Consider the following 72,089-nt stretch of genomic DNA (forward strand, 5'->3'; position numbering starts at 1 on the left):
TAAACATGTGTCTAAACACGTAAGTAATCTAAAGATGTCGCAACAAAAACTTATTTGCCATTGCACAGGCACGTATGGCCAATAAAATTAAACACTAAACTAGCAAAATCTAAATTGTCTGTGTTGAGACGTGTTGTTGGCCTAGACGCCATGCCGTAAAAGTGAACTCAAAGTCAATGGACCCATACTGTATGCATTTTTTATTTTACAACTGAGTAGGTTGTAGTTATTTCCACAAACGTTTCGTACTAAAGCTATGCTAATTGGAGCCGATCAATGATTTAAATCTGCATAAAAGATACAAATTTCATCCCCCATAATAAACTGATTTTAATGATATTTTGACAGCAAATACAATATGGTTATTATTGCCACAATAAAAATGAATATTCAACTCACTTTAATGTAATAACATGTTAATATATACGGAGTTAACTATAGTGAAGTCAGAAGCAATCTAGGAACAAACCGTGTTTTAAAGGAAGCGTTAAAACTGAAGATTATTCGCATGCAAATCGGGTAAGCGGCGAAAGCTCATTGTCCGATACTTTCACATTAACATGCAGACATTACCTTGCAATAGTTACGAGGAAATCATCGAGATAAATTATAGCTAGTGTTGACAGTACGGGGAAATGATTTTATGAATGTATTGTTACAACGCGGAAGGTTGCACTTACGATTCATCAATCGTGTTGCTAGCTTCGTGCACCACATTGATAATGTGTCGTGACTTTTATAATATGGATTTTAAGTCAGGAAAAATATATTAGTATTGTTTAAAACTTGTCATTTGAATTATTATTGAAACAAGACTTAGAATTTAAAAGGTGCCGTTTCTAGAAAGTTACTAATTATAATCACATTATAAGTGATTTAAAAAATATGAGAACTAGCATACACAGTATTACGTCGCACTAAATTACTAAGGAAATAACACCACAGAAAATTGTAGTTATTATATTTACGACTTACTCTATCTATGTTAGTAGTTACGAAAGATTTCTGATAATGAAATATGTGGTTAGTGCTTACCGGTTACGTTTACAGCTATAAATAATACGTTTAAAACATAGAAAATGATTTTTAAATTGGTGAGTAATCCTTATTAATTTAGGCTAATTCATTATAAAAATATAAATCCCATTATTCGGCTCTCTAGCGAGAAAACGTTCTAGATCGTGTTGACGATGTGCCACCGCGATGAAGATGTAAAGGGGATGATTTATTGCATGCCATTACACTAACATCGAGCAATGAGTAACAACGGAAACGCGTTCAACGCAGCGTCGCGTCGGTACCTTGCCTTTAATTAACTGCTCACTTAGGCAAAAATGAGTTAATGGCTGTTTTTATCACCGTAAACAATTATACTTGTCCTCACATAATGATAGAAGAAACTAAAAGTGCGTAATCGTTTGTCCAAGGCCAGCACACTTTCACTAGTGTGTGGCTTCCCAATAAACGTCAGAGGGATTGTCTTTGCGGGTTTCTCTGCGAGAGTAAATAACTCTTTGTTTCACCAATAAACAAGAGAAACAATGCCTCGAAAGGGTATTTAAATTCAAACGACTTCAAATGGTGAGTAATTGGTAGTTATTTGGACAAAACGTCGTTTATTTGGTTGAGAATTTTGTAAGCGTTGTTCATCTCGTGTTGTTTATTATTTATGGTGGCTTTGAAAGGATTTACGTTAATCTACAACAGATATGGATGTCTTTCATTTGTCCTTTGATGGCGAGTTCGCATATTCATAATCCTGATTGATTGGGATTTGTCAGTGAGATCACTTTGTCTTTCCCTCCCACTGCAATTTACTATGCATACGTGACACTATTGTTTGAATCTAATGTCCAACTAAAATAAATATAATTACCAGATACTGCCAAATTATAATAGGCATTTAAAGGTAAAGTAGTGTTTTCTCATGATGACATTAACTCATCTATCATGAAGTTTTTGTTCGCATCGAACAAATAGCCGTCTGATTTAAATTAATGGAACAATATACGAGAAAAACAAATGACACGTGTATTAACTCCTTAGAATGTAAACGGGCCACATTTACTTTTTGATTAATGAAGCCAAAGTTCCATAGGTCGTCATTGTTCTATTTTGTATTCTGATCTCAGGGCAATGAACATTAATTGGTCCCGGTGATAGCAGCCACATATTAAATAGGGTCTATGACCGTAAATACGTGCAGGTATGGTAGGAATCTCGGTGTTTTTATACTATTTTCGGGTATTTAAAGACTCAATTGTTATTGATTGTTCGTGATGTGAATGGTTGGACATTAGATGCAACAAGTTCAAATATAATAAATAGGTGCTAAGTTACTTACACTACGCTCTGTAAGCCTGCTCTTTCGAAATTAACATTACTTGTTAGTAAATGTTTGCAAGCTTAATGTTAATTAAATTGACTAAACAGTCATAATATTCTCAAACGTATTGTTATGTAATTACTGAATATTATCGCATGAGGTATTTTCTGCAAATCCCCAACATAACATAAAGTCTCAATAGAAAGTTCTAGACTTTGTGAATTTATTTCAAGAACTTTTTACGCTATAATTCTTTTAGTAAACAATTCAAAGCTCATGTGTAAACATGAAGTAGGTAAGCAGAATACAACACGTACAGTGCAATTTAATGTTCCACTTTATCAAGGAAATAACGAGATACTAAAATACGCTGAATTTGTTGTATTTGTATTGTATTCTTATCTTAAAGATAAAATGGAATGAAAGATGCCGACGGTGACGTAACAATATGCGAATTTCCTGAACCGAACAAACACATGCTTCTTGCATAATGAAAATAAATAAAACGAACATAAAATTTACAATGAAAATACATAAATAAATTACTGCAGCACATGTAGGTAACATTCTCTGCGTACATCCGTTTAGTGTGACGCAGAACCTCGATGGTCTAGCGATTAGACCATTTCTAAAGTTTTGCCTAGACGCTAGCTAATCATTTTTAGAACTAATCCTAATCTCAGCATTAGATGAATTTTGGTTAGGTACTAAATTCGGTTTTGCCTAGACGCTAGCTAATCATTTTTAGAACTAATCCTAATCTCAGCATTAGATGAATTTTGGTTAGTTACTAAATTCGGTTTTGCCTAGACGCTAGCTAATCATTTTTAGAACTAATCCTAATCTCAGCATTAGATGAATTTTGGTTAGATACTAAATTAGGGAAGGATATTCCGAAATAGATATAGAAACAAACCTAAGTAATATTATACAAAAGTCAATGATATAGGGAATTGCGATGTTCTTAAAATCTGTAACACAACGGTTTATAAACTTATTGAATCTTCTATGCAATTTACAGCAGAAAGTGGTTGGTAGATAAATACCAAATCAGGATATTATACGATAAAATATTTCTGGAATTATTGTTTGGATATCATGCCACCATATTTCGTAATTATGTCATGATTTCCAGTGTATATGTCGATTGATTGGACTTTAAAACATCAATTTAATGTATCGTGGAAATAGATCTTTTTGGATATAAATTACGTAAAGCTGCGGACTACTAAAAATGTATAATGCGTAATTGTCGACTACATAGCTTTCACGTTTATTGACAGAATCATAGTAAAACTTAATGCAATATAGCGTGATTTCGCCATGCATATTCGCTTAATTGTGTGGAAATTTTAGAGCAATATTAGGCACATGTTGACATAACAAAAAAAACCAAAAAGAAATTATAGAACTTTCGCGCTGAGGTATCTAATTACGTTTTTGTTTCGTAGAATTATTACGAATTTGTTTCAAAATTAATAAGTCTATAAATTAAAATGAACAATTAGTTAAGTCTCCTGTATAAATTTATAGTTGAGTAAATATTTGAAACTTTGATATCGATTTTGAAGAAATCATGGAAGATTATTAGTAATTTTACGTATTTCAAAAGGATTTTAGAGGACTTATTGATAACCAAAACTCATGAGTAATTTCATGAGTCACAATTGCTATAATATAATGGTGGTGAGACAGATATAGAGTACTATGCATAAGTTCCGAGCCGTTGCATCGACAATATTTTCAGGCCAATGATACGGGGATTGCATTTCCTAGGATTGGATTTTGATTAGCGCAACGCAGGCCACTTATGTCACAAAAGAGGGCTTTGTTAAAAAATGCGATAAAAATTATCTAAGTATTTTGTCTACAAGTAATACTTTAGAACACAGATATCAACTAAACTTTTGGATACTTGCTGCAAATGTGGCTTCAATGTTGTTTACATAAATTAGTCATTAAGATAGGAAAAAACGTCTCATAAACACTCTACCATCGTTTCCCATAATCCATCGCAGCAATGATACAATTTAAATCATGTCGTGTAATAAAAAAATATCCGAGCGGCTCGTTATAAATCGAAATGAGAAAGCGTAACAAGAATTTTAAATAAGAAACCGACCGCGGTATTACTGCAGCGTGTGTTTGAAACAAGTTTCTTTTGTTGATAAGGCCACAGAAATGTCTGCCAGTGTCGTTGACTCCGTTGGTGCATTTTTATTTTGTTATATGAATACATTATAGTGAGATTCAATTGTAATATCTAAGGGTACACGCTAATTTGTAGCGACAAAAAATATTCAATGAGTCATGGCCTCATGATCATTAAAAATATCTGCTCTATTAAGGACACTGTACCTGTAAATGTAAATACCCTTTTGAATTCTCGGTAAAATTGCCTGGCGCCTTTTAGGCAGTTAACTATTTATCTTTAGGAGATCTTGTGCAAACAATATCCCAGTTTGACAAATAAGTTCAAAGATATTTTTTGTGTTTACTTTAAACATTATGACTTCCTAGATTGTGGGGTTATCAGAAGAAATTGTTTGTGGCGCCAGTAATAACTAAACATTATTTGGACTACTTCGCTAACAGTAAATAATCAATAGCCAAATGATAATTTGACAGGTAATCGCACTAATTATCTTATGAAATCAGGGTCGTTTGCGATAAATTACCTGTCAGCATGTCTTTGTCTCCGTTATTAGCCAACCAGTTTTCGTCTTTACATAATATTTTTTAGGTACGTTATAAATATTTTTGGTTGAGCCGCATACTCTTATCGCTCATAAAATATCACGTGACTTAGCTCACCATTAAATGTATCGTGTGCGGTCGGCTGGTACTCCTCCCGAAAGGTGTCTTGCGCGTAAGCAGCTATCAAAGAACTCTTCCCGACAGCTCCATCACCCACCAATACGCACTTTATCTTTTCTTTTTTTCCACCTTTAACCGTTCTTCTATCCTTTATCTGAAACATTCGATTCAAGGTCCGTCTGCTCTTTTTATCTCGCACTGCCCAATCATTCACTTTATCACAGCAGTTCAAGTCCTCGGACACGTCGTCTCGTATCACCGTGCGACCGTTCTCCTCGGCTACTTCGGAATAATCGTAATCGTCGTCGTCCCGCCGCGGGATGGGAAAGTGGCTGGGACTGTGCACTCCGAACACGAAGGGACCATCACGCTCCGGCGCACGGGCGCCGAACCCGTTCGCAGGAGACGCGGGCTTCGCGTAATGCACTGCGGGAGCGCTGTACTGGTTCGACAGGTGTTCCGCAGATTCGTGAGGGTCGAATCTAAAAACCAGCTCCGCCTCCCTTCGATCCAAACTCAGGTCGGGAGACGTTACTTTGTCTTGGAAGTATCCAATTTTCTCGCGCGCTCGTGTCTCTTGGAGTCGCCTCTCGAGCTCAACATTCGATGGCTTCCAATAATCGGGTCTGTACTCATAGGAGCAGTCGCCAGGCAGGTTCCTGGGTGCAGGCAAAGGCCGGTGTGGGCCGGTGTCGCGGGGAGGCACGCGCGGAGCTACCACTGGAGGCTTTTGCGCCTCCGCCAACAAAGGTCGGCGCGCCGAGAGGTTAGTGTTCCTGTTGAACATGATCCCTTCCAGACTCGGAGACATTTGCACTGTCACGAATAGCTACCCAAACAGTGAGACCCGGTGCGTACGTTCGTGCACATAACTCGCGCGATGTAATCGTTCGAAAGTGTGTAGCGATCGTCGGTTAGCGCGCCGGCGGAGCGTGCCGTCACTACGGCGTACGAATCGCGACTGAGCCGGGGCCGGGGCTCGGGGATACTGAGGCCTGGCGGCGCTCCCCGCGACCGGAGAAATGACCTGTTGCTTCTGTTACCTGTTCAGGTACGAGGGACGGAGGGACTGTTTTGCAAGCGGAGCGCACGCAGCTGCTGCCCTCGAACAAAGCGCGTCACATGTCGTCGCCACTGGCTGGGCCCCGCGAGGAAACTCATTCACCCAATCTGGTAGTGAATGAAAGGAGACGTGTTTTGTCTACTAAATATTTATTGTTTACTTTATTTGTGAACTAACCTCGATTGAGATTGATTAATTCAAAATAAATCATTGTATTTAGGCAGGTACTATTATAAATAATGTTCTTCTATAATAATAGACGACGTCTATTTTTTATACTTGGGGACTAAATATCAACATAATAAATATTATCTAGCTAGGTAGCTAGGTAGGCAGGTTCCTAAATGAGTGAATTCACGATAAAGGAAAAATGCTATGTATAAGTACTTACGTAAATAAACTTGGTAAGTATTTATAGTCGCTATTTTCATAATCGTTAACGAGCACATTGTAATTTACATGGCAAATAAGTATACAAATTTACTCCGAGCGGTTAGTGTCTACGTAATTACCAAGAATGCAAAATTTAATTTCTTTAGATAATCGCATGACGCCATCAATGGTTTACAAGAGATCTATATGAAGTTCCTTAACAAGCTTACTAGCGCCTAAATGATGACGAGAAACTCCAGCACAGTAGGTAAGTATACGTACTTATACTCTAGAGACTCGTCACTAGAGTAAGCCTAGAATCTCGAACTACAATCAAATCAAGTACCTACATATTAGATATTATGATAATTGAGAATAGGCATCATAAAACACAAAATAGGTTCAAAATTAAATAGATACGTTTTGGGATAAATACATATTATTGCTACTTACAATTTTAACACTTTGACGGTGTGTTCTTATTCAATATTAGCAAACAGTAATTGCTGCTGCCTCCCATACTTCACTAGAATAAATCCGCTTTTATAGGTACCCTGACATGATACAAATAAAACTACTTATGCTCAAAAAGTATTTTGGAACAAAAAAAAATATTATGCAGTAAGTCCATTATGAGACATTAGAATTACCGCCAAAACTCATTGTCTGACTTTTGACAGTGGAAGTGACACACGAGCAAATAGTGTTACCAAGACTTAGAACTTTGTACCGAATTTAAGTTTTTTTATGATTATGCATAATATGACGGCGGCGCGGCGTTGCTCGTAATTACTAAACTGTACGAAATTTGAAAATCTATGTTAAAAATATATCTATGACAAAAACAAAGGATAGCGTATAATTTTTTTTAGACGTACTTAGTCCATTATGTAAATTACTATATATTTATTCATACTCTGTCACCGTAGTCAGCCATATTAGTGCTTGGAATTAAAACTAGTTGATAAAAATAAAGTCGAACCTCCTCCTATTTTCAGTTAAAACATTGAACTATCGCGGTACGCCGGGCCAATATGAAACATCAAAAGTATTTTATATATAGAAAATGGGTGAAACGATGGTTCAAGAAAATAAATGTGGCATAATCAAAAACTGGTTTTATGAAAAAAATAGTATTAAAAAAACTTTCTAACGTCCCAGCTATAAGTTATCAATTAGCGTAATGCAAGTTCCAATGTCCATCAATAAATAGATGGCAAGGCAATGCTGCTAAATAAAAATTTGATCTCACTACACAGATGTAATCCAACGGACACAGAATAACATAAATATTATATTTCTTTGTCGATGCGGTGCGGGGCATAAAATTCATAATGTTGCAAGAATACTCTTCAAGCCTATGGAGTATGCAACGTCGTTTTCCTTCGCCACACATTGAATATGTTAATATTGCCACGCCATCAACAGATCTGACACCGCCGTGGCGTTACATAATTTTCATCAGAATTGATTATAAATTGATATCTCTTATTTTTTCTTCAATTCGAAATGAGCGTAGAGTTGAAAAGATTTATAAGCTTTTTCCATTCAGTAGGTTCATGGATTTTAGTAGAAATAATGTTTATTTAGCATGGCAATAATTATGGCCTTGCGATTCATAGTATGATTATTAACATGTATAGCATGACTATAATTTTGTCTAGAGAAAATTTCATGAAGAAGAATGAATTTGAATGCTAAATGTGTCAAGTGTCAATAAACCTTTCACAAAGTGTGTTCATCGCGCATGTGGTTTAGGTTATATTTGCGGAAATAATACAACATAAGATTATTTATTGACCACTTTTGCAACAAGAAATAATTAAAAGTAGAAGAATATTTACTTTAATTTAATTGAAAATATAACTTATTTGAGTAATGGCGAAGTTTAAATTGAGTAAGTACTTCAAAGTTTAGTTTTTTTGGCTATTGTTGACATCGCATCATGAAATAATAATTTAAAACTATTGGTGAATTATTAATATTATATTTTTTTATTGAATATTTCCTCAGACAATGATTAGAAACATAAATGTAATTAGTCACCTTATAGGTTTAGCGATACCGGGCCTCGATACTTGCCTATTTAAATAATACCCAACTCCGTACAATAATACTAAAAGCATGTTTGTTACATTTATTAAATCGGGTGTAAGGTATCTTAATTATTTCAATCAATCTAATGCCGTGTGCCATTTAATATCTCACAATGTTTGATGTCACCCTAAAAAAAAATATAATTATCTGCTACTACATTCTCAGTTTATGATTATGTTCCCCTGGTAAAAGCACCATCGAACATTAATGGAATAATAAAAACAAGCTTGTAAAAAATTACAGAAAAACCATCCAAAAGGCAACCAGCCCGTTTACGTTACAAAATAGAAAAGAAAGTAAAGGAGCACAACAGGAAACAAAAGAAGGAAGCAAAAAAGAATCCAAAATCAAAGAAACAAAAGCCAATACAGATTCCCAATGTGTGTCCCTTCAAAGAAGAAATACTCAAAGAAGTTGAAGCTGTGAAGAAACACAAAGAAGAAGAGAGACAGAAGAGGAAAGAACAAGCTAAATTGGAAAAGCAGAAAAAGTTAGAGGAGAAGAAGAATGGCAATGTCAGCTTAGATAATATGGTATGAACAGTATTAAATTAAACTGAGATGCTTATATTCATGCAAGTTTTTCAAAGACTGAGATTTTTATCAGTTGTAACACTTTTCTAATAAATTATAAAAATCCCATAGAGTATTTTCCAAGACAAAAGTTGTCTATAAATTAACCCAGAATGACTTCTATCCTTAAAACAAATTTCATAAAAAATTGTAGAGCATTTCCAATGCGGTTTACAGCATTAAAAATCATATCAATACTATGTATATACATATAAAGTAATATTGAAGCTAAACCACATCATTTTCAGGTAGCTAATGCAGCAACCAGGGGCAAAGTACATGATGCATTTAAAGGTGAAGAGATCCCATCAAATGATATTGAGTTTGGCAAGGACAGGAAACAAGAGAACTCGCTTAAGACATATTACAGAGAATTCAAAAAAGTTATATCAGAAGCGGAAGTTATTTTAGAAATTGTTGATGCCAGAGATCCTTTAGGTATATTATTTGTTAGAATATTTTTCTAAATTGGTTTTTATTGCTACTCTTCATAATTAAGTTAACAAATTTCTACTGTACTTAAATTTATTAAAAATATATTTTTCTAAAAATCATACTGCTATTTTATAACTCCACACACTACAAGCAAAATTTATTCAGAGTTCATAAAAAAAAACTGATTAAATAAACAAAAAAATGTTTGCAAATAAAATGCTTGTTTACGGTGTCTTATAATGAATATTTAAACTACCACCAGGAACCAGATGTGTGCAAGTGGAAGAGGCAGTAAGGGAAGCAGGCAAACGTCTAGTACTCGTCTTGAATAAAGCGGATCTGGTTCCACGCAGTAACCTCACAGCATGGTTGCAGTACTTGCGCAGGTTCGCACCCGCCGTACCATTCAAAGCATCCACCCAGGACCAACAGCACAATCTAGGCAGGAAGAAAATGAAACATGTTGTCAAAGAGAAAGAGATGAAAGGTATAATTAATAGTAATTTTATAACCTGACTTTGTAGCTACACATAACTTATACAATTTATTATTATGTAGTTTATTGTCATTTGTGTATAAAAAAAAATTATACAGGTAAGTTAAAGTGACCCCACTGCACTAATGCTAAGCAAAGTGGTCCAGATAGAATTCATTAACAAGGTATGATTACCACTCGTCAGTCAACACAATTATGCTGGCCTGCTTGAATTGAGCATACACAAGCTCATCCTAGAATACAATATTACATGGCCTACTATGGTGGGTTTTAACACATTGTCAATGGTTCTCACTATCCGAGCAGATAAAATATATTCTACCACTAGCATTTTGGATAACAAACATTGATTTTCAAGTTCACAGCCCAGTGGAAATAATATTCTACCTATGAAGATTGATTATAATTTATTGGTTATAGCCTGATGATATAAAGCCTATAGCTTTCCTTTATAAATTGACTATCCAACACTAAAACAATTTTTCAATTCAAACCAGTAATTTTTAACATTAGGACATTCAAACAAACTCTTCAGCTTTATATATTACTATAGATTTTTTGTTCAATTGTGCAGGATCAGCATGTGTAGGCGCAGAGTTGCTAATGAGCTTGTTGGGCAATTACTGTCGCAACAAGGGAATAAAGACGTCCATCACGGTGGGCGTGGTGGGGCTGCCCAACGTGGGCAAGAGCTCCATCATCAACAGCCTCAACAGATCCAGGGCGTGCAATGTTGGCAGCACACCTGGAGTCACCAAGTATGTGGGAAATTTTTAAAATATTCAAACCTTTACCTCCAAAAGCCTACTAGAGTCTATTTTGGTAACATCCATTCTCAGATGTTAGGGTTGAGTTTATAGCTATAGCAAAAATAATTCCCAATCTTTTTAAAGTATTTCAACCTGAAAAGAATTAGGAGCTTTACCAGTTGTTTTTTTATCAATGTCCATATGTATGTTTAGACGTAGATGAATGTCCGCAGGTTCAAATCCCAAGGGCACACACCTCTGACTTTTCTAAAATCATGTGTGTATTCTTTGTGAATTTATCGTTCGCTCTAACGGTGAAGGAAAACATCGTGAGGAAACCTGCACATCTGAGAAGTTCTCTATAGGAATTTCGAAGGTGTGTGAAGTCAACCAATCCGCACTAGGCCGGCATGGTGGACTAAGGCCTAATCCCTCTCAATAGTAGAGGAGGCCCGTGCTCAGCAGTGGGCAAATATATAATACTGGGCTGATATTATTATATGTATGTTTGAATCATGTTTAATATGAGTTGTTCTACAAACTTGCCAAAAAAAAAAATGTTGCAAAAGCGCTAGCTTTTATAAATTTAAAATAAAATGTTTCACAGGCGTTTGAAACATTTTATTTGCGTTATTATACAATAAAATTAATATACATGTGAAAGAGGAGCGTGTTAAAATTCGTTAGCTTGTTAAGAAAACAACAATGGCGTCAAATCTTGATCCACAAAATATTATTTTCCAGACAAATGCAAACCGTCCAACTGGATTCGAAGATCAAAATCCTGGACAGTCCCGGAATAGTGTTCCACTCAGGGCCTGAAAGTGATTCTACTGTGGCTCTAAAGAACGCGATCAAAGTGGGCAGCCTGAAGGACCCGGCGACGCCCGCCACCGCCATACTGCTGCGCGCCAACAAACAGACGCTCGTAGACTTGTACAGTATACCGGAGTTCAGCACGCCGCCGGTGAGTTTTTTTTTCCTAACTACCCTCAATTTACAACAATGGATCGGTACACATTTTAAAGGATATTTTAGATGCAATTTTATTATGCAGTTCCATAACTAGTTTTTCACAAACAAATCATTATTTAAATGCAATTCCATAACTATTATTTTTCTAGTATCACCATAATCAAAGAATTTAATCTTGCATACCTCTCGATAAACAAACTGGAAAAAAAAAACAGAATTTCTAAAAATTATATACTAATGTTTTTGAATTTACTTAGTGAAAAGATATTACTATGTATACTTGTAGATAGATTACCCATTGATCTAAGAAATTATTTACGTATATTTTATTGGATCTCAGTATATAATAAAATAATACGTCTTACCAAATTTTATGTGTCTAAAACGACACTACACCAAAACCATAAAGAAAGTATATTAAATTCACAGCATTGAATATTTTCAATGTTATTGTTGTAGGAATTTTTCGCACAACTCGCAAAGCGGATGGGCAAGTTTAAGAAAGGCGGAGTCCCGGACCAGGACGCGGCTGCCAGGATTCTACTCAACGACTGGAACACTGGCAAGGTGATACATTTGTACAACTACAATCAGTGGCGTAGCGTGGGTTTTTTTCCTGTTTTAGGCCAACCGATTCAAACATTTTTGCCTCTTAGAGCTGATCGATAGGGAAAAAGGCAATATTTCAACAAAAAAACAAAGCAGCACGGGCCTCGAAAGTTCGAATTTCAAAAAGCCTTTGTTTTAAAACTGTTGCCGCTCCTCTGATAATAATCTCGAGATGGTGGACAGTGGTATTATGGGATGTTTTAAATTAGTGCAAAGTGTGTTGGTACCATCTAGTCTATCCGCTTATTATGTTTAAAAAGATTAAGCGTTTTTATAAGCATGTTGCGAGTAGATCATTTCATTTACTCATTTCCAATTTACTGAATCTTTTCGCGGTTTCATACTTATATTTCATTATTATATACTTATATTTCATACTTATATCCCATTTCGAAGATTGCAGCCTACAGATTGTCCCGTGACCCTGAAACACTGGAATAAAATCAGACAATATTCAGATGATATTAAATTTCCAACAAAATGATTATTTACTTTACATATTATAAAAATCTTTCTTATAATTTTCTAGGTGCGGTACTTCACGGAGCCGCCCGAGACCCTAGAATCGGACGTCCATGTGGATGCGAAGATCGTGTCCGCCGCCGACGAGGCGAAGGAGTTCGACATCAACTCCTTCGAGACCATGGAGACGGAGGCCATCAACGCTCTGGACCAGCACAATAATGGTGTTGAGGCTTTTAAGGTATGTGTTTAGTGGATTCACTTGAACAAATGTTTTTTTTTTATAAGGATATGGCTAGGTAATCCCCATATACCTGATGATATGTAGATTAGGGTCCCGATCCAGATAGTGTAAATTGATGGGATATTCGACTGATGAGAGACGAATACCCCTCGCCAATTGAAATCAACTATACACAAGTTGATCCGGGAACGTGGGTGGGTTTACACCTTGTTTACGGAGGTCGTCATCCGGAGTTTGCAAGAGCAAGATCTCGCTCGCTATCCACAACAACTACCCAAAAAAAACCTGAAATAATCATGATTCAAAAAAAGATGAAATCAAAATATTCCACCACCATCAAAAGCCAACAGCAGATTCCAAAGGCCCAAAGTTTCATTTAGTAACGCTATGCCGAAGTGCTTAGTTATATTTAGTTTAAATAGTTAAATGACGGCTTAGTATTTAACACACAACAATTTATAGACCATTAAAACCCGTGAAAGTATTCACGATTCCAACGAATCACGATCATTATTACTCGGTTATCGACAGTTGTAAATGAATTAGTAAGAAAGCAGGTGCAATTTTTCATGCTCCATTTTATCACACGTTTCCATTTGAACAAACATTGCATATTGTGCGAAGGCCTCGTTCGGTCCGAATATTAATTACCAACGAATAATTATTGTATTGTTACCAATGATGAACCAATAATACTAAATACATATTTCATCCGAGTGGCCTTGTCGGTAAAATCGAGTGGCAAGTTATTATCGAGTCATTAAAATTTCAACTTTAAACACAGGATGTACAGTTAATTGTAGATAAACACTGAAAAACTATCGGTTTCTATATTATATACGTTGTTTTTTCATTACTCGTACGGACGGTAAATAAGTCTTGATATGAGAAGGAGCGCGTTCAATTCCAGTACTGGGGCAAATATTTGTTGTTCTGAATACCTCTTAAGAAAATGACTAAAGATATAATAAATCTTAGTTTATTATATAAACTAATAAGTTTAGAATATAATAAACTAATGACTTAAAAAAATACTTGTGAGTATTAGCATTTACTGTTTTGTCAACAGATTTCAAGCACCGGTCCAGTCAAGGCAGCAGCGGAAGACGAAATGCAAGTAGACGAAGACCAGTCTAGCTTACTCCCTAAAAAATTAAACATTAGATCGAAACTAGACAAAAACAACAAAAGTAAAGAAAAGAATAAAGCTAATCCAGAAATGGAGTTGGAGGGCAACACTAAACAAAATAAATTAAGGAAAATGCAGTTCAAAAAAGATAAAAAGAAGAAAATGAAGTTTGAAAAACAAACTGTCGATTTAGCTGGCGTTTTGGAGAATGTAAATTTGACTACGTTTAGTAAGAAAGATGACTATGATTTTAAAGAGGATTTTTCACTTTAGTCGTTTGAATATAGCAATACTTTATGTATTTGTCAAAACCTGATTCACACGTTGCAGGTATAAATCGTGTTGATCAAGGGTAACTTTAATAGTAATAAAAACTAATAAAAACTGAAACATGTAAAACTATAAATAAAATACATAGAAAGTTGATACAATTATATTTCATACATTTTGACTTATATCTTTGTTAATATTGCGATTGTGGTCAAAGCAGGTACCAGATTGTTACAGCCGTATGAAATCGCGTGCAAAGAAACAAATATGCACCCGATACTAAAGATACAAAATTTACTAGACCAATGTAAATAAAAAGGTTAATTAAAAGCGAATTATCAACCGAATGCTTTATTAATTTATACCCTTTACTACCTGTTTGGATAATTAAATATGCACAATGATAGCGTCGCTCTGCACGATAACAGAGTTCAAACAACTTGGCACACGTTCAAGTTTTACAAATATTTAGATTATGAAAATATCCGTTTCGGAAATAAAGTTAGGAAGAACGCAGAGCGTAGTTTGATTTTATAGGTATGCCAAAAGATTTTTTTAATTCCATTTTTCGAGTAATTACTGCATCAATGAGATCATCAGTCACCATTTTTTTTATGGGGATAATCCTCTTCGATTCCCACCTACTAGTGGTAAGCAGGGTATGCCGGACTTTAACCGGCTAAAAACCCCATTTTGGTCTCCATCTGCACCTTGGTGAAGCTCTGGGACCTCAAAATGAACACGCCAGAACTCCACCAGATCATGTCACCTAATAAAAATAATATGGATGAACTAAACTTCGAAATATAATAAAAGTAGTTTACAATGACCATCTATTAGTGTTAGTTTAAAGGCCGTCTTTACCTGAATGTGTAAGGAGTGCAAGGCTCCAAGTTCCTAGACATCTTGAAGTAAGTAGAATGGGAGGTCCTGAATTCGTTACCCAGATCTTATAATTAGGTAACACTATGGGAACGTTGAGCGTAAATAATTCCGAGCCTTTAACTTACAGTAATTTCTAAAACGTAAGCAGTTAATTTTTTTTTCAACTGAGAATCCAAGAAGCTGCACAGGATGACCTGCAGCTTGAGTAATGTTATTTTTAGTGGTTCCCAAACTGTGTGTGCCCAGGAACTTCTGCATGGTATTAATATGGTCATCTGCAATAATTGCTAAGGTGGGCAAGAAATTGCTACTGTTTATCTGCAGGCGCGGTGTTTACCATGAACTATAAAGCAAGCCATCTTTTTCTATCGCGATGTAATACATTTGAGTAATGGGGATTAGAATTTTACACAGAGCTATACAAATTGCTTCTTGGCGAAATGTATTTTTTATATTAAGTATTTTACTTATATCAATCATTCATAACGTAAACAAACAAATCATTTATATTCGCCCGAATGAAAGCGCGTGCGTAACTGTTGAGCGTTAAGTACTGGTTTATACTCAATGTAGCTTTTATATGACAATACATTTTGGTGATAGGTAAGTATTTAAAAAACTAAGCAAATTTATAATATATAAATTTGTTAATTGTAATTGACATTAATCGTACGCCCAAAAATAAATATAACACGCAATGGGTCCTCGACACGTAAGTGCAATTGATCCGCGTATGTCTCTTTCACACCAATTGAAATTGCTATTTGCATTTCATTCTAATACATGTGCATTAGTGATTGGACGCTTCCATTTGTATTTATCTGTTTTATGAATGAACTTTCTAGATTATTTGACCTAATAGTACAAAATACTATTACAAAGCTATACAATGGACATTTATACATTATTCTCAGTAGAATAATACCTTGATGGCGATAGAAATAGCGCGTAGCTGATTAAATGGCTGAATTGCTAAACCTCTTCATCCAATTTGTAATTTACCGCCACTACGTTTATTACTTTCGCTCAGTGTGTTCAATTCCTATTCGCTAAAATTTAACCAATAATAGCGTTCCATCTGTCTGTCGTAATTGTACGTCATTCGTAGTACTTTACATTCACCCTCCCTTTCTGACTTATGCATTAACACCATAAGCTTAGTATGTCTTGCCTGCTCGTAAAACACGTAATAGGATTACGTGTATATTGCTATCGCATGTACACCTAAAAATCACTCGTTGGTCTGAGCGAGATAATGAATTTCCGTAGTCGGGCCGGTAGGAATAATAATAGATAATTCTACAAAAAAATTGAAGTTATTCGTGGCCAGTCTCTTGTCGTAGAAGGTGGTTTTGTGAATCAAAAATGAAAGCTGTTGCGCTGGCGGTTGTCAGTTTACTGGCAATTTCTTCAATAAATTGTGATGTGTTCTTTGAAGAGAAATTCCTAGATGGTAGGTTTTTAGTATTTATTCACAAAAAGGTGTAATAGGTAAAACCGGCGCGGCGTGGCGTGTGTATCGATTGCATACGCGTCGGAAGCCGGTATAATTTTGGCTTGTACAATAAAATGTACGTTGTTTTCTTACAGATTCATGGGAATCTAACTGGGTGTACAGTGAGCACCCTGGCAAGGAATTCGGCAAATTCAAATTGACTGCTGGAAAGTTCTACAATGACCCCGAGGAAGATAAAGGTGGGTGCATAATGCTTATATGATTGCCTTTCTAATTGGCATTATTTGAGTTTTTTAGGCAGCAATTGCCAAGTAAGACTGACTATCACACAATATTATATTTGTATGTGCAATTTTTCATATAAAATCCAAATGCGATACTTACGTACCTGTGTGATGTGGAGTCATTGCACTTAATTATTTTGCGTAAGAAATATCCTTTTAGCGGTGTCAGTAACCTTAGTTGGCAATAACATTTCTGCATTAATTTTTGTAAGTACCGGTACCAAATAAACTGCACTCCTATTAGCCTTTATAACTTCTTAGCCTAGATTATAACATGCCATTTCATTAGGTCTGAAAACAAGCGAGGATGCGCGATTCTACGCGTTGTCGCGCAAGTTCAAGCCGTTCAGCAATGATGGCAAGCCCATGGTGGTGCAGTTCTCGGTTAAGCACGAGCAGGACATCGACTGCGGCGGCGGCTACCTCAAGATCTTCGACTGCAAGTTGGACCAGAAGGACATGCACGGAGAGAGCCCCTACGAGATTATGTTCGGGCCTGACATCTGCGGCCCTGGCACCAAGAAGGTGAGAGAAGCTCAGATATACTTTTTTAATTTACAGGCAAATTTGGTGGCTGTAGCCAGTTTAACATACAGTCTTAAAATTTTTAAATATTTTTATTTTACAATATTTGTCTAATTATCTTCTGGGGCTCATTAGTTTAAATGGATACAGGTTTTTAAAGTTTCAATTAGGTTTCCATTTTTACGAGAATGCGAAATGATAGAAACGTTAGGGCTATAATTACATACTTATTTATAATTTGTTTATGATTATGAACATATTATCATTGAAAACAATTTGGGGCTAGGAATGTGGTCAATTATTGGTGTTACGAATATAATTATTAGTGTTCCGGTATTTCTAATTATAGTCGATTTCAAATTAAAATCAATTGTTAACAATGTTCAAGTAATAAGGCATATACAGAACGTAAAGATAACACCATCGTACAACAATGCAAACTTATCCTAGGCATCCGTATCTGTGATCTTTTATTTTTTTATATAAAACTTACGCAAAAGATATTTATGAGCAAAAACAATAGACTAACAAAGGTCATGCTCAACCTCTGTGGTCGTCACCTGCAGACCTTGTAACGAAGTGTTTATCATAAACAATAAATTTGAATACATAGATAATCAGAATATAATAATAAAAATTAAAATAAGGGGCGGTTCATGATACCGCCCACCAAGATGCCAGGTTTTTTCAAACAATTCTTACTAACATGTAGTTACCGCGTAACTATACAATACCCAATATTCTGATAAAAAATAAAAAAATAAATAAAAATCTAACTTATAAATCTACCAGTACTGTGGACTGTTTTTTTTTTATTATATATAGGATAATTAGGTAGGTAAGTACTTAAGCACCATACACCATACCATTACTGGTTTACTATAAGCATGTGAAACAAAACCATGGCGTGCCATGGTGACATTGACAAAAGATCATTATCTATCTATGGGGACACATAAAAACCTATAAACGCGGAAATAAATGAAACTAAACTAGATACGAAACACTATTGTATAAAGTGACATTACTAATTCTGGAAAAGCAATGTTTCCAGTTATAACTGACTCAAAAAACTGATTTATGAGACATAAAAGTTTGACCTCACTTGACTTCGTTCAGTGACTAAACGGTTGCAAATACAATTTTCAACTTTTGCACAAAAGGTGTTAATAATGTATAAAACGTATTATCATACCAGAAAAGAAATAGATAATATGATAAACTTGTACTTATATCGTAAATTAAAAATAAAATAGCTCTTGCGTTTACAATATTTCTAAAACACTCGTGGACGTCGATAACATTTTTTGTAATCGAGGCAAAATTATCGCTATCGAAGAACAATAAAATCGATAACACCCATATCGACTGCACTATTTACTAAAAATCGAATCGATTTAATAATTATTGTAATTAAAATTATCGTTAAACTGTAATTAATATTCCACTGAATCATTATAGCGAAGGTCACAGCTGGAATTGCTAATTGGTTTTCACATTTGTTCAAATTCAGACAAACTCGATCACAAATAATAAAACACGTTTACAAATTTGCACAAGAGTAAAATTGTTTCACATTGAATTTTACTAATTTGTCGATGCTGGAAAAAGTCTAAAAAAGTTAAGAGATAATTTGGATTAGTCGACTAAGCTGGTTACTGGATATTTAGAACGTATTTTTTACAAACTGGCCATGTTAGCATTCTTACCAAAACCTACAAAATATGGAGATTACAATTATTTGAAGTTATTTTAAAGTTCTTCATAAATTATAGTCGATACTAGACTTGATGAAAATATAACAATAGCGTTTGGTTTGAAACGATCCGCAATGACTCAACCAACTTTCCTTCAAATCGCCGTTCATAATTATACAATTGGTCACTGAATCAATTTTATTTATGGTTTGTTTGTGGTTCCGCCCGCGTGAAAGTTTTTTCGGGATAAATATTGAATAATTGCGTGCAACGGAGCGTCACGAGTCGCTCATGTCGCTTTTCATTCTACTGTTCAATTCCATAAGGTACGGAAAAATCTAAATTGCAAATATTAATTCGATAAGACCGGTTTTGTAATAAAATCTGTCTAGAGCTAAGCTAAGCCGGGTTATTGCGTAATATAATTTTGTAATCGTACGATTTCATACCATTTGGCAGTCAGTGACAATGAACGTTAATTGTCCATTATTTAATGATTATAGGCAAAAATGTCTTATACTTTAATTACTGGTTTTCAACCATGGCTAATGTGCAATAACTTTATATTTTTCCCCGCGAACCATACCTTGACTAATAGATTTTAAAACAAATCTCATTGTTTTTCTGCCTAACGTTATGTTGTAACGTAAAATAATTTTATGAAAACCCGTCAAGGAATGTGGATGAATCTCGAATAATGAAAAACGCATTCACCAGTCGGTGTGTATGCGCGTGTGGTCCGAAGTCCTATCGAAACTTATAGTTTTCATTGCCTTTTTAGGAAAACCGTTATATATTATAGGAAGTCAGGTCAATGACATTTGCACGACAAAGGCACTGTGACTGCACGGCTTATAGATAATATAAATAGTCCAATATTTGTTTTGACAATTTATATCGATTTTGAAAATTAGCATACTTATATTGATTCTTTAAAATATTGCGAAAGTTGAAGCTTGCTACGTAAGAAATTGTATATTCTACGATTTTTATACGTTATCTTGACGTGATTAAAAATATCGTGCAGGGCGGAGGTCAAATGTGTTGGTACAACAAGAGACGGAAATCCCACGCGGTCGACTTTACCGGCAGACAATATTATGTTATTTCTGTAGTACATAGTACGTATGCTGTCTAGAATATTCTGGAACTAAGTAAAGTAGTCTTTCTAATAGTTCTTTTTGTCCTATAATAAGTATTAAGTATAGATCATTCATAAAATACCACCTAAAATACGAAGCTAGAAATAATTTCAACTATAAAAGTGTTTTACTTATTTTGACGTCAAAATCGGTATAATATGAAAAACTAAATAACAATAGCCACTTATTATCCTTAAATACAAAACCAACGTGTAATATGACACTTCCGATGATTATATGAAAAGATACCACTGAAAACAAATTCACATGGCGATTGTCTTGTCTGCAGGTACATGTAATCTTCAGCTACAAGGGCAAGAACCACCTCATCAAGAAGGACATCCGCTGCAAGGACGACGTTTACACTCACTTGTACACGCTGATCGTGCACCCTGACAATACCTATGAGGTGCTCATTGATAACGAGAAGGTCGAGTCTGGTGAACTGGAGGCGGACTGGGACTTCCTCCCGCCCAAGAAGATCAAGGTGCGTTGTTATTGTTGTTTTAAATTTGGAATGTTTTATTTTTTATTTGAAACTGCCAGTTGATTTATGAAAGGAGTTCTGACATTATTTGAGTTAGATATAAAATATAATATAACCGTGTTTGTCTACATATATTATAATTATAGATTAATAACCATCATTTTTTTTAGAATTCATGACGAATATTTTCGTCAATTATGCTTATTGATGCTTCAATTTACATTCAAATATATTTTTCACCCAGGACCCCGAAGCCAAGAAGCCCGAGGACTGGGACGACCGCCCCACCATCCCCGACCCTGAGGACACGAAGCCCGAGGACTGGGACAAACCTGAGCACATCCCCGACCCTGATGCCACCAAGCCCGAAGACTGGGATGACGAGATGGACGGCGAGTGGGAACCACCCATGATCGACAACCCCGACTACAAGGGTGTTTGGGCGCCTAAACAGGTAAATATATAAAATTATATTTCGTAACTCTGAGGTAAAAAAGTGAAGATTTTCTTTAACATTCATTCAATATTGTTATGCTCGCTTGAGCTTTTTCGCGAGATAAAAGTTGTATTTATAGGTTATTTTAGCTTGTATTACCAAAATAATTAAAAAAATAAGCTTCGAAGACCAATAATTTGCAACAAAAAAAAAATCCGTCCTCATTGGTTTAATTCCGAAATTATTTATCACCTGTCTGCGATCTACTAACAAAATTTACTAAAGATTTATTTATATGAAAACGTCATCATAGGTTCTATAGGAGGTTAATGCATCCTCGATAGTGTCGGCAGCACGCTAAATGATTAGTTTACACAGTTTGTTGACCCGCGGCGACGTCTCGCGTACAGTTATGTGTGAACTGCCGTTGCTTGTCCCATGCGTACATTCGCCTCGTGCGGCGTTTTCTGAACTTCAGCCTATTTTGTATTAGAATAAGGGCGATAACCCAAAACTGACTGGAAAAGTTATATAATTTTGTTTTATATACGTACCTATAATGTATATATATATATCGAAAAGATTTCCAATACGGTAAATAAAGCGGTTCCTAGGTGTTATTTATGATGCGTAATCTAAAAATTACAAATATATTGCAGTTCCTTACATATTCTGTATCATAGATATAAAGATGTATAACTTATACACATTACCAAACGATAAGATAGTGTATCCATTATGACTTACAAGTAGAAATATGCACTTGCGAAATGTTTTAAGTGGAACAGGTTTTATCTAGGAAATTGAATCGCTGATAAGTGATAACAATTGTCCGAGAAATTAAATGGCATCAACCCAATTACCTGTTTAGGATTATCTTATTAATTTTATCATGTGTGAAGATCGCGTGAATACAAAATATTTCGGTTTATAATTATCGAATAATGTAAGAAATATACAAATATATTTGCAACAGAATTGAAGAGTAGCGTTTACAATTTATACAGGGTTATTGGTTTGGTCTTGGAAAATATGATATGCAGAAATGGATTTTAAATTTTAAAAATGATTTATTAACTAATACCAATAATATAGTAAGTTAATTTATCATTTATGCAGTATCTAAAACTGTACCATCTCATTACAGATTGACAACCCAGCGTACAAAGGACCCTGGATCCACCCGGAGATCGACAACCCAGAGTACACGGCCGACGCCAACCTGTACAAGCGTGAAGAGATTTGCGCAGTCGGTTTGGACTTATGGCAGGTCAAGTCAGGCACCATCTTTGACAACTTCCTCATCACCGATGACCCAGCGGTCGCTAAGGAGAGGGGAGAGGTGATCAAGAAGACGCAAGAAGGAGAGAAGAAGATGAAGAGCGAGCAAGACGAGCTTGAGCGCGAGAAGGAGAAGGCGGAGAAGCCTGATGATGAGGATGATGATGAGGATCTCGATGATGAGGCCGGTGATGCGGCGCCTCTGGTGAGTACAATACTTTATTTATATATGCCAGTAGTATGCTATACCATATTCTTCAACGAATTATTTAAAACTCTAACATAAAATAGTAATTTATTTGAAGTAAAAATATTGCGTAAATATTATTTAAAGGGAAACAAAAGAGCTTTGTACTGATGTTGCAAAATAAAGATGTGTGATGATTCATGTTATATTTTCGCCCTGCATTTTGCGTCTTTGTGTTGTTATAAGATGTCTAATTATACGATGTGTTGTCCACAGGAGGAGCACGACGAGTTGTAAGTGAGTGTGAGTGAGTGTGAGTGAGTGCCAAGACATTCCGTACCGCCGGGTACCAGTGTGAGTGCGCGAGTGCCGCCGCGCCCTCTGCTGTCTACTTTAATATTTAGCACTGTGTGTAAGTCTCGAAATATTCCAATAACCTAGTTGGGGCGCGTTTGCGTGTATTTATTTCCGCGTTTGCGACGTACTGATATTTGTATAGATGTCGACTTCACGCTCAGGTTTATAAATTTAAAGTTATGTTGTGGCCGGCACCGTGTGTCGGCCGCGGTTCGTTGTACAGTGTCAGTTAACGTAGCCTAATGTTTAAGAATTGTGATTGATGTTGTAAAATGAATCGAATGTTTGTGTTCTCATTTTATGTTGTGAAATGAGTTTGATTAAAAAATTAATATATACTTTTTGATTTTATTTTTTGTCCTGATGTCTTGATTTGCCAATACAGAGGATTATATAAAAGTATAAATTCAATAAAACTTGAACACTGATAACTGAGTTTTAACAATGGACTTTGCATAAACAGTTTATTTTCAAAACATTTTAAATAGAAAAGATATAAGGTCGTAATAACTAGCGACGAAACTGTCCATAAAGTTGCTTTGGGGCTCTCCTGATGACGCTGCTGTTGCTGTCCACGGCATCACTAACGGAAAAATTAAATAATTAATAAATATATTTGTATAAGTTTTATAAGAATACTTTATAATAAGTTTAAAACTATAATACAGACTCGAAAGTCCCGTAACTACACCAAAATTTTAAAGCTAAACACATGGGATCCTAACCTCATATGTAAGAAAAGTAAGATAGCTCTAGAATAGTAGACACTAGATAGTTTTGCATCAGGTGAGGTATACGAGACCGAGTTATTGCCAATCCACTCAAAAAATCGTCTCGTTAATTTCAATACCATTTGCGCAGTTTTGATCCTGCGACCTAACAAATCTACCGCGCCCTAGTCATTTATTTTAGATATGCGCCACTAGATGGCGATAGTTGTACTGATTGCCTCCCCTCAACAACTTAGCATTATCGTTTTCTCTTGCTATCAATTTAGATTGACCAGCATAAGGTAGTGTAAATTTCAGTTTCCATCTATAACGTTAAAAGCATTTTAGAATTTGATACAAAGATGGCTTAAAAAATACTTACACCATTCCTGCACCACTGAAAAAGAAAAAAAGACATGTATTCATATTCAATAGAAATTATAAGTTATCAAATATTTTATAACGCGAAGCTCATAAGTACTGGATGTATTAATAGTAAATTTATATATTTTAAATATTAGCTAATTAATTTTGTAATCCATAGCGATTATACACGCGCACGACTCATTATAAAAATTAAGAACACTCCGGAAAACACTACATGACGATCACCACTCTGGCAAGAGTCTACAACCAAGAAAGAGGTACTACTACAGGTAGGCCTGTGGTAGAGGCAGATAAAAACTTAAGTATAAGACATCTACTTTATAAAATATTTTGTATCCAACTGGATAGCGACTACTAAAAATCAGCCATAGGAGCTCGTTTGGCAAGTCACGTTCCAATGTGAGCCATTATGTGTACATCCATTACAGTAGATTGATACATGTATCTACGTAAGCCTTTTGGACTCGTGTTTACCATCGGGTTGTGTAGATTATCAGGTTAAAAATAAAGAAATATATAGATTAAATTGTTTCTTAATAGAAATATGTTTACTTACATTTTTCTATTCTTTTCATTCTATTTCGTCTCACTTTATTGGTTACTTCTTCTTTTTCGGTGGGACGTTTTGTGGTGGGTGCTTCTGTGTGCGTGTCATAATAGTGGTAATGGCGACTATTGAGTAACCCGAAGCACGGCTCAGGAGCTCCATCTACTGTATTAGAGTCACAGTCAATTTAATAGAAGTCTAGAATGGATACAATATTATTTTTGGATTTATGAGTGAATAAAAATACATACAAAAATTAACTTAATTTACTGTGAATAATAATAACACATTTTTTCGCTAGATGGCTCTCCATATAAGTTTATAAAAACAAAAATTACTATTATTAAAACATCAGGGGCGAAATACAACAGAGATTTTTTTTTGAAAATTGAAGTTTTTACTCTTCTTTAAATGTATTTAATGTAATTATAGCGTCCGTAAACGGTAAATACCTCTACTCACCTCCATTATCAGCTGCCAGTAATATCTGAAAAACAAAGAGACACTTACTAAAAATTAATTACAAATTTGAGGTAACGTTTATAGAATACTATTAGCGGCGATAATAGATATACTTTGCTATTTTGATTTAAGTAATGTTATGATATTTGGGTTGTATTACCTTCATTCTTAAGGCCCGCCTCTGAGCAAACGGCCTTGAGCTTTATTTTCATACTTTTATACAAGTAATGGGCGCGAATATGCAAAGATTTACGAATATATACTTTAAAAAATAAATTTTAGTTATTGAAATGTGTATTATTTTATTTATTAAAGTGTCTGTCTAATAATGTTGCTTGAAAATTATGATAATGCGTAATTTAGGAGAAGATGCCTTACACGGAATCCTAAATTTTAAATGCATTTACGGTATGAAATTAATGAAACAATATTACCATCAAAAAAATTAATAACTAAAGTTCTAAAGATAATATTTGTGTAGAATTATGGTATTTAATGTTTTTTCTATGTGTAAGGTATTATGTCCTGAGAAAGCCCGGTTCCTAACAAGGTCCACCATCCATGTTTCAGGTAAAAAAAAATATATGTTGTAGTGCAAAAGCCCACTACGATTTTATGAAGATTTTATAATTGGATGATGGGCCTTGAAGGGTTCTGTTACCTTATTATAAATTTCGAATAGATAGGTTCTTGTATTAGGCTGGGGTTACGGAGGGGGGATAAGATAACTATTATCAATTAGTTTATAGCTTAAAATATATCTTTAACTTCAATTGTTAACACATACATATAAGTAAGTAAAGCAGTATAGATATAAAACTAACAATGTTGTTACACAAAGACACAAGACCAATATCTCACCAAAACTATGGCACTTAACACGGTCCACTTAAATTTCATCTTTGTCCCACTTGACTGAGACAATGTCTGTGTTCTTACCTATATATACCGAGTTTGGACAAAAGTTCGGATACACTACATTACAAGTTTATTTTCATTGTCACCACAGCATTTACGTTATTGTTACATTGGCATTGGTCCGACTTCACCATGAAATTAGACTTTATGTGTATGAATACATAAATAGTGAAATAGTTTATACATTTGGAAATTCTGAAGCTATTGGTGCTCGAAATACTTAAGGCACTCTTCCAAACAAGCGGCATTGAGCATTCGTTCCGTAATTTTTCGGCGCATGAGTTAGCACCAAGAAAATCCAAGATTTAAAAATGATTTCTTAAAAAAACAGATATTTTTGAAAATTTTAAATTAACGAAATATTTCGTATTAAATTATCTATATAATGGAGTTAGATTCAAATTAAAATGATTTGTAGGTATTTTAAGAGTAAATGAACGGTATCGCCAATTTTAGTGCCATTTTCATTTTGAACTTTACGAGATAATATCAACGTTATAAAAAAATCAAACAACCAAAGTAAAGATAACATATTGTAGAAATACTTATAATGTGTAATATTTTTTCTACGTACTTATAATATATTATAAATTTCGAATAGATAGCTTCTAAAAATACGGTTAGCGTACCGTTTTGATAGGAGGAGCACCATAAGATTTAGTAAAACGTAATACACTGGAGATTTTTTAAGTTATGTATTATTGTGGGCGTAACGTTAACGACTCTACATATTTTTGTAACATTTTCTTACTACCTACCGTTCGTCCTCTCAGTCAAATTTGAACCTTTTAACTATATTGAAAATTGTCTAACATAAGAGAGGACAATAAATAAAGCTATTATGAGGTAGTTTTCATTTCTAAATACTATAGAGACTTTTTAGATGTTTATCTGAAATGCTAGGTTTTAGTATAGCATCATAGACCGGCGTACGAGCTATTGTCATTGATTGATCTTTGGCGCCCATATAATAAAAACATCAGCCTAGTTGGGTGTGGAACGGTCTGCCGAAACGAATGTCCGCAGGTTCAAAACCCAAGGACACGCACCTCCAAATTTGCATACCTGAGATGTTTTGGCATAAGAATTTTGAGGGTATATGAAGTCTCCGAATCCGTACTAGGCCAGCGTGGTAGACTTACATCTAATCCCCCTAAGTGGTAGAGGAGGTTAGCGGTGCTCATTAAACACTCAAATATCAGAAGCATCATGCGCCGTTAGTCTGTTTAGAGGGTGTTCGAACGTCCAGCAATCTCACCTAACAATTTGCAACAGCAAGCAAGTAAGCATATACATACTTCGTGTCGGTTTTATCACGGTATCATCGCAGTCAAGATGACCTAAGTAAGTATGTGTTCAGAATGGCAAAAAAAAACAAAATACACATCATTTCTTTATCCCCGAAGGGATAGGCAGACAGTACAAACAGGGTTTGGCTCTTCCAATTTAATGGCTGTCACGGCGGTGTTCATGTATAATTAGGTGGTCTGTTTTTACTCTTATGCTACCTGTTTAAATATAAGTTACGTAATATAAATGTTATTTGTGTTTTATACAATTTGTACCTAATTTTCTCGCTCCTTTCACTTCTTTTTATTCGAACTTTCAAAGACTACCGATGAATCATCATGACTTTATAACATTATTTTCTATTACGTAACGTGAATCAATACAGATTATAAAAGATTTTGACCACTATCCTATTTTATATGATGATTTCTTAGCGTTTGGATGTAGAAAGCATTTGTATTGAATTCTTAGGCCAAATAATGTAATTGATTATGAATATTGCAATTCGTAAAACATACAGGAGTCATAATTCGGTCACAGACCCTCTACATTTCAGTATAAACCGAAATAAATGGTGAGAACTTTTCGTTAAGTAAGTAGATCATCTCTAACTATGTATAAGAAGATAATGTAGTTAGTTGTACAATTATCTTCGATATACCTATATGTAATCGTACTTTTATATATTTTTCAGACAATTGTTTTTATCAGAAATAAATAAAATAAAATACACACGTGAGTTTGCGTCTATGAAAAGACATTAAAAAATAAAAACATTTAATTGGCAAACTGTACAAAATGAAACAAATAATATAAGAAAATACACCTAAAGAAACTATCATATATTTGCGAAAGTTCTGTAGGAAAAATACAGAATTTTACAACTCGGATTTGCCGAAAACGACCGCACTTATGTTGCAATATTAAATCCACAGGTGCTCTTTACAGCTTGCCTTACGCGGTTGTTTTTAATTAAGAAATCTTCATTAAACATGTAATACAACACCCATATTTATATTAAAATAAGCTGAGCAGCTGAAGCAAAGAGGCTAAAAGCGAATCTTTAGTGTATAAACATTATGTTATTATTGTTCTGGAATTAAACAGTTCAGGACTGGCAAATGACTCATGATTCGTTTGAAGATGTATGTTCATAGTAAAGTATTTGAATTGGTCAAAGAAAATTATTGTTAATGTAGTTATTTGCCGTGCTTTGAGCTTGTAAGTTATAGTAGTATATAAAATATTATATTACCTTGATATTACAATCATCTACTAAAATATTTTAAAGATATTCTAATATTAAGTACAATAACCCTTAATTTTGGCACCGTTTCCTACTTAATTTTATTACAATTGCAAGCTTAAAGTCTTCTCCGAAGTTCGAGGTACAATGTTGTACAATGTTGTTGTTGTGTTTGAGTTAAGTCGTTAAAGGTGGCGGCTTCCCACGCGGGGTTTGGATTTGTACCCGACCATATAAGTACGATGTCAGACGTTACAAATATGATAGTTTGCACACGACATTTTTAATAGAGTTGACGATAGTTTCAAATGCAACTAAAATGCGCAGCAAACGCATCGTGTGTAATGTGTATTATGTTCGGTGAAAACGCGCAGGGACCGCGCGTCCCAAATATGCGCATCGTCGCGTCAGCGCGTATAAAATAAGTACGTCGTCTATGTAGCTCCTTACATGACTTTATGAATTTAATAAACACATTTTGGTAATGGAAACGTGTTTTTTAATCGTAAGTATATTATAATAATAAATATTATTAAAGTGTTGATATTAGATTTCGGTTTTTAAAACGCAATCACACATTTTCTATTTGTATCCGGGCCAATTTCTGATATAGTTAAAGCTATTTTGACGGGTTCAAACTATGAGGACCACTTCTCAGGGTGTAATTGAGGCAACGCTTATAGTTACTAATAAACGCTATAAAATAAATGAAACTTCTAGAACACAAAAAGGTAAACAATAACAAAACAGGTACTTAACATTTACAAACATGACTACAAACGATAACGTTCTCCGAAATGAAAAACTTCATCCAATTTGAGTTAATAGAAACAGATAACTCTAGAGATAACCAGCTGAACAAATAAGTAGCGTGGAATTCTTAAATTAAAAACACAATACACATTTAAATGGATTCAAAGTATGAATAGGGTGGCGAGTTTAGCTGTTTGAACAGTTTGTGTAGATGAAAAAATATTTTGCAAGCACTGACATAATGTCTTGAAATACGCTGCATATTTTTATTTCAATATGCAAGATTTTTGTTATTTTCCTCCTACAAGTGACAACTTTGTCTCGATCTTTCTGTATTATTTGTAGTTAAACTTGATACCTTGGCGATTGAATGTAATCTAAAGAATTTCTATAGGCTAAGTATTTGCTACGTTATGATATAATTCTTATTAATAATGCGGCCTAATATAGCACATGACCGCTTATAGTCGGGGCAAGATAAGTATACGGACAAATACAAGAGCTATAAACACAGATACATATTAAACATACCCTCGTGACCAGCTAGTTCGTATGAAAATTATAACTTGGAGTTTTTAAAGCATAAATGGTTAAGATGGTGATGAATGAGCGCCTTATATTAAGTGCATATAACTTTTTACAAAGCTAAATTCAAGGGATATTTTGCTAGTGGTAGGATATATTTTATATCCGCCCGAATAGCGATCACCGTATACAAGGTGTTAAAACCCCCATAATGGCTCGCGTGAGGCTAAATGTGTCGCGTTCCGGGATCAGACTGTATATCCGGTTCCAACAGGCCGGCATAATTGTGTCGACTATCGAGGGGTAATCATCTCTCGTCAGTCGACATTCTATTGGTTCACACTCCACTTACCATCAGGTCTATGGGGTCAGTTTGCTGTGCCTGTATAAGAAGATGCAATTTCGGCTTTAAAGGATCGGAATATGAATGATGTAGAATCAAGTTTTAGGACTCAGGAATTCTCTGTAAACTCTCGCTTCCCCTCAGTTTTCTGTGTAATAGTTTTAGCCCCATACATGTTGCATATAAATATATCTATCGTATGGCTCTACGAATTTTAAAGCAAGAAGTACACAATAATTAAAAGTTAATTCAACATGATTCCAGGCGCCATTACCATTTAAACGGGCTTTTTACGAATATAGAGTCAACATTGTTCAAACGCGCCGAGGACGCTTTAACACTCGGCAAAGCTTTGTTTTCACAACCTCCCTTAAAATTAAGTAGGGCCACGTTACTTTTCCTTTAAAAAAAAAAAAGATCAGTTAATTTGTTTGGGAACAGTAAATATAAAATGGTTTCGTTAACACTTCGTGATAACGGGTAGCGTCAACATTTATACGAATGTACCCCGTGTGTGGATTTCCTGTGTTAAAAGACACGACTTCGACCGCGTGTAAAAAATGAGTGTCAGGAAAACTAGGGGAGTGATGGATCTGTTGTTGCATTTTTACTGAGAGCGCAGATGTATTAAATTAATTAGTTATCTACTTAAGAGATTGTTGTTTTTGTCCACTTCGGGAATGCAATGTTTATAGAATCTTAACTCGGTTTGCGTTAGAAACATATTTCACTGGATATAAAACCGCGTGCTGGTCACAAAATATGTCGTTCTTTTTTATTCAACGGAGTAATGTGACAGTTGAAGCGTTGCCAGAGGTATAGGTATTTTAATAGTTACATCTTTATATCGAGATTTCCAAATTTATTGTAAATTTATATGTAGGTTAACTGGCAAGATTTGTGCATCAACAATGGTTAAAACTACTCCATTGAACTGAAAACTTGAGTATACATCGCTTACTATGTTTCGTGATGGACTTTTCCATAGTCGTAATTATGTTAGTTTGGTTTTTCATCGCATTATGAGGAACACCTTACAATGTTGTAAAGTCGTGCACTTTTGTGGGTGACATTGAGCATCACGTGCTGAGACGGTGTTACCTAGAAAATAGATGCTTTATTCACCGTTTCACTGCGGTTTTGAGAGAATGTGCTCGAAACATTGTCCACAAATTCATTGATACCGTGGAAAGTAAACGTCTTTATAGACGTTAAAGCTCTTTGAATCATGCCACGGGGCTTCTAAATGTTTACTGAAGGAATTGATGAGCAGTTTTGCAAGAAATAGCAATGTTTCAGCTCTACGTTACATCTTACAACTAATTTTGGTACGCCAGTGATGGCGTGATCTTCTTGTATTATGATAGATACTTATTTTCAATGAGTTGATGCAAATGATTATAATAATCTTATTTACTGTTATTCCACAGGTGTCCTATGCAAATTATTTTACCAAAAATAGGAGCCAGACTTTTTGACTTACATTAAACCGCAACTGATTAGGTAAATAAGAAATTCTTCTTTTTTTATAAAACATACAAATCCTGTTTGTCTGACACCAATACCCGCAGCAAGAGGTTATTCATCGAACTTAATGTGACATTTTTACTAGCGCCGCCGTAAAGTGAGTTTACGCAGGACAGGGTAAACATTATGGCATTTTTACGTCTCAAGAAAAGACGCAGGGGAGCGCTGAATCGATCCAATATAAAGAGAGCGGACATTAGCCTCCAGGGGATTGTGAAAAATATCATAATTATTTATAGCAACGACGTAAATCATCACTCAATCCGAAGGGGAAGTTCTGAAATAGAAATGCCCATACGTTTGTCTTTCCACAGGCTATTATGTCGCAGTTGAGGACACCCTCGGTCCTCGCGACCCCTCGGAATAATACATTAAAGTTATTGGTAGAGCGCTATGAGATGTTTCTATTTTGCGGTTTTAGATTGTTGAAGTGTTTAAAGAAACTACAAAGAACCACACATACATTTACTAGACTAGTGTCCTCTTGTTGAGGAAAGCAGGCCGCTCGAATAAGGAAGAACACGTCTGCCCATAAACATCAGTAAAACCACCCAGTTTACAAAGTATTGCAGCAACTCACCAGTTTCACCCTAAGACATGAAACAGTGAGAGTCCACAATTGAAGACCTTATTTCGTTGTATTTCGCTTTGTTTTCCTATAACAGGAGCGGCGAACTATTAGCACGCGACAACATAATTCGGCACGTCGATAATAATTGACAATATTTGTTAACAAAAATAAAGTTAGGACTTAAAAATGCTCTTAAAAACGCCCTTGAAAGCTAAAGCTGTGGTTGGATGACACGTTACAACAACATTATTATTTGATTCATTATAATGTCACGTTACCCAATCTAGTTTCGCTATCCCTATACTTTAATACATAGGTGCAGTCATTACGGAAAACCAATCTATGCAAACTCTAAGCACCACTTGATGAAACTAAACGTAAAGTAACTTTTTAAGTATGTACATACATATATATACGTTGGCGCATTGTTCTCGATACGCTTCCAAAGGCCCCGATTGTCTTACACCCTAGGCAGTAGGTACTACTTCCTTCAACAATGGATACTTCAAGCATCAACTTAACAATGAACTTTGATCTTTGGGTTTTATTTTAGAAAAGGAGTTTCTTTGCAATTTGATTAGTTGAAGCGCAATTTTTGTTTGTTTTATCGAGTCACGTAATTTTTGCTAATGATAAAATAACTTTGCCTGTAATATATTTAGTTTAAAAATTACTTAAATTTTAGTTCTATATTTTTTATTAGGACGCATAACGACCTGACGCAGAAAGAACTTTGTACATTTTATAAGAGAAGGAAGAATAAGATGGTATTTTGTTCGTACCTATATTGTTTGTTCATCCGGCTCAAGCAATTTGATGCCCCAACGCAAAGTTTAACTTGCCACTCAAACAAATAATGTGGAAAATAATATCCGGCTCTAGATTTTCATAAAGGCAACTTTATGTCAATATTTCCTAATAATAAGCGTCCTAAATCAAGTATCGCCATCTATCATCATTGTTGAGAATTAGCGGGTGTTGCCAACGTCGCAAGGTGAAGCGAAAGCATTTGTTTCGCGTTGTGCACAAGCCTTCCGCTGTCAAGGTCGCAGACAGCGATGATTAAATACTAACAAACCGGTAATGTTACAAGACGTGGAACCTTTTCCAAAGTAGTTAAAGGATGGAAACAATTATCTTAAATGTTAGCTCGTTTTTCTCATAGAATGGTTAAAAATAATGAATGTATTGCATTTAAAAAGATCGGTGAAGGTTTAATACTTTTTTATGACGAGATGTGAAAGCCTAATTTGAAAGCAACAGCCACAGCTGCACGTAAATAATAGCAACATCCTCAAAACTTTATATTATAAAGCGTTACGCTCTTCATGAGACAAAAATCCGATTATGCAAGATATCCACTGACGTTTTAACACTTACTATTACCAATTACTGTATCTAATTAAATTCTGTGTAATATACATTTGTCAAGAGCAACTTCGCAACTGCTGATGATAACCTTTATTACTTTTTACTTAACAACAGCTTTGCATTTATCACTCCTTGCATTTGGTAGATTAAATCTTTAACTGTTTAGAAGTTGGGTGTTTAATTTAATATATATTGGGGATTAATTAAGATCTTAGGTTAAATTAAGGCCCGAAACTCAAGTGTCTCTACCTGAGCTTAGACTTCATGCCGAATATCACGATGATGTATGCTGACTGAAGCAAGGTGAACTAAAAATAAAATATTCGTACTACCATTTACGCCTTCAGCTATAACTTTATGTTAGGTTCAGGTGCAGTTTGGATATTTCTCAAGTTACAAACTGTATTTTTAAAGCCCGAAACTTCTAAATTGGCTCGACTAGCAATTTGGCAACTAGAGAGGCCACATGCTCTCCTTAGAGCCCTTGCTCGGTTGCTAATAAGTGCGACCACTTCGTTGAAGTGGTGTAACCCTCTACTCAAGCATATATCGGATATATTCTTAAACTAAATAAGGGTGTGTTTTGTGTTCATACCTTATTAATATCGATAATGTTAGATGTTTCAGTGAACATTTTCCGCATATAATGTAAAGTGTAGGCGTTTATTGCAAATATTGAGCTTTGCGAAGATAAATATAAGTTGTGTATTTTCAAAATGGTTTGGAAATTTGTTTTAATATTTATCGACTATTACTCTACAGTCTACATAATTTCATCGGGATATAAATGACTTTACTTATTTGATTGTAGGAAAGTACCGGATATTTTGAAACCCATTGGACGGAGACCACCATACAACGGACATGGTGAAAAATCTGTCATAGTGACTTGTTTCGACGTGTCGCGTTCCGGAGACAGCCAGTATCCAGCAAGACGGTTCCAGCTTGTTATGGCAACCGATACAGCGTCTTTCAAAATTTTATATTTGGACTGCACTGCACTTACTATCCGACCCAGTGTAGTCACTTTCCCTGAGTAAAAATGTCAGTCGTTAGTTTGTTATTTTCCCAAAGTTAACAACTGGATAATTGTGGAGACAGTTGACAAGTCATAAACTATTAATGGTCTGCAATACTAAAATAGTAAACCGTCTAGTGGTCGTATTAAATGATTCACGATGCTAGATGCGGATCTGCAGGACAATGCGACAGGTCGTCGGCAAAACCTAAGGTATTAGAATCGGCATGTTAATGTTACTTTATAGCATAGAGTTTATGTTAAGAATTTGGTTTATGCGATTTGCGGATTCGCAAGCGCCGTATCGTCGCCGTTTGAAGTAAACTTTATTGTGGTGTTTACAGCGTAAGTAGTTTAAGAACATGAAACGGAAGAAGCGAGCAGAATGATGTCAATCAGAGCATTAGAGAGAGAAAACCCTTTTTCTCTTAGTTTCACTTTTAATAATATTTACATAACAGCAAACATTTTCTATATGACGCACTTTACTCACACTTTAACAATATATTTGGGACATTTGCTTGAGATATACTGCCTCCATATGAGCCTGCGGGACATGATGATGTTATGTTAGGTAATCAGTGTATGCAAGATGCGGATCTCGATGCAGGGCGGCCGGCTGTTCGCGCCGAAACTCGTGTCTTCGACCTTACTGCACACTCCGCCTCGCGGCCGGCCTACGGGCCGCGGAGGTGCTATCGCGCGGTGCTATGTACATTGACGGCTGTTGGCTATGTTGATTTACACTTTAAAGTATATATTTTGTTTTGGTTATTTATTTGTATTGGTACTGGAAATTAATTTATGACATGTTCTTGCTGTATGTAGGAGATAAATAAATGAAGATGTATGTTTTTTCTTAGACCAATCTAAATTATTTTAATCTATTCTATATTGTATATGTTATCTATTATAATAGTTTATATTGTTATAAAAAAGTGAATTAAGTAATTTTCATAACGTTATACCATCATTTTTTGTAATAAATTGTCCAAAGTTCTCATGATGGCCACAGTACGCTTGTATAAAGCAGCAATGTATCGTCAATTTAAGTAAAATCCGCGAGAGTGTGCGGCGCGGCGTCGGAGTCAGCCCCTCTTCCCTCAATAGAGAGGGCGCACCTCAGTCCTCGTTTACACTCGACGCAGACCGAACGTACTTCCGCGCCAAAATACAGTGACGATACAAAAAAAAAAACAGTTGTATTTCTGTACAAAACGTGGTGTGTTTTAATTGATTATAAAGAGACATTGGATTATTTCATAAGTAAGTGACATTGTTTAGTTATGAATGTCGTTGCCGCGGTGAAAGCTCAAAGCTTCGTTCTGAAAGGTTGTGCCTGTTGTATTTGAAAGGTGAATGAAATCGCTTAGCTTGTTACGCTTTTATTATTCACGTTTATTCTATTAACAATATCAAACGAGAAGGTAAGAGGTGTTGCTCTTTTGTATAAATTATTGTTAGGTAAAAATGCGCGTCAGAAATGCTATTGTTGCCTTCGCGCTACTATTTTAATGAGTTCGGATTTTGTATCTGTGTTTTTTATTTTCACAACCTTACGAAATGTTTGTTTGATTGGACTTGGTTTATTTTATTATACATATTTTGATTTCTTATTTAAAACGGTATATACGTTTATTATTTTTAATTAACCTTGAAATAGATAAGTAATTGGAAAACAAAACATGACCTATCGGAAGGATTATTAAAATTCAGTGTTTTTAATCTGTTAACTTAATTTAGATTCAGCAAATTAATAATAATTGGTTGTTTTTATATAATTAATAGAAAATATAATTTAACTGGATTCGACGTATAGCCACGTGTATGCTGTATTATATCTACTTGATATTTCGTCATTGTTATTCTTATTAGCTCGGCTGTGGTTTTGCAAGGACTCCGACAAGTCGCTGAGATCGTGATGAACGTCGTGTTTTTTTCTTAAATTATTCTTTATGGAGATTGAAACCTTAACCTATGAAACTTACCTGTGTTTATATTAGCAAGTTTGCGCAGCAGTATATTACACAGGGTCTTTCAGATGCATTTAGACTAGAGAGTATTTCAATAATTCTATGTAAATGCGACTATCAAAAATTAAAATTAACAGAAATCGCTTGTAGAGAAGTTTCTGCAAAGTTTTAATTTTAGTTAATTTAAACTATGCTATTATTACCTCGGCTGTTGTATGACTTGCGTAATATATTTTACTTTCATTCTCAGTTTTTGAATTTTTTCTTAGAAGTTTTTACTACAATGTTACGAATCTCATCATTATTATTAAAAGGGAGAACAAGGCATCGTTGTTCAAGCCCATAAGTCAATCGTTTACTGTTACAAGCTCGTGCAAGTTTTTACTCCACATTGTTCCGATGTCGGAAAATATATCCGCGATTCCCAGGTTATCGGCCGGGATTAATGTGAGGGGGCTATAGGTATAAAAAAAAATAGGAATATATTTTAAATGTATTTAATTTGTGGAACTTTGAAAAAATCCTAAAAACTTTTATTATATTAATCATTAAACCATATTGTTTTGACTTGTCATAAATCATAATTATAATAAACTTCGCTTAGCGATTAGTCTACGTATTTATTGTATTAGTTATGTTATTTTAAGTTATTAATGATAACGTTATAAAATTGCTATAATAAAATTGAAGACGAATCAAAATTTTGTTAAGTTTGATACTAGTGTTTTGAATAACACCAGAAACTGTATTCCGCTAGAGATATGATAGAATTTCATACTTATCATATCCGGCGACATCAGCTCGCTAAAATATGAATAGTTGAACATCAGGTGTCTTTTCGGAAGATAAATAGGAATTAAGTTAGTAAGAAAACTTGTAGAAGTTACATTCCACAAACGATTTTGTAGTGTGGAAACAGTCACGACAAATTTTTAAGCTTGCAGGACTTGCGAGGAGTCTTATGTGTAGAGAGATATTGCCGGGAGTTTAAATAAGTCTGAAAGTTCTTGTGCAACAAATTGCTGCGAGAACTTGCTAGTCTCAGCTCAGAACCTCGTCGGCCTCGTTCATGCTTCTCTAAGCGAGACACATTGTCTTAGACCGTTGCCTTGTACTGGCTAATTACACGAAGTATTATAAAGACTCATGACACCATAGAGTTCAGTTGCAATTCCGAAGTTGTCAAGTCTCCTTTTCGACGATAGACTGGTAATTAGTCACTAATAAGGTAGTTTCCTATGTTTGATTTTGTACAATATTTTATATTAGACAAAAATATTCTAAAAAAGATATTCTTCTATGAAATCAGGACCAAAATTTTTTGCAAAATAAAGTCGTTATTCATATTTGAAATATTGTTATGAGCAAAAGTAGGGGCGTGGTGGTGTTATAACGCTATCTCTTTCTCACGTACGCAGCGGTATGGCCGGAGGCACTCGGTGACGTCACAGTTTGCTATTAATATTACTTGATAACTACTTATTATTGCGTGTATTTTAGAACTTATTTTTCTGTTAGATTTTGGAATGGCATACATTTTTAATAATGTATTTATAAAAAAGTTTCAAGTTCTCTATTGACAAAAGCTACCCATTATATCTACACTAAAAGTACCTAACAGTTGTAGTGCAAACTTATACCTAGGATTGGCCCATACTGGATAGTATAGGCTTATGCCATGACCACCTAAAAGGTACTAACACCATTATTCCTGCCACAAATGACTCATAATATTTTCACACATATTTATATAAAAGTGCAAGCGCTGCAATCACAGTACGACATAACGTCTGCACCTTTTGTTTGCCAATTAGTTCGTTGACACAAACAGACCGAGTGACACTAGTTAATGGTAATCTGGCCACGGGCGCGGAATGGCAATCGGTCGGAAACACGCCGCGCCGCGTCATCGTGAGAAGTCACCGTTTATATCGGCGAACGGCTTTAATACATCTATTTGCGGTTGTGGATGACACATGCCACTATTCGATAGCTCCTAAGTAAACTATCGAATCTAGAAAAATTGCGATATTCACATTTTAGCGTTTTGTTATCTAGGTATGTACTGTTGAGTACCAAACCCATTTAATTCAAAAGTTAATAAACGAAAAAACACTTCATTAAAAATCATTTACCAACTTTTTTAATGGATTTTGGTAGTACACAATACCTACATAACGAAACGGTAAAAAATTGAATATCGCTATTTTTACAGATACGATACTTTACTGAGGAGCCATCGTATTATGAAATTTTGCAGTTGTCCATCGATATACATGTTCTACGTACGTCAATGGAAATTGTCTGAAAAATGTCAAGACGCCAAAATCTAAAGAAAACTCAAGCTCAAAGAACTCAACTACTCTTAATTTCCTGATTCCTCTGGCAGTATGTGTCCATGAGAAGTGGTAATATCCGTTATCCGTTATTTTAACTGGATACCAACGTTTACCAGCGATTTTTATCAAGTCATCTGCTCGAAAAATGCGCATTTATCTATGAGAACCGTAAGACGTATCTCTAAAGGCATAGATAAGATAATTGTAGTTATACTGTGGAAAATAATCTGCGCACGAGTTCCAGACTCTTCGCTATTAAAGTCATTTCAAATATTTTTATGGTCAACTAGTTATATGCGCATGCTCACCTAATTATGTTGCCCATGAGAACAGAGAAATTTTTACGACAGCACGTCCAGATCTCGTTAATTTTACTGCTTAAACTCACTTATTTTATCTACATAGTCTATGAGACTATGTCAATTAGTGGTTATGACATACATTGTGTATTTTGAGTTCATTCATTTGAGTTGCCATATAAATATTATGTATTTGGAATTACACAGATAGAATTGTAAATCGCTTTGGTCGTTCACCGGTTTTTACGTTTGTCAGCGTAATCGTACTTAATGTCTGTCTATAAATGAAAATGAATACAATTTATAAGCAACCGTACAGGCAGGCTTAGAATGTGACTTGCATTTAATTGCGGTAATGACGTTTCATTGACAGGCTGTTAGTTTTTGATTCCGTGGCCTGTTTATAAACAAAATATTCCAAATTCAAATATTCATTATTTTAATAAAACAGTCAGTATCATCCCGCAAAATACTTATCCAAAATGAGATTAAATTGAAAATACAATAAGGGAGAACACGAAAAACCTTTTTGTTAAACCATTTTACTGCGGGCGGTGTTTCGTTCCATTGTAGAAGTTACTGCGGCTTTATCCTCTAGTGCTTGACACAACACGATTAAAATAAAGTATAAATATGATTATTCGCATTAAATGAGCACGTTCCGACTAGGAAGATCCTTATAATGTAATTTAAATATATTGCGTGTTGTGGGAAGTTGTTGCAGTCATATTTTCTCAAGGAAATGTTTACATATGTTATTTACTTGTTTAAGTACCTACATAGATTGTCATACCTTACATAGTAACATTGTTTATGTATTTTTATCTTCATTCTAGGTTTTTATTATTATGTAAGACAGAGCGATTGTTAACTTCAATAAATAAAAATATTATAGTTCTTAAAAAAGTCCATATTATTGTACTGTTTTATATTATCCCACTGCTGATTACGGATCCCTTTGCTACTTCTGAGTAGCAAAGGGATCCGTAATCCGTGTTTTTAGGCATTAAACCACCACGCTTAGCTAGTACGGTTTGGCAGAATTCATACCTTAAAAATCCTTATGGAGAATTCTCAACTCAAGTATGTAGATTTCCTCACGATATTTTCGTTCGCTGTTAAAGCAAACGATAATTGACAAATAATCCACATATCGATAAGTTAGAGATGAGTACCCTGGGTTTTGAGCCTGCGGACATTCGTCTCGGGAGTCAAGGTAAACATATTCTACTAAAAGAATATCCTGAAATAACTGCAATGATATACTAGGATTTTTTTTCGTTTACAACAGGGAATATAATTGTAAACGAAAATTTATTCTAAAATCATAACCTCATTTTGCCTTGAGGTAAACTCGTTAAATCCCCAACTTTAATAAGCAATTTTAAAGATGAAAGCATATTTATTTGACCATTTTTTACGCTATGCCCGTTTAATGTAGCGTCGCATGCATGAAATACCTATTGCTGTACGTTTCATGGAACAATCTGTGGTTAATTTTTTAACCGTTAATAAATTGGTCCGATTAATCAACTGTAGAGATGAGCCGAAGTGGCCTTGGGTCGGATACAATAAAAGATTGATATTCTAGTTATTAGTAGGATTATAACGTGACCAAATTATGGTCGTGGCTTTGCTTGCGCTATAATATTTCTTTTAAATAAAAATCTAACAAGTTGATTTAAAAATAATGTTTATAGTAATATGGAACTAAATCTATCTCTGTAATATTTCAGAACAAGCTTTTAGGAATGAGATATTGCGAATTCAGGGCGTATAATATAGATATTCATAATATTTTTATCCTGTAAATTTAACGTGTAAGAGTCATATTCTTAGGTATAGAAATCCAAGGTACAGGTAATCAAGTAAGATATTTACTGTCATTAAATAACACGTTCGTTATTAAAACTCAAGTGGTTTCCGGTAGAATTGAGCAAGATTATCGGATACCGGACACCACCAAGTACATCAATACATCATCTCTAATTAACAGAATAAAATATGTTTTGTAATAAGTTGTGATAATTTAATTACATAAAGCATAAATGCGGACAGCGCATATAAATTTGACATTTAAAATTGTGGTATAATATGTTATTGTTATTTCAAATGTTTTACTGCATATGAACATGTGGTTGAATAAATAAAAAATTGGGCCAAGTAATAAAAAACACAATGTAAGGCTCTGTACGTTTTCGCCGGTCAAACAGAGCCACTGAACTTAAGGCACGTTGTTTCCTCATCACTTTCCTTTTAAGGGCCTTTTTCGATTCCACGTGAATTTTTTTTAACTCAAATACAAGTCGTTATTGATATATATTTATCATTTATATGATACATATGTATCATCTTAACAACAAAAGTCTCCATATTTAAGTATATTTTGAAACATAAGCTTTAACAACTGGTTATAAAGAATTACTTCGCAGGAAATTTTAGAGAAATAGACCCGTTCCATCCTTGAAATAAATATTTTAGCAAATAACCAGAGTAGACCGTATATCATAGCTGATACCACGTAATATATTACGGACCCGTGACTTGTTTGTTTATTATCCGACCACGAGAGATGTGAAACTACATACATTTTGTTTTTATGGCACGTTTACCTTTTACAGCTGTGTACTGTAAACATGCGATGACATCTTATCTGATTAAGGATTTTTAGTTCTTTGTGGAAAAATGTCATAACTTTTAATCCAATTTTATTAATTTCTATTTTCAAAAATGGAGAAGTTACTATTATCTTAGCATGAGTATTTCGGAGAGGAACGCAACCATCTGTTCCTCTATAATGGTGGCTACATATTCATAAATTTATTTTTTTATTTTTGCAACATTTAAATATAATTCTACATTGAAATTAAAATATTGTTTTGAAATTCGACAAAGATACAAAATAACAAGAGTCTTATTCGTTTTACAAATGAAATAGACGCCATATTTTTCAATAGCGCGCATTAAGGCGATTTAATTTATTTAAATAGGACCATCTGATAACAAGAGGATAAGCGTTACATTGTCATAGACGAAAATAGTCACACATGTTGCTTACATTATAAAGAATAATACTCATTGGTGACTAAATAGTTGATATTTTATAAGTCGCTCGCAAATCCACCGTATTTCACATCTAAAGGTCATTGGACGTGTTTTTATGAGAGATATTTTTTGTTTTGCAGTTTAAGATCTTATAACTTGTTCTAGACGTCAGTGTTTTGCTCAACTACAAAAGCGATTACGTAAATGAATTCTGATTATTACTTTGTATATAAGACTTTAACCCCCGTATTCATAAACGTTTTTTATCTAAGGACGGCATGGCAGCCTCTGCACGAAGGCTGTCATGCCATCAGCACTGAGAAACAGACTTTTTAATACAGCTTTGCTCCGTCCTTAGAAAAAAAAAAGTCTATGCATAAGAGGGTAAATCTTTACGTATCTTTGGAGGTTTTTCAGTAACTACCAGACAAATTAGATATTTTTACATTTTATATGTTGTTATTATAACATAATATTGTTTTGCCAGTACGTTACTGGGGTCTTTCCATGGATAATATATTCTTATATCAGGTGTTTGTAAACTCTCAAAAAGAACCGGTTGTCAGTTTGCACAAGTGCACACGCGCGTCGAGATCATTTCGGTGTTCACGCGGCGTGTACGAAACAGTTTCTTGTGCTTCTATTAAATGATAGCCATGTTGAAGATGTCACATCAATTATCCAGATCTTTCTACCATCAAGGTGTCTAAGGTGAAACGGAATCGCGTGAAATTTGCCTCAGAAGTTGATGTTTGAGAGCTCTCTTATTCCAAAAGTATTGTACGGTTCAAATCAAAATGTCCCAGAGAGCTGATAAGAATAAGACATGAAAAATTCAAAATCTTAATATACATACTATTCATTAATCATACGATTTTTCGATTGACATTTAATCGATAAGACCTATTTATCTAAATGCTATCTGTAAACTAGATTATTAACATAAATGGCTCTACATACAAATCATTTGAACTTTACATGGCGCCCACTAGCCGCCCACTGGCCACTGCGAGCCGCGATGCATTTTCCTTATTAGTATTCCGTGGCTATTTACAGATTAATACCGAATTTATGTATTATTTTGTGCTGGTATTACCAAAACATTCTCTGTTGAATTGGAGTTTATTTATGAATTTAAAATGAGCTTTAAATGTTTATGGCAGATTAAAAAACGAATTATCGTTGAATATTATATAATTGAGTTTTGGTTAATGGTTATGTAAATAATTATTAGTATTTCTAGCGACATCTTCTATTTTTATATCGTCGAAAATGATCTCTACAATATTAAGATATCCATGTTTTGGTTTATCTAATGTCAGATAGATTAATTTTTAAGTATTAGAATGAGTTTGTTTGAGCAAATTTTCGTATCACTGAATTATAATCAAAATCTGTTTCAGTTCGCAAAAGCAATTTGCGTATAATTAAATTAAAATTTGTAATTAAAAGGCCATGTCTAAAATTGTCGAAATCGCGAAAACATGGTTAGTTAAAATCGAAAAAGTACGTTGAAACTAACAAAAAATTTCAAAGCTCTGTGTTTTTGTCGCTACAAGTTAGCAAATTGTTTGGCAACCGAGTGCTTCAGAAATCGACCGTGAGCTATAAAATGATTTAAATATCTACTCACAAATGTACTAAATGTATCTGATTTCATATTTTATCACGAATCAATAGCTCAGAAATACAGATCTTTTCTTCACTTATCTGGGAGGATCAACAAAGATATAAGCATAAAGCAGGTTCTAAAAATCAAACTTTTGTCTCAGATCAACAAATCGAATAGAACGATCGATCAAATGTGTTCGCGATGTCGCGTATTTTTGTTTCTCTATACTTATTAAAACGACTTGATGCCTATGAGAGAATTTAGCATAAATTAATTGTTAATTTGGTGTGCTAGCATACCATAATGTAACGTGCCAATTTTAAAATGATTTTCCAACTTACCTGTATTAAAAATATAAATTACACACGTTCAATCAATATGTTCAAAATATGTTAAGTGTTGGTGAAAACACATCTTTAAAGTTTTACAACCAAAATAAAATGACGATAACCTCAATTTCCATTGCATAAAGTACCAAAACACCTTGTTGATACATGATACAAAAGTGTACCACCAATCGCGAGATCTTAAGGTTGCACAAACATGTACCGTTGCGGAGGCTGTCGCGGTCCTATATTGTTATACATAGGCCGCCAGACCGGTCCGGTTACCAGGTTAAAGTCGCCAACGCGTTGGTTTGCGTTCGGCACACCATTGTTATTTGTAGTGGGGTAAACGTAAACCGAGATTGTAGTTTGCGACTTGAACATGAGTCATGATTCATGGTGCATGCGTTGAGTCACCGCGTTGAATCAGGAACGAGTCCTGGGAACGCCTCACGAGTTCTTATTTGTACTATTTGAGACGGAATGCTTACAATGAACTCAGACTAAATCGGACCGGTCGTAGACGTAAATACATTGGCTAATGGCGTGTAACTAGAGGAAAAATATTTTTTCTTTTCAATTTAAATGTGCGATATGTTGACATTGAATAGACTTCTCTTTATCAAGTTTATTAATATGATAATTCATACGTAGTTTTCGATCTATTGCGTTATAAAATAATAAAGCCGTGTTTTAAAGAGTTTTCTTGTTTAGTTGAGATTTGTCCTCGTATAAATCTGAAGTGTGAATTCTACCTAAGTATACTACTATATAAGCCGATTCCTGACGGCTTGCCTTTACATAATATATACATACATATTTTAAATTACACCTAATAGCTTAGCAGTGACACTAGCACGAACATGGCATACTCATAATAGCAAAACATGACCTACATCATAAATTAGGTTAACATATTAATTTAATTAATTCGGCTAAATAAAATTAATTACAAGCGTTAAGTATACATTACTAATCGAAGGAGTGACCCCGGTCATGCAACCCCACGTCACACCAGGGCGCATCCATTAACTCACCGCACCTATATTTCTGATAAACTTAATTAAAATTAATTGAATTGTTTATTCCCTGAAAGCCGTGTAATATGACACACAAACGCCATTGTCCGTGGTGGGGTGGATCCGCTCCTGTTTAGGGGCGGGCGGGTCACGCTCTTCGTTTTAAAGTCATTGTTGATTCATTTTACTGTGATTGTAGGGTGTTGTAATCCTTTTCAAAACAATTTTCCTGTTTCATTTTTATTTACGATTTGGAATTAATACCTATAAAAAACTTAATGCATGTAAAGGCGTTTTCAGATAAGTCGCGCAATTGCAGCGTGGCATCAGCGCTATAGCTGTAAATCCACTAGAATTGACACCACACAAATGACGCTGTAATAAAAGGTCTAAGAGTACAATTCAAATTTGCCGCTAAGTGACGCGCGTCTGCAGAGTGACTGCAGCGCGAAAGCCGCGAGTCATGACAGCTATACTTTTTCATCATACTAATGAGAATTGAGACTTGTGTGTAATCTATCTCTTTAATGTCCCACACCAGCTCCCCGACGACATGGTGTGAAATAAAAAAAGAAAGTGTTGCATAGTCTTCCATTCTACTAAAAATACTGACTAAAACTGAATGAACATTACTTAGTACAAATTTATAAAATCAATATCCCTGGATGCGGCCCATACTGTAGATTAAATAATTACTGAGGCTAGAGACACAGCTCGGACAGCCACACGACATGGGTCCACCCTCTTTACACTTGACCCATTTCTCATGTTATTATCCGCACGACAGCGCTGACCGACGCTCATATAAAGAAAATAGCTGATATAATGCTGTTTGCTTTTGTACCTTTGCCATTTAAATATATTTTTTTACTTATTATGTAACGGAATTAGAAAGGTATTTTTTTGCCTGATGAAGTTATAACTGCAAAGGATATAATATAAAACATATTATCATATTAAATTGTTTTTCCACATTTCCCAAACTTGACTATCTGTGGATTTATTTTATTTTGTGTTTCTATCTACTTTTATATCTAACTAAATTATTTAAATCTTAAATTCCTAATAGATATTTGTCTAATTCCTAATTAGTCTGCATGATTGAGATCGTGGCCTTTTAAACTTAGATAAATAAAAAGTATCAAAGCTATTCTGTTAACCGAATGGGTTAGACTAAACATTTTGGTAAGAGTTATCCATCTGTAACGACAAATAGGTAGAAACTAATGTTAATAAAAAAATCAAATTATGTTCATATCAAGTTTTGTTTCTCCTTTTTAAACCTTAGTGTGGGTGTCTTAAACAATAACATAATGCTTTTGTTTAAATCTAGACGACCTTCGCTGTACCAATTGTCGGATCAGATTTAACATAAAACGTAAAAACAATAAAAGTTATAACCGCTTCATTAAATTTATTTTTCATTTTGTTAGTTGCTTTTGGAACTAGTTCATTTTTAGTAGAGAAAGTTATCATAAAGTTTTAGATGTTAATATTATACTTATAGTGATGTAATAAAACTGCTCGGCAAATATCACCAATAAAACATAACATTATAATATAAACGAAAGCAAACATTAGCATAAGTGATGAGATGAAAATACCATTCCGATATGAACACTATTATTTAATTCGTAATCTTTAAGAACGTTTTGTAGAATATTTAATACATCTTATTTAAAAAAGAAAAGATCCAGGATTGCTTCGTAATTTTCCCCCTACAATTTTAATTAGCAGGATTTTACTAACTTTACTTTAACAATCGAATAAAACGAACAGGACATCGCAAGTCAGTTTTACGCTCATTAATTATTGAATTTTTTTTTATTTCCATAAGTTTTTAAAATCTTCTTTTACTTCACAATTCATTTTGTGTTTCATTTTGATAATGTCTATTATTTTTAAATAGGTAGACAAGCAATATGTCGGAGCGTGTAAGCTGAATAAAAGTGGAAATGTTCAATTTGTCTTCAATGTAGAATCTCACGTCTAGAGCTAAATTAGATCACGATCTAAAACGACGTTAGGACGAATCTCAGGTTGCTATTTCAAGTACAAACTTACCGCAAGTAAAGTGTTACCAGTATATGCAATATGTATTTACAATGTAATAGAGATTTAGAATGATTTTGAATTGTATTTAGTAACTAGCTTTTGCCCGCGGCTCCGCCCGCGTTATAAAGTTTTTCGGGCTAAAGTTTTCCGTTATAAAAGTCACGCTATATATTTTCCCGGGGGCCTATGTTCTTCCTAGGGTCTCAAACTGTCTCCATGCCAAATTTTATCCTAATACGTTGGGTAGTTTTTGAGTTTAACACGTTCGGGCAGACCGATGCAGCGGGGGACTTTGTTTTATGATATATTTTTCTAGAACTTTTTAAGAGGAACAATCCCGTCATACATTATTGTTGCATAACTTTAACCGTTTACGCAGCGCACGCAACAGAAGCTCTCAAAACTAATAAATTGTCCCCGTTTTTGCATCATGTTTCATTACTGCTCCGCTCCTATTGGTCATAGCGTGACGATATATAACCTATAGCACTCCAGGAACAAAGGGCTATCCAACACAAAAATATTTTTTCAGTTCGAACCGGTAGTTCCTGAGATTAGCGATTACTGCTCCGCTCCTATTGGGCATAGCGTGATGATATATATAGCCTATAGCATTCCAGGAAATAAAGGGCTATCCAACACAAAAATAATTATTCAGTTCAAACTCCTAGTTTCTGAGATTAGCCATTACTGCTCTGCTCCTATTGGTCATAGCGTGATGATATATAGCCTATAGCACTTCACGAATAAAGGGCTATCCAATACAAAATGATTTTTTTACTTCGAACCGGTGATTCCTGAGATTAGCCATTACTGCTCTGCTCCTATTGGGTATAGCGTGATGATATATAGCCTATAGCACTCCACGAACAAAAGGCTATCCAAAGCAAAAAGAATTTTTCAGTTTGGACCGGTAGTTCCTGAGATTAGCCATTACTGCTCCGCTCCTATTGGGTATAGCGTGATGATATATAGCCTATAGCACTCCACGAACAAAGGGCTATCCAACGCAAAAGAATTTTTCAGTTCGGACCGGTAGTTCCTGAGATTAGGCATTACTGCTCCGCTCCTATTGGGTATAGCGTGATGATATATAGCCTATAGCACTCCACGAACATAGGGCTATCCAACGCAAAAAGAAATTTTCAGTTTGGACCGGTAGTTCCTGAGATTAGCGCGTTCAAACAAACAAACAAACAAACAAACAAACAAACAAACAAACAAACAAACTCTTCAGCTTTATATAATAGTATAGAGTATAGATTATCTGCTAAGCACTTAATATGTTTAGAGATGTGTAAAAAGATAGGTTATGATTTGAAATCTGGCAAATTCGTCATATAATCTTTGTAAAAACTTGTTATCAAAAATAGACATTAATTTTTTTCCGTGACATTTCCAGTATTTTTACAAAACTACAGAGCTGACGGCGGCGGAGGTCGCAATTGGTGACATTTGGACGGGCCGTGTTCACGGTCGATACGAATTTTTTCGTGCACTGCACCGTGTCTAATCGACCTAATTGTGTCATAAATTGTCAATTTTGATCGAGGACTAAACAGTTAAACTCATCGGTGGCAAAGCGGCCATACAACCCGATTCCTACCGGCTTCCCTTTTAGGTTTATTTACGTTTGTCTTAGTTTTTGTTTTCCGTTAAATTCGTCGCGATATGTTTACTAAGACAATTTTTAAGGCTACCTTTTGAAAAATGTCACCCTTCGCCACTGAAACAAATAAATGAATAGAAACGCACCTAAATTATTTTATAACGGAGATGGTTTTTAATTAAGTAGACGTTATTTAAAGATACTGTCTTAAACACTAAATCTAATTAAAAATGAATAAAGGAGTAGCGATCAGTAATGAGTAGCTAATTAATATTCTGACGCGTTATGGCAGAAAACGCTTTTTGCTGCTATATTTTTAGTACTCAGCTGGTTGCATAAAATGGTTGAAAAATTTTAATTAGTAAATTCTCTCTCTTTAAAAATCATATTAAAGCCAGCTGTTTATAAAAATCGAATTAAGCAATTTCTTTATGTGTCAATTCATTTGAGTGTCTTTTTTGCAAATCGCAATTGGCACGTCGATATTATCGTAGGAAATGTGTTTATTCTTTGTCGTTTACTTGTATTTAAATTATTTAAGCTGAGGCATGCAACCACACTTAAGCTTAAATATAAAACTAAACTGAAACACTTATTTAAAACAAAACATAGAAGACGGACCGACTATCTGTCATCTTACAGAGGCTTAAGCCCAGTTAGTCAGTAAAATATTGCATTGCGCGTAGATTATCTATTAAATAAGCGGATTACACTCATGTTGACATAAAGCGCAAATTTATAGAAAAGAAAATCAAGCAAATCGATGGCCGGACCGCGCCGCGCGGTGTAACCGAAGTGCGCGAGCAGCGAGTGCGCGTTAGGTGCACGCGGTCCGATTTCTGTAATTTGTGCCCGATACGCCCGCCTCGTATTACACTGCACTCGCAATCTCGTTTAGTTTTCTAATCGCTTTTATTGCATTTTTACCTGTGTTAGACTAGATGAGTAATAGTTTTTGCGTCGCAAGAAAGTTGGGCTAGCATTTTGTGCGGAGTGTTGTCAGGAATTTTACTATTTTACAATTAGAAAAGTTATTGCTTCGAACACAAATAGGTACTTTTTTATGCGGACAAAAAAAACTAACGACCGATTAAATTTATTTAGATTACTTTTGCTGATTCGGACACAGCTCATTGAACCGAAACGGCAGCTTATTGCAACGGTATACATCAAATTGTATGGATTCGAGGGTTCCATGCCCGCAATACTGACTGCTTTAAAACTGTCTTCATCTTTATTGTCATTGTTTTGTTTTCAAATTGACCTAATAAAGATCGTTTACATTCTAAGTACCTTGTTATACAAGCAAAATACCAAGTGATGTAATTTTACGTCATCTCGTGGTTTATTACATGTGTAACATTACCTACAATAAACTACACTCATTTGCGTTTTTTTTTGTTCATAAAAGTTGGCCTTAAGTATACATAATATCTGCAGAGACTTTTTGGCATTATTTATAATCATCATCAATCTATAATGTTTATTCTTTTAAATCTAAAATTTGGCTCCCTTCATTTAGTGAGCATTTAAATACTCAATTGCTTTGTATTTATTTTATTAAATTCGTATCTGATAATTAGTTGGAGCATCGTAGTCGAATAATTGTCTATTTCAGACAGTTACATATTCCCAAGACAAAATCCAGTTAAAAGCAGATTGCTTGCATAGTAAAACCAAATTGGCTGATTTAATCACAACGAAACTCTGTTTAAACAATAAACACATTGGAGTAGGGTCTCAGTGCCACAGCGAGTCGTGGCCAAACGAGTTGCGGAAACAATGGCGCTTGCAAGGTTATTATGTAACGTAATATAACAGATAATAAACACAAATACGATGCAATGTGTTGAAAATTCACTCGAATTTCCATAATGTTGGTAAAGCATTGAAATTTATCTTCCGTTGGGTAAGCAAGGCCTAGTGACTTAGATATCATATCAGATATGTTACGGAAGAAATTTCTTACGAAGAATGTACATTGGCACGTCGCTTCTTAATAAAGTTAATGGAAATATTTAACATGATATTGCTATACAAATATTCTCTTATACAAATGCTTGAACATTGTTTATAAATATTTTTATTTCATTACATATAAGGAACATATGACAATTTATTTTTGTATTAAGTTCGGAGGTAATAAAAAACAATACAATTAAATAAATGAAGTACTTCGCATAAACTAACCTGGATCAATGAATTTACTAAATTTATCTTTGAAAGTACTGCAGAGGATATTCCAAGTTTTATTCCTTTCATATGGTTTATATTTCAACAGCAGATTACGAAAGTTAAATCATCTATTATAATATTGATGGGTGTCAATTAACATCTCACGTTTAAGGCCGAAAATACGTCATTAACAAGGTTCTCTTTGTTCTGACTCCATTTAATTTGTATCAAAATTGTAATCATGAGTTTTATTTTTATTTATTTTTTTTGTGTTAACCAGTACCCTGTAATTATAGACTGTGAAGTTTTAAAAGTAAATAAATTTGCACACATTTGATTTTTGTTCCACGTTTACATTTTTTATTACTTTCACAATATTCAATAACAATAATATTATTTCGGTTTATGCTTTCATACATAATATTATATACTCCGACGGATAATATTTAATAAGTTTAACGACACCTAATCATCATAATCGATGTAAAAGCGCTAATCAAAATTAATTCTATACTCTCGAGGCGCAATCGGAGCTGGTTTAGCAATAAATTGGTTTATATTTATAAAGCAGCGAGGCTTTTATAACACAATATTAAGTCGACCGGTTTTCCTTGGCGGCGAGTGGCAAAGTTCACTCCGATTTGCTCTCACAATAGACACATTTGAGTGACCGCGCGCTGCGACGATGTTTTGAGGTCACAAAAACTCTGCAACGAGCTCCAAATGAAGCCATTAACATAAATAACAACTCACCGAATCGAAGTCGATTGTTGTTGAACATGGTTTTGATTTTAACGATGTCTCTCAGTTTGATTGAAGGATTTTAAATTGCATTTAAGATGTAGGGACACGTCATCGAGGAAAATGGGTGTATGATTTTCTCATTCATCTGAGTCATAGACACGTAAGACGACTTTAAAGACCCTTGTTTGAAAGGTGACTTCTTAAGAGGTACCAGTTCAATTTAATTCCATTATGCGTCAGATGTTAGAATTGGAGAGTTCCAGAATTAAGAAATGACATACTTTTTTCATTTTTCAGTAGCATCATTCTAGAAATGTATTGCATAATATATTTCATATACATGCCTTCATATGTTTTTTAATCATAATCTGTAGATATTTTAATTTTAGTTTGATGCACACAACTGTAACGTTTTATGATTGTAGATACCGGTTTAAACTGTACCTTGTACAATTGTGTTAGAGTTTTATTTGGCAGTTTTAGAAGACCTAACCTACAATAATATTATTAAGAAGTCTTAATACAAGTATTAAACGGATAATAAAACAATTACATTATATTGTGTAGGTACTTAAGTAAATAAAAACTGGGGCAAGTGAGTGCAATGATAGTATTAACAGATTGCAAAACGTTACACTTTGCAGACACGGGTTCTTCGACTTACTTTATGTTATAGGTAATACCTATAGCGATAAATAATAACTCTTATTAATAAACAAATACAGTTAAGAATCACATTAATATCTCTCAATGCTAAATCATGATTTTTCTTCTTAGGCTCATTGTCATAACACATTGTCCAGTTTAAGAAAGTCTGTGAAAATCAAAAGCTGTTGTGTTTATGACAGGCCTCCAATGGCTGGACAATGAATTTTAAAATCACTCTATAGTAGGTGTCTAGATTCGTGCAGACATATACGTGAGCTCTGTTAATTGGCACACGAATGGGCTGAAGCTAATAAATAATTGACGGTATTTTTATATTCAATATCTTCAGTTTAAAATAGATTTTGTCTGTGACTCTAGCAATCATGTTGATCCAATTAAGAGATTTTAATAAAACTTATAGGAACAAATGATTTAGACACTTGAAAGGGAATTAAACTTATGTGTGCCTAAACATCGATATTTACAAAGGAATTGTTTTGTCATTCATAGAGCAGAGTTTTTATTCTAGATGCTGTGGAACTTATAGTTCTGGTAAAGTGTACCCACAACATAACACTTACTTGAATTTAAGCTGTAAGGTCAGGACTTCTTAGTCAATTTTAAAACTAACATGTTCGTTTCATATAAAGCCATTTTTACCCGCCTACAGCGAAGTAACGAAATATAATGTATGTATGTATCAATTTTTTGTTCCACTCTAGCGTTCCTATCGATTCGTATTTATTGTGCGATGGTTATAAGCTATAAATAATTTGTTTCGCTGTCATGAAAATTCTGTTATTAGTCCTTTGTTACCTGAATTAAATAAAAAAATACATGTTCAAGATATTTTAATCAAACTAAATAAAATGCATAAAATAACTTGACACACGCACATTGTGACGTGAAATAGGTTTTGTTCCGCGAAGAAAGGATAACTTTTATTAAACTGTCACTTGTTACGATCAGAAGTGTCACCTGCAGAAAATACTAACTTCACAGGAATCGAGAGATGTTATTGATTTATGCAGACTCCTGTTTTCTAAGCTTGTTATATTTTATGTTCTCCGCGTTATTTTGCGGGCTGTTTTTCAAAGGATTCTTACCATTGTTCATATGGCATACTCAATGATACCAATGGACAGTATCCTTGAATCCTTAAATTGTAGGCACAATATTTTATGATATGAATATCAAACTATATTCCTATTCGTTTTCTACCATTATGCAATAAAAAAACTTATAAATAAAACCACAACACCAATCATTAAAAATGTAGTTTAATCACAGGATAGGTTCTATAGGTCGGGATAACGATGAAAGTAAAGCTGGATTTACCTAATTTCTGCAAAGCACAAAGAGGTTACAAAGCCGTAACTAGGCCGTCGCAGCGAGGTGATACAACACGGATTTGTTCCCGAGGAATAATCCTGCATGTATAAAATATTAAAATCGAAAAAGGAGAGTAGAACACTATTTTGAATACAGCGCTGACATATTTTTCAAATAGCGAAGTAATAAAAGGCTTGCAGCTGGTTTAGACATTGTGGTAGGAAAATATCGTAGTTCTCTTGAAATACGTTTTGAGGATGTTGTTCATTTTCCCCCACCATCCTTTAGATTAAGGGGACCTCTAAGAACTAATATGTTAATAACATCGACGTATTCATTACTTCGTCTTTCTCATGTACATAAAATTTATCATTAATCTCTTTAAAATAGGGGACATAGGGGCCACAAGGAACTTTAATTAAATTCCTCTATTAAGCTACCCAGTCGGTTAGCTCCATATTTAAATAAAAGGTATTAGAATTGGAAGCTATACTTAATGCCAAAAAGGGAAAGTCACAACCTTTAACTTCGTGACCATTTAACAAGAGGCATTCACGTAACACCATCGAATAGCTCTTAATTATTGGACCGCTCTCCTACTTTCTAACAAAATGATTGCGCCTCAGTACAACGCATTTACGTAAGCTTTCCACCCTGGGTCGGGTTGAGTTTGCCTGGAGGTTGGTTTTGCCTTGGAACTAAGGACGTTGCGACTCTGTGAGGTAATTTGCTTGGCAATTTTTGCTACCAAGCCCGAATAGCTACCACCCTATACGAAGTGTTAGTGGAAGTTGGTTTGACTGAGGATGCTGAGACTCTGTGACGTAATTTGTTTGGCCACTTTTGCTACCAAGCCTAGATAGCGACCACAGTATACAAAGTGTTAAACACCCGCTATAGTGTCGAATAACTATGTCGACCGCCGAGGAGTAATCATCACTCGTCAGTCGACATATTGGAACCCGTGTAGGTTTAAAAAGAAAAAGTGTTTACGATATGAAATTTAAATACAGATATTTTTACCACAAATTTCTTGATGTCGTTGCTAACGTTGATAGCCAGGAGAACATTCTCCACGTTATTAAACTTTCCTTCCCGTCAAACTTTATTTTCTTTTTCTCAAAATATCCAACGTATTTACAATTCTTTTGACATTAGATGCCTGTAAGTGACCATAATAATTTATTGTTCAAATCTACTTTTTACCTTATCCATAAAGAGTGAATTCTTAAATGCCTTTTAAAGAGGATAGTGACTCGAATGACCTTGCCTTCGTTCCAACATTTCCTAGTGACAACCCAAATAAACTTATCGCCCGTATACTGTTCCGACCGATTGGAGTCTAGGCGGTATAGTCTAGCCGGCCTTAAATCTAAGGTCATCATTCGCTAGGTTTCTATCAATCTAAATTTAGAAAGCTCGCTATATAACATCGATAAATACATGATTTGTCTAAAGAGTAATAGGGGGCTTATTGTCTACAGAAGATAGAGAAAATGAAATAGGTTTTTCGCAGCGTAAGTCGTTAAGGGTTCCTACTGAGGTCAATGGTACGCTAGGAAAAATCTCTAGATAGTTACAGAATATTTTGCAACTTCGCTTAGCAGCTCTTGTGGATGAGTGTTAATGGAAAATGAGTTTGACAGCCTCGCTATGCATCCCTACACGGCTTTGTACCTCGCACGTCTTTGGTGGAAACGGGCCATAAAATAGAAAATTCTGTAATAATTTTAATTTATTTATAAACCAGCTGACCCGCCTGACATTGACCTGTCTTAGCTACGAATATTCTATGCGAACTGCGGCTTTTCGTTTAGTTTTCACTCAAAACCATTTTATGAACTAAGTGATATTTCAAAATGCACACGCGCAAACTGTCAAACATGCGAAGTAAAAATCGTCAAGTCTACTGAAATGTTTAAATTTTCTGACCAATTTTCTTAATTTTTCTTTCCGTAAGAAGATTCGACATAGTATTAGAAAACCAAAATAAAGATGAATCTCAAGTTATGGCGTGAGCAAGGAAACAATAAGGTTTCATTTTTATGTTCATAGATATCTCAGTCCAACTGATGGCTACTAGAAGTGTGACTTCAACAGCATTGACTAGTTTTTGGTTTTATTGTCATCCGTACATACATATTTGATTTTAGAATCAACATTTTCACGTGAGCTTATAGACAAATAAGAGACATCCATTAACAGACAATGGTGAGAAATAATATAACAAAAGAATGACATCACAATAATGGCTATAGTTCCCAAAGCGATATCGCTGTTGGTGCCAAATAGGAAGCTAAGCATGATTTAATTTGAACATACATTAACATAATGATTTCTTATGTTTACGCGAATATTAGACATAGAAATAAAACTATTTTGCGGATTTCATCGCGGTTTTTATATTATAATTTATTCCGACGTCAACTCGCTGTGTGACCACAAAGGCTGTAGTCTTCGAAACTTCAGAAAAAAATTATAGTATAAAGATCGCAATAAATTCTGTAAAGTAGATTTATTTCAATACAATAACTTTATCAACTAAGATTGTATCTTTATGTATTATAAAACAAAGTCCTCGGCCGCGTCTGTCTGAACACGATAAACTCGAAAACTACCAAATGGATTTTAATAAAATTTTATATGGAGATAATTTGAGACCCTGGACAGTATTTAGACTACTTTTTCTCGAGAAAATTTATAATGGGACTTCTATTCGAAAAAACTCTTTTACGCGGAGTCTTGAGCTAAAGCAAGAAAAAGCGGAAATAGTGAAATCGGATTTTACAGTTTAACTGTAACTATTTGTTAGGCGTTAGTTAAATGAGAGTTGTTAAAATCATCTACTAAAATTATTTGCTAAGAAACTGCTATTACTCAAAAATTATATTGTTTATTAAAATGACTTTCAATATTTAATAAAATTAATACTTATAATTTTTACTTAAACACCATTAGCGCCTTTGGGTGTTTACTTCTAATATCTTAGATTTATTTTTAATTTTTATGTAATATTTTAACACTGATCTCCATACAGTTTCTCTATTCGACGTAAAGTCTGGCTGTCCAACATGTCACAAACAATCGATAGGTGTTCACGCCACAACGAACTTTTGTTCGCGTCAATGTACACATGAAAGTTCCTGCATGTTGCAAATGAATTCTACTGCTATTGTGCAGTCGATGTCGACTCGCTTCGAGTACTTAAACGTTAACTATGTTTCCAATCTTATATTAGCTTACTTCTACATGAACAATTTTAAGAATAGCAGAACGATGTCTGTATTTCTATAGTCTGTATTTCCAAAGTATTTGCCAAATTTGGTTCTATGTCACCATATTGCCATACTTAAGGTGTTGCCTTTAAAAACAAATTTAAATGATGTTCCAAATTTAAATATTTTCGAATCATATAACGATTGATTTTAATAAACGATCTTAATCGCAACCTTTATATCGACATCTATTAAACCAATCAGAATAAAGCTTGTCTGAAATCGTTAAAGGTGACATATCTATTGAGTTATTATTAGTTTCATTCCGAAGTTACCAATTAGGATCGTTTACTGATATCAGCTGTATGTTACACACATGTAGATTGTAGAATTTCGGTAGTGACTTAAGAAACTTATTAACCATTAATTTCATAGAAAAACAAGGTTGCAGTTACATCAACAACCCAAACTACAGTCTAGTTATACTTTATCGTAATAAGCTGGGTAGAGATGACATTAAATATTAATCTCTTAGGGGAACTGCGGGGCGGATAGACGGTCCGTAAATACAGGGTCCCAGACTGTCGTCAATTTCAGAGTACGGTAAACACTACTCAGACGCAAACCGCGTTCATCACTTAGGCTCGGCTGTTTCGAAAACTAAAGTGAAGTTTTTGTGCATTATTCGTATGTAACATTGATACGTTGGATTATAAAGTGTGTTTTAGTGTTGAAAATATAAGTTTTAGAAATAGTTTGTATTTTTGTGATCTAAACTTTTTTTAGAGATGTCCCCAGCACATTTGCTGCTGTTATAATATAATATAATATAGAGTTAAGTATTCAACAATGTTGAAGTTAAGTCGGGAACGATTAAGGTCCATGATTTCGTGATTCAATGCTTCTAATTGCGGTTTTTTGTACCTAATGAATTAATATAGAGTTCACAAGGACCAATGCTTATGAAATTTATAAATATTCGTATGTTGTAAAAGAGTAATTGGTATTTTAAGTTAAAACATGTTCCTTACCAGCAGCACTTACCGTTTACGAATGTTTTAACAACAAACCAGGGCTCAATAAATATACGATAATGTAATTAAATTCACACAAGTAAAGCCTTTAAATTTTACTGCAGGCGCCCGGCAAGTTCGTCATAAACATTAAATAATCATTCCACTTCGGACTGTAAATGTGTTAAAACAACATAATTGCACATATCATGACACTGCGCAGGGTCGGCTAAAACGTTCGAAATTTAAACGTAAAACTAGTTTTATATGCGAATTTGCTTGTCAAAAACTCGCAGGTGTCTTAATTAAAAATGTTTTTTGCTGACTCTAATTTGCAGTGATTAGTATGGTAATGGAAGATGTTTCTGAGAAATAATTTACCATATTACAGCTTGCTTGCAGCTGCTTTATTATCGGATATGTTTGCCAGAAAAATATTTTTATAAGTGGGTTAACAAAGGCTTTTAAAAAACAAAAATTAATTAATACAAGCTTACAATGCTTAATTAAAAATAAAGATCAGGCGCGTAATCATATCCCTTGGGGATTATTCATGTGTTCCGGAATTAATTTTTCTGTCCCTCGATACATCGGTGAAAGCAAATTGTTTTTGTTTATTGGATTTGGTGAGACAAAAATTTCAATCGCATAATACACTTTTCAAATTGAAAACATTGTAAACACACTTTCATTTACTAGATATTAGAAATTGATTTATCAAAAACTTAAACTCAAAAAGTGAAAGCGTATACAAATGTATTTTAATATATTTCAAAACATAAAATACAGACATATCCAATGATTTTTAAACTACCTTCAATTTAATTCAAGATATCAGAACAAAGGGTCTGTTTGTGTGAATGGAAGCCTCTTTCCGGTGCTTCTATGCATACAGCACTTATTTGTATCGGCAATAATTCAGTCTATTGTCCGAGCGGCCTTGCGGAGCCTTTCACTGCTCCGCTTGAGAAATTACGCTTAAGTTTCAGCATGAAGCGTTGAGCTGCCGAACCGATGGGTTAGGTTAACTTTCTATCTGATAGCCTGTTTAGACTTTATAGCTACTTCCAATCAGTATAGATCATTTCATTCACGAAGACGTGCCCCACTACTTTCCCTAATCGCTTACAGTGTGCGTGAGGAACATGTGTACACACGCACACTACTATGGACAGCGCCAAGGTTGATGCTTGGATTAGCCCCTTGCCCCGCGACGCCGCAACACCCCCGCATAAATAGTAGTGGGGCGCGTCTTCGTGGATGAAATAACCTATAATGTGGCTTTGGTTTTTCAGGTTTCCATTTGCCTTGTAAATTAAAGGAAGATATATATTTGAAATATCTCACTGCATATATATCAGGTAGAAACCAGCGTAGATGTTAATCAAGGACGTGGCCTATCTGTATATGAAAACTTCAAACGGTTACATTGTAATTTCAAACTTATAAACATCCTTAAAATCTTTCGAATTATTAAAATTAATAGAATGTTTAAATGGAACCTGACTACTGCAATACAAATATTGCGACAGTTATCTATCGAAATCGGTACTTTGTCCACATTAACAAAATAAAACACGATTGCTCAAACCACTTAGTACAGAAAGGCGAACGAATATAGTTATTAAGTAAAAGTTAAGCCAAATTATCCATACATTGTACAACCTACGCCATCTTTAGCTCTGTCGAAATATCTATTAGCCAAGTTAGATTCTAGACATAATTGATCCATGTACTTAGATCTGTATAAGTTGTATATTTATAAGTTGCATATTTATAAGTTGTATATCTGCCTAAGTTTAGTCTTTAAATTGTGTTACATCAACATGATAAATTTCTTGTAATCAAGTCTTTCAAGTGTGTATTATTTGTTTACAGGTCCATGGTTTTGTACGATTGAAAGAAATCGAAGACTTATGAGAACTACATTTCCTTCTTATTCCTAGGTATGCATATGAATTATTATTTCCTTAATTTAATTTGGAATAAATACCGATAAATGATGCGATACTTAAGAAAGGATAGAAATTAAATTAAAAGTCTCAAACATCTAACAGCGAGTTTACAAATAAAAATAGTGATTACCGTTTTGAAGTTTAAAGTTTGAGTAAACTGAATGCAATCGTCGTTACGAAGTTAGAAAGAAGTAGAATAGACGGCTGAATGCTGATGAAATACGGAAGCAAAATAGATCGCGATAAAAGGAGCACCATTTAGGAACGAGCATGATACGAAACATGGCAACTAGGCATGAGAATAACATAATTAAAAACAAACTGTAAAAGAAATTCAATATTTGAAATAAAATTAATGACGTCAGAGATATCGTTTCGGGTAAATAATTATCATTTTCGATTGTTGTCACGTTTCGCGGCTAAAATGAACTATTTTAATTAAAGCTTTTTAATTCTTTGTTATCTCGAAATAGACACGAATGCGAACATATGTGATCCAAATTCAATGTATTTTAGCTTCTTATCCCGTAAAATATCTGAGTACAAGTGCAAGTTTAATTAAAATCAAAGTGCTTTCTCGTTGACAAGTGGCTGACGTTACTGGACAGGCCGGCTTGCCTAACTCCATCTGACAGAACGACACACTTTGGCCACATTTTCTGATCGATTAGACGCGTGCTCATGAATATTCCAGATATCATGCAGTATATAATTTACCATCTTGTTTTGTTATCGGGCTGCAATTGAGACCGAAGGCCGCATTATGTCAGACGCCACGTCACCGGCAACAGCCTGCGCCGGCCAAACTAGTTTTTAAAGCCAGCTGCTTTTAATAAAAACTAAGATTGACTCCTTTTGCACCAGTTTTCGATGCAATTACGATTCGTCAGTTTTGTAATTTTTATTTTGTAAAAATATTCTTAAGGTTGTGATTGGTTTGGACATTTTTCGTACAAAATATACTTGTTACGTAGATAGTACTTTGTTGTTTACTTGACCTCGTTCACCTCAAGTCAATTCCTGAGAAGAGTTGAATCTTGATTATGATAATAGTTCTCTTGAGAAGAGCCTTGTGTTTTCTTAGTAACAAACAAGATCTCAAACTCAATCCTATGTAACTCAATTCCAAGATACACCCCTCTGTACATTTAAGGTTCTACTTGATCATTAAGAACCTCATTTCCCTAAGTACGTTATCTTACACAAAACAACGCAGGTGGCGCAATTTGTCACCGCTACATTAAAATGAAATTTAATATCAAGACACAAGTCGGAAAAGGTCTCCGGGCTTTGTGCAAAGTAACTCAAAGTAGTTTGAGTCATATTCTCGGAACAGAAGCGAGGACAAGCGAAAACAAACAAACCAATATTTAATGTATACGGAAGAAATTTTATGGCACATTCGAATTTTGCATGTTGGAATACAATGTAAAGACAGCAAGACGTATTGGGGCTGTGTTCCCGTTATTTCTATAAATGTCGAGCGTGATGGAGATAAATTCAATTATGTAGACCTCTACATCAGTTAAACGTTGAACATTTCCTCGGTATACGCCAACAATGGTCCTAGAGAATGGTATTTCCCGGGGGTGTATTCGAGTTCTAGATATTGTGCCTGCGCTCAGCTGCCACGTAGATTACTACCCAGAGCTTCTTGTTATTGGTCGAAAACTGTATAAACATTTTATTACAGATATTTAGTTTTAAAAAGAGAACTATAAATTTTAATACTTACTTACTATGTATTTTTCGTTTCTTTTGTAAGTTATTGGTAGTTCGGCCAGTATTAATCAAGGATGTGTATTGCGTATGTTTACTCAATTTAAATTAGCATCAAATATGAATATAATTATAATGGTTATTCATGATATACTTTAACTTTTCGTAACAAATTAAAATTAACAATTTAATGAAATTCCCCTTTATTTATAATGCATTACGGCTCAAAAATCATGCGTTATTGTGAAAAAACTTTATATTTATAAGTCGATTTGCATGAGAGTCAAAAAACTCAAGTACACGCATCTGTTATTGTAATAACTTAAAACAAGGCCAGTTCCTTATTTCTTCAATCTGGAAAAAAACTGTAAGACGTAATATGTGTTCTCTTATTGTCTGAAGTTGTCTAACCTTCGGACAATGTGCAAGGTAAATGAGTTAATACAATAGTTATAAACAGTTTTCAAAAGTTTGTGTAATGGAGTCAATAAATTGATCGATATATTTAAGACAGCATTGATATTCTGGGTTTACAACTGATAACAATGGCTATTAATAAAATTAATTCAAAGCATAATGACCGCCTATTGCGTACATTCTAAGAATTGGCGGTTTATTTTATTATAAGATACATATACATATACATAATAAGTGTACCTAAATGTGTGATGTCATAACGAACCATTGCCACATGGGGCCTTAATTACAATTTCGTGCAAAAAACTATAATTTTTATGAATTTATTCTTAATTTTTTATTCGATAACTAGCTTTTGCTCGCGGCTTCGCCCGCGTGAAGGTGTTTTCCAGGATAAAATTCCACTGTTTGATAAAAGTCTTGCTACATATTTTCCCGGTACTTATAGGTTCAAACTAATTTTATCCCCAATCTATAATTTCAGTTCAATCAGTCGAAAATCTAAGAACATTTATACAAACTTTCATCCCCTATTTTATCCCCTTAAGGGTAGAATTTATCAAAATCCTTTCCTAGGGGATGCCTACGTCATAGTAGCTTTATGCATGTAAAGTCTTAGCCCGATCCGTCCAATGGTTTGGGCTGTTCCTTGATATATCACTGTCAGTCACCTTTGAGTTATATATTATATTAACAACTGAAGTTAGCTAAAATTGAGTTTCTCGAAGCCGACCACTATTTATGTACTATGTATTTTGAGACTATGCAATTTTGTCGCGTTCGCGATTCACTTTCACTTTTGTTGAGTTTCAGAACGCGATATTAGATCCTCCAACGCGCACGCGAATTTGAACTTTATGCAGCGGTAATAAATTACAAATTGACTCTCCATTTTATTTAGAAAACGTTTGTATGGGAAATAGAAAAATGCTGTTTTGAGGATTTTCCCGGCAATTATTCGAATTTTTCTCACCTTTTAAACCTTCCCTAGACCTCCACGAATAATTCAAGACCAAGATAAGATAAATCCGTTCAGCCGTTCTCGAGTTTTAGCGAGACTAACGAACAGCAATTCATTTTTATATATATAGATTATGTATTATATATCAAATTCTAAGGCTGGAAGTAATGGCAATGTCAACTCGTATAGCGCTAGTCTTCAATCAGAGCAAGGTCTATGGTAATTTTATTGCTATTTGTGTAAAATAACAACGAAATGTTAAGTCCATTTGTATAGCAAAATGAGGATTTATTGCAATATTTTTTTTAAATTAGAATGACTTTACAGCTAATTAACTTTAGCTGTGTTTAATGCATGTAATTATGGAAATTATGCGTTGAGTATGGAAAAGTTGTGGTAATATTTTTCTCACAACTCACATAGTTATCAAGAGGTTTTATGAAGTCAATGAACTTTATTTAATAATAATAAACTTTCACCGCATTAGACGTATATCTTTATAAAGACCTTTTTTAAATACACGCATAACCCACTGAATAGATTTAACATACTGATTAATTAGTGGATTATCGCTATGGCTTCTTTTTCCTGAAAAATGCACAAGAGAATTTTCATATTCAAAAAGTTTACCGCTGGTGGAGTTTCGGGTATTAGTAACTCATATCCATTCTACAACCGATAAATTTCTATGTTACCACACATTTCGAAAAAATATTTAAAAGAAAAAACCAGTTTATTAATTATAGCATAAACATTCCAATTTAATCTTCGGTGTCCACTATCCATCTTCGCGATTTATGTTTCAAAATATTTAGGTGATAAAAAATTGCATTAATTGCTGCTTTTGAAGCTAGTTTTCGTTTTTGATTTATTCGCCCATTATAAATTTTATTTATATTTAAATTAAATAACTGGTAGAATAAAGTTACAAGTTCTACGTAAATATCACATCTGCATATTTCGTTATGGTCGGGTGTAAAATGAGCCCAGTTTTTGCAGCTTTAACTGGTCCTAAGTCCACTGCTTATACATTTACTTAACTAAACAAGAAGTAAGTAATAGTAAGCAATATATAGTAATATACTATATTATAGGTTCTTGTATGCGAAAGTCTAACTCTATTATACTTGCATCTATTTCTGCTTAATATTTCGTTAACTAACCTGCTTTGTTCAATATTGCCCTGAGACTAGTTAAGCAATGAAACAGACACAGATTTCCGTTTTTTTATTAATTCCAAATCAGAGAACTAAAAGAAGGTAAATGTACAAAATACGATCAAAAATCCATTTTGACGGCACTCAATGTAAAGGCGGATATAAAACAATAGACAAAGACCTGCATGCTTTCGAACTACGATATTTCAGTCCGTTGAAAGAGTAACGAAATTCCAGGCACAAAGAAAATATGGCTTTGTGTTCAAGCATTTTAACCCTTTACCGTGGAGACGATGGGCAAAACGGAGATTTTATTGAATTCTGACCTGTTTAGATAGGTACGTATTTCGGAACTATGTGGTTATGGTGACAGTCATGGTGTAGTTGACATTATTGAGAGTGGAAATATAGCCACTGCGATACTGGTGTTATTATAGAATATTGATGTAATTCTGAGTTAAATTATTATGTTTAATTAAACTTGTCTGAGTTTAATTAAATAAAATAAAGTTTCATATTTACTTAGAAATAATAAAACAGAAAAGGCACACAAAATCATTTAATCACAAATTACATAAATCCACGAAGTTTGGATTTAAATAATAGGTGTTCCGTTTTTTTCCGTGTTTTTTAAGCACGTAAAGCCGTTGGTCCTGCGCCTGATCCCTCTTCGGTGATGTCGGATTGCCGTCTCACCGGACTATGAGAGTGAAGGAACAGAGAGTGCACGCACCCATTTGTGCACTATATCTCCTGCGTATCTGGCTGATCTCCGTTGAGATTGGCTGAAATTCGGCTAGGAGGGATTCATTACTTAATTCCGTTTTAGGAAACACTTTTGTTAATCATGTACACTAAATAAACACCTACAAATCATACTGATATTGGTAAGGTCACATTTGTTTCGGCTTTAATCTGGGTAACTAAACAAGTATTGGCAAGTAAAGAATTTAAATTCACGTCTAGTTAGTGATTAGTTCTCGCAGTTGAAGAAAAACGTAAAATAATTAATAATCATGGATATTTCGGCCTTTAAAATTTAATATGACGAAATTTTAAAGGCAGAAATATCCATGATTATTAATTATTTTTACATTTTTCTTCAACTGCGAGAACTAATCACTAACTAGACGTGAATTTAAATTCTTTACTTGCCAATACTTGTTTAGTTACCCAGATTAAAGCCGAAACAAAATGTATGAAAATGGACCTTGAGCTACCACCTTAAGAAAAATAAGTTTTTTAGCCGACCACTTATCTGAATAACAAGAATTAATTTGTTTTTATATTTCAAATAGGTTTTCTACTATAGTACTACAAGTAAAATTCACAGAAAAATATTTCATCGGGGATCAAGTCTCTCTGTGAAGTCAATGGTTGTGGAAACGGTCTGTTGGTGGCTAATGCTCTGTTTACTTGTTTATCTGATTCGTCATTACAAACAAAAAGCGATACATAACGGTATTTAACAGCAGACACTTCGAGTTCAACCGAGAAATAATATAAATTAACCCAGATGTAAAAATGAACTCGATTCGGCTGATTTTATTAAAATTAATGGATTCGCTTACTGGCTCTAGGAATTAAGAATAGTGATAAACCAAGTAATTCTAGAGTGTAATTATAACTTTAGAGATTATGAAATAGAACTCAAACGATTATTTAGCAGATTTATCAGATCAAATCATTTAAATTATGCTGCAACAAAATTGGTCGTTTTTTTCGCTTGCATGAGCGTAAAAGAGATCAAGTTTGGTTTCGCTTATGTCTGTTACCGAAAACTTCTACCCATCCAAGTGAAACACTCAAAAATAATAGCGCGGGATCAAAATGTTTTTTTCATTCTCTGTTTTAATGAAATACGAATACTTTCTTTAACAATTGATATATCAAAATCTGTTCCTTAAGCCACAACAAAAATAAATCTGTTGAATAAAAATACAGACGGGTTTTTCTCAAAGCTAGATTAGGAAAAAAAATCACAACCACACAGAAAAAGTTAGTGCGGTATCGTTGTTTTCCTCGCATATATAAATGGTTATTTTTTAAGCAGCAATCGGTGGAACCGGTCGGCTAAGGTCGTGCTCCGACTGGTCGACACGTCAACGTTACACTATAAATAGTGTTTGATTATTTCCTTGCTGATCTGGTACGAACTTGGTTTTCAGATAATTTAAATAAATCTAAATGATAACAAAAATATATAATGGAAATATAATTCTGTGTTATGATAATAATGCTTATTTATCCAAATTATAGCCAAGTTATCGCTGTAACGGTGATACCCACACTAGGCTGTATATTGGAGACATCGTTTTTAATTTCACATATTTAATTATTGAATAAAAATGTGTGTTTGTATGCGAACGTTTGCATAATGTTATGATATTATCAAATGAATATTAATTATTTATGTATTTTTAAGAATCTCTATAGTTGAGATTCATTAGGTGACTTGGTGTTATTTACTTCACGCATGAATAATGTTTTAAACAGCATTTTTTGTATTTTACTATAAATATTATCAATTATTTTAGTATTAATACTCTTAATTATGTGTACGCACTTAAAACAGAACGGACTTTCAATGAATTTCAATAAATTAAAACAATTGACTGTTTACCCCAATAATTCCTATTGTTAATTATGCTATTAGCCTTATCTATCCTATCATGAGTTCCCTAATTTAGCTGCTTAATAAATAACAACTGTTTATTCTCGACTGGAGTTATATGTTTTTCTTCTGGAGTTAATACGTTGTACGTGTTATGAATTTAATTCTCTTTTTGGACCAAAACCACAACTTTTTTGTGCCAATGTCGCTAAGACGTTTTATTGACATTTATATGTATGTTAATTGAAATGTCAGATGTAAGATTTAAGAATTATGTTAGGCACTATAGATAATAGTTTTCATTTGAGTTGAAATTGATTTACGACTTTTTTTAAATTTTTTGCTTTTGTTCTCCTGTAGCTATAAAAAAGCTTAGATATTTATTCTTGGTTACAAATAGAATCTGAAAATAATTAAGTATATCAAATAGTCTCTTGAAGAATATCAATATTGAAGCTCTAGGTTGAATTAAAAAGCATAGCCAGAGTAGAAAAAAAATATTTTTAAAAAACGTTGCAAGAAAATAAACATTAGAAAAACCCACGTGGCGCCTTTACGCGTCAAATGACCGTTGTTGTTACTAAGTGGCTTCAGTAATGCCTTGTGTTTGTCCCACGCCAATCTGAGGCCATAAATCCACTGTCAAGCTGTGTGTAATCTTGTCAGTGACTAATTTCTGCCCGAATTTAGGTGCACGACTTAATTTGAGGGTTGATTAGAGAGGGGAAAAGAAAATATTTCATTGTAGAAAATTTAAGAATGACATAATTGTGGACAATGTTTTATTCGGAAGAATATAGTAGACACATAACTACACTAGATGGTTAGTGATATAATAAATAGTGAAAAATCACTGCAATAGGTTAAATACTGCGTAATAATGCTTGAATTCAGTGAGCTCTAGGATCCGATCCCGATTTATTTCAGGCTGCAATAAAAAACCTGTGGGTTACGATTAAACAAGAATTACAAGCGTTTGGAATATGCTCTATACTATTTTAAAATACCTACCCATATTAAATCTTGGTATAGTTGTCTATACCATTGTTGTCCGACCCCGACAAATAGTAATACAATCCTAAATCAGTGGTCAACATTACAGAAATTTTAGTTTTGAGAATCGATGAAAGGTTTTCCTTGTTTGAGGTATTTTGCAGAATCAGAAAATAAACTTCGGTAAAGAAAGAGGTAAGCCTAAAATAAAGCAAAACCTCGATGGAACACAGACTAGGTATTGATCTCGGCTTAGCTCGACGTTGGAAGGAAAAGTGCTCTTATACTGAAAAATGCAAGGAAATTCTTGAGAGATGCCGGCGGGTTCGGAAATTGTGGCGATGCTATGGGATTACAGCTCGGAATCAAACTGCGACGTCGGTGCTTTGATATCGAAACTAGACTTTTCCAATATTGACGTCGATACTTGAAGGATATTGAATTTATTGGGAACTTAAAGTGCTAAAACTCTTCCTTAAATTGTTCTTAATAATTTGAGATTTCTTAGATTTAAGAATAGGAATTAAAGTCTTTCAGTGTACATACAATATGGAAGATAAAGTGAGATAAAATAACTTTTCCTAAAAATCAACGTTTTCTAGCAAGTTCGCAAATAAAAAATCGGGTTTCCTGACAGTTATACCATAATGTTAAAATAATAATGACTGCTTCCTTGACCTTTAACAAAAGGACGGAAGGGTCTTTAATTATTTTCTAAATTTTGCTAACATAAAGTCATTATTTATATTAACTTCATGTAGTTTTAATATCAATGACATCACACCACTCGAACCAGACGGACACAAAACTGAACGCTCTGCCACACACTAGATGTTAATAATGTAATTTGCATTGTGTATTTACACCCGTACATGATCTAAACTGCGACTGATAGTTTAAGCAGCTCTTGCATAAGTAATGGAGATAGAAAGTGAACACGATGGACGCTAATGTATCATTATTACAATATCAAAACCGCAACAAGTGGAAAATTGATGATGGAAAGCGAAACTTGGCTAAAAACATGGGCTTGTCATGAACGATTTCAAATTACTGGTGCATCATAATTTAGTTGATGGCGTTTACATAGTGCAATTATGCATAAGTGACTTGATATGTCTTGAAGATGATATTATAATAATCGCTGCCTACGCGAAACTTCCAAAACAGTCGACGACGTAAAATAAATTAATGAAATGAAAAATGAAAAAAGAAAAGTATAGTGTATGTTCCTTGACAACACAAGACAGCAGCGGCCTTAACCCTGAGTGTATTTAAGGGAAACAACAGCACGGAGACATTATTGTGTAAATTCCCTTAAATCATAATATGTGGCACAAAGCCTGCTAGAATAATTCGCTCGGTAGCGAAAGTTAATCCGAAAATGGACTTATATATCTGCACATTGTGCTATCGACCTTATAGGATCTCCACAGATTGAATGCTAGTCACGAAATGAAACGCATGTTTACTCGTTCACGAATTTAGAACAGTTTCACGATTTCAAACTTATTTATTTTGTAAATCTGAAATGGAGAGTTCGTTATGTATTTACTTTCTGAAGCGACGGTGGAACTGGACACGGATTTTGTTATTTTATTCGGAAATGATAAACAATCAAAAGTTTGTAATTGCTTTTCCTATGTAGATTGTTGTTTGTATATGAATGGTTGTAAAAAAAAGCGGCGATAGCCTAGTTGGGTGTGGAACGGACTGCCGAGACGAATGTCCGCAGGTTCAAATCCTAAGGGCACACACCTCTGATTTTTCTAAAATAATTATGTGTGTATTCTTTGTAAATTATCGCTTGTTTTAACGGTGAAGGAAAACATCATGAGGAAACCTACATATCTGAGAAATTATCGATAGGAATTTCGAGGGTGTGTGAAGTCTACCTATCCGCACTAGGCCAGCGTGGTAGACTAAGGCCTAATCCCTCTCACTAGTTAGAGGAGGCCCGTGCCCAGCAGTGGGACAGTATATAATACAGGGCTGATATTATATGATTGGATACTCTTAGTGAGTTGTGTCCGCTCATTATTCCCTTATTTATGTAATAATATTTTGTAACCGACGATGATCTATGAGAAATGATATTTAAATCCAAAACATAGGATCTGAGGCTATGATAACGAAATGCTACATTTGAATTAATAACTGAAACCAGTTAATCCATATATGTAAGATTTGTTTTGACATAATATGTAAACTCGTATTGTGTTCGTGTTGGTTATTTCTCAGAGGTCAAACACATCTGTTGGTGTGATTTAACGAAAATGATATAGCTTGATGTTTAGGAATAAAATATGTTTATTAAGATTAGAGAGTTTTTGAATATGATTATTAATTGGTATAACATAGATGCATTTGATCAAAGGTAGGAAGTTATTAGGTATTCAAATTTGTTTCCTCTCTAACAAATGATGAATTTATAATCTTAACTATTTGATTACCATAAAAAATAGATTTGCTTGTCAGCAGCTCTTCAGAGATGGTTGTTAATAAAAAGTAGCACTATAGTTATTTGAATAGAATATAGACCATTAAGGATATTTGTACGTATGGAGATATTTGTAAGAAAATCAGTTATTTTTAAAGGTGCTTAAGTTTATAATTTGGCATATTTATGTACTACATGTATAGGTTTTTGGTTAGGTTTCAGTAAAACTTGAAAGTAAAATAAAGTAAATAGAATCCCACATACGTTATTACGATAGTGCAAAAGAAATTGAAATTTAAAATAAGCTTTATACTTTTGGTAAATTAAACATCTATATACAAATAAATAACTACCTATACAAAATAGTAGGTACACGTATTAATATATAATTTGATAGAGGTGCCCGTATTAGATAAACCTGTATTATGGAATAATTATAATTATTAATTGCAATATAAAATTTTCCATACTAACAAGAAAGATAGAAACTCATTATTCAAACTAAAAGGTATTTAAAAATTAATTGTGTAAATATAAAACGGTTAACAAATAAGTAAAAACATTTTTATGACCAGATGTTAATTTTACTTTTTTATGTTATTTGAATAATAATAAAACTTGTTTTGTGTCTTCTCGTTTATCATTAAGCACAATGATCTTTTTTGATATTACCGTGAGCTAGGGGTCTAGCATAATCAACGAATTAAAAATTATAATCACAAAAAAGGCTTTAAACAAGGATCTTTATTAGCATCACAAGTTAGCTGATTTGGTGAATAAATATCTCTTAGAATCAAGTTTTCAAGTGCGTCATATTGTCTGAAACATTTCTTCTTTATATTAAGAACAATTACAAAATAGTAACTAAGTAAAGATAAAAATGTCTGTCTGGGAAATGTGATTGATCTTAGTTTGATTACACACACGCACACATACACACACACATCACGCATTTATCCCCGAAGGGCTATGCAGAGGGGTACGTAGATTGATTAAAATTTTCAAAAATACTTTTAAATATTTTTGTATTGACCATAGTACATATCTTATTATGTGTAATAAATATAGTTTGATTATAGATACACGATCTACGGGGTTTGAAACTTCTGTCAGTAAATAAACATTGTATAACTTCCACAACTTTCATTGTAGTCAATAAAAGTCTTTCTCCGTCATATAATAAAGTTGAATTAATTTTCTAGAATTTATTTGATAGGTCATACCTTGAATATCAATATAATACAATCTAACAGAAATCCAATCCCGAAACACGAGAACCATTCTCAATTACATAACTTCCTTCTTTATTTTAAATTTATTTTGAACTCTGTGCATAAGTAAATAAGTGTTATTCTTTGTAGGCGGTGAAGGGTCAGGTTACCCTGGCTGTAAACGTGACCGTACTTCT

General features: G+C 34.2%; 4 protein-coding genes across 6 annotated transcripts in view; 2 read left to right on the plus strand and 2 right to left on the minus strand.

Moving 5' to 3' along the window:
• Positions 1–6,185, minus strand: part of LOC119190741 — a 49,195-nt gene extending 43,010 nt beyond the window's left edge. Inside the window, exon 1 of the mRNA XM_037443367.1 lies at positions 5,141–6,185. Within this exon, the coding sequence (XP_037299264.1) occupies positions 5,141–5,954 (814 nt within the window). The 5' untranslated portion in view covers positions 5,955–6,185. The remainder of the gene's footprint in view (positions 1–5,140) is intronic.
• Positions 6,186–8,267: 2,082 nt separating this feature from the next.
• LOC115450485 (guanine nucleotide-binding protein-like 3 homolog) lies at positions 8,268–14,963 on the plus strand. Its single transcript, XM_030178514.2, has 9 exons — positions 8,268–8,475; positions 8,919–9,208; positions 9,496–9,685; positions 9,945–10,169; positions 10,753–10,936; positions 11,672–11,894; positions 12,362–12,469; positions 13,041–13,214; positions 14,287–14,963. The coding sequence occupies exons 1-9, from the start codon at positions 8,457–8,459 to the stop codon at positions 14,617–14,619; spliced, it is 1,746 nt and encodes a 581-aa protein (XP_030034374.1). The 5' UTR covers positions 8,268–8,456; the 3' UTR covers positions 14,620–14,963.
• Positions 14,964–16,659: 1,696 nt separating this feature from the next.
• On the plus strand, positions 16,660–23,691 carry LOC115450488 (calreticulin). Its single transcript, XM_037443326.1, has 7 exons — positions 16,660–16,954; positions 17,092–17,196; positions 17,531–17,766; positions 20,895–21,092; positions 21,337–21,546; positions 22,676–23,014; positions 23,273–23,691. The coding sequence occupies exons 1-7, from the start codon at positions 16,867–16,869 to the stop codon at positions 23,291–23,293; spliced, it is 1,197 nt and encodes a 398-aa protein (XP_037299223.1). The 5' UTR covers positions 16,660–16,866; the 3' UTR covers positions 23,294–23,691.
• Positions 23,692–23,783: 92 nt separating this feature from the next.
• On the minus strand, positions 23,784–39,691 carry LOC115455079. 3 transcript variants are annotated; one of them, XM_037443328.1, is made up of 5 exons: positions 39,642–39,691; positions 25,450–25,484; positions 25,007–25,162; positions 24,446–24,460; positions 23,784–23,936 (listed from the first exon to the last, which is right to left on the minus strand). In XM_037443328.1, the coding sequence occupies exons 1-5, from the start codon at positions 39,656–39,658 to the stop codon at positions 23,824–23,826; spliced, it is 336 nt and encodes a 111-aa protein (XP_037299225.1). In that variant the 5' UTR covers positions 39,659–39,691; the 3' UTR covers positions 23,784–23,823. The 3 variants fall into 3 exon arrangements, with proteins under 3 accessions (XP_037299225.1, XP_037299226.1, XP_037299224.1); XM_037443329.1 differs by lacking the exon at positions 39,642–39,691 and adding an exon at positions 26,321–26,366; XM_037443327.1 differs by lacking the exon at positions 39,642–39,691 and adding an exon at positions 26,321–26,361 and having other exon boundaries at positions 25,460–25,484.
• Positions 39,692–72,089: the final 32,398 nt, after the last annotated feature.

Source organism: Manduca sexta, chromosome 26 (genome assembly GCF_014839805.1).
Source record: "Manduca sexta isolate Smith_Timp_Sample1 chromosome 26, JHU_Msex_v1.0, whole genome shotgun sequence".
Lineage (NCBI taxonomy): Eukaryota > Metazoa > Arthropoda > Insecta > Lepidoptera > Sphingidae > Manduca > Manduca sexta.

What these genes read in the sequence shown, in the direction of transcription:
- LOC115450485 (XM_030178514.2), top strand. An exon ending in CAAAGAGAAAGAGATGAAAG is followed by an intron (nt 10,170 to 10,752) that starts GTATAATTAATA and finishes TCAATTGTGCAG; the next exon opens with GATCAGCATGTGTAGGCGCA. An exon ending in AGCACACCTGGAGTCACCAA is followed by an intron (nt 10,937 to 11,671) that starts GTATGTGGGAAA and finishes ATTATTTTCCAG; the next exon opens with ACAAATGCAAACCGTCCAAC.
- LOC115450488 (XM_037443326.1), top strand. Translation starts at nt 16,867, where the DNA reads ATGAAAGCTGTTGCGCTGGCGGTTGTCAGTTTACTGGCAATTTCTTCA. An exon ending in TGACCCCGAGGAAGATAAAG is followed by an intron (nt 17,197 to 17,530) that starts GTGGGTGCATAA and finishes CCATTTCATTAG; the next exon opens with GTCTGAAAACAAGCGAGGAT. An exon ending in TCCCGCCCAAGAAGATCAAG is followed by an intron (nt 21,093 to 21,336) that starts GTGCGTTGTTAT and finishes TTTTTCACCCAG; the next exon opens with GACCCCGAAGCCAAGAAGCC.
- LOC115455079 (XM_037443327.1), bottom strand. Translation starts at nt 26,359, where the DNA reads ATGAAATTTAAGTGGACCGTGTTAAGTGCCATAGTTTTG. An exon ending in TGTTAAGTGCCATAGTTTTG is followed by an intron (nt 25,485 to 26,320) that starts GTGAGATATTGG and finishes TTTGTTTTTCAG; the next exon opens with ATATTACTGGCAGCTGATAA. An exon ending in ACTGGCAGCTGATAATGGAG is followed by an intron (nt 25,163 to 25,459) that starts GTGAGTAGAGGT and finishes ACTCTAATACAG; the next exon opens with TAGATGGAGCTCCTGAGCCG.